The sequence below is a fragment of the Oryzias latipes genome, chromosome 21 (genome assembly GCF_002234675.1).
Source record: "Oryzias latipes chromosome 21, ASM223467v1".
NCBI lineage: Eukaryota > Metazoa > Chordata > Actinopteri > Beloniformes > Adrianichthyidae > Oryzias > Oryzias latipes.
The window spans coordinates 24,963,498-25,031,489 of NC_019879.2; the positions used below are offsets into that span (position 1 = coordinate 24,963,498).

Here is a 67,992-nt window from a genome sequence, read left to right on the forward strand (position 1 = left end):
TCATGTCATGCGTGTCCAATAAGTGGAAAACCAAAGCAGAACATTCCACCTGCTCCACTGCTCACCATTTCTGTGATCGGGGAACCCTCTGAACATCTTGTCTGATGTCCTTTCCTCTGCATGCAGCTCTGATTAATTTAAAGGACAAATGCAGAAACTTCATTGGGAAAGAAGTTTATCTTTAGTAGGGGAGTGTAATGGCTGTGGCTGCATTCTTTTTTGTTATATTTTTATTTTGTTTTGTTACTTGTGCTTTATTTCTGTGTCAGAGTGGGACCTCTATTGTTTTAAAGATCTTTGTGTATCTGTCTCTGATTCTTCTAAAAAAAACAAGATGTTGGAGAAAAATTGTGTTTATAAATGAGTTTCCAGGCCAGTAGGACTTGTTTCTAAAAGTGTGAAAGTTTTGTGGGTAATTTTGCAACTTTATAATTACATTTGACCAAGAAATTAACTCCTCCCGTTGTGTCAAATACAGAGTTAGGAAATGCGTTCCAGATATTGTCTTCCCCTTTCAACAAATTACTTAACCACTTTATTTTAAAATAGTTGTTTAAAGTTTTAAAGTTAATATACCAATTTCTAAAGCTTCTTCAAATAAATTTACTGGAAAAGGGGTTAATTTATTAATAAAGAATTTATAAAACTACCTTGTTAGTCCATCCTTCCCTGGACTTTTATTTTCTTTAAGAGATTACATACAATGTTCAACTATCTCTTTCTTAATTTTCTGGTCACAAGTCTTTTCAAAGGTTTCTCTGACTTTTCAATCTAATCTTTAATATTGTTAATAAATAGTTCAATATCTTCTTCTTCAAAGCAATCTTGAGTGTAAAGTTCTTAATAGAGTTTTGCAACATATTGAGAAACCTTTCTTGTATCTTCACTTATTAAATTTTCAATTTTCATCTGACGTAGACAGGAAATTTCAAACTTTCTTTTTTGTAAGTTGAAAAAGTATTCAGTAAATTTTCAACTTCTTCTAACCATTTTCTTCTTGATCTAACAAATGCTCTGCATGCTTTTTCTTCATATTCAGTTCTGATTGCAAAGAAATTAGTATATTTTGTTCTAGATGAGATACATTTGTTTTTTCATTGCTAATCGTTATTTTTCTTATTAGTTCTGATTCTCTTTTTTGTTTTGATAGCAATTCTTTTTTCAAATGATATTGCAGATCGTATTTCATACTTCATTTATTCTCAACTATTCAAATTTTTTTTAATGTAAATGCTTGTTTCCAGAATTTATCAATGAGTTTTTCTACTCCAGCAGTAAATTCTTTATTGTTTAATAGTAATTGATTCAATTTCCAATAGTCTACGTTGCATTTGGGTGCATTAGACAGTTCCCGTTTTAATTTGAATGGACACTGTATTGTGGTCTGAAAAAACATTGGGCATAATCTCAACAGAATCAACTGTATTTTCCATGTCACTAGATATTAACCAAAAGTCAACCCGCGAACACTGAGCTCTGTCCTCATTGGTCCAAGTATATATTTTCTTATCAGGATGTTTTTACTCCATATGTCAATCAAATCAAGTCTATTACATATATCCTATCCCTGAAGGAAGCGGTCCGCTTCCATTCCAGCAAGTCTCGGGCTTCGCTGCCGCAGATGGACCACCGGCCTCAAGACGAGGAGACGAGGCCTCCGCTGCTGTCATGCCTGTCGTCATGCACCTTCGCCCTCGTCTCCTCCTCCCCTGTTTGCCCCGACAACGGCGATAATCGGGGATTCTATAATAAGTAAGGTCCGCTTCATCAACGCGGTCACTCACTGCTTTCCGGGAGCCACGGTTCTGGAAATTCTGGAAAAACTCCCAGACCTGCTATACAGTCAGGAGGCTGATTTTACATGTTGGTTTGAATGACACCTACTATAGAGAGTCTGAAACAACTAAAAAGGCTTTCATCAGACTTTGTAATTTTTTAAACTCCTTTCCATTGACTGTTTTTATTTCGGGACCCCTCCCCTCGCTGTCCCGCGGCCAAGGCCGCTTCAGCAGGCTGCTGAGTCTGAGCACCTCGTTCCAGTCTGCTTCCAGCCTGAACAAGTTTGTTTTTATTGACAATTTTAACCTGTTGTGTAACAGAACTTCATTCTATAAAACCCGGGATTCACCCCAGTCCACAGGGCAACAATGTTTTAGTGGCCAACATCAGACACTCTGTCCAGACTTCACCTGCCGCCATCATGCCCACACCAGTCCAAACCTCCTCTTCATCCGTGCAGACATCGGTCTGTGGAAGTGACTGACTAGATTTGGTTTCCTTCCACCTCCCCCAACAAACCATCATCACTGCTTCCGTTCCAGGACCTGCTGCCCCCCCCCAGTCTATCCCATTAGGACTATTATTACAGTCAGGTCTTCTGTGAAGGGACATGATGGGAGAAAAACAAACGTTCACTGCCTCCCAGAGGCGCTGACTACAGCGTGCTCTCCTCCCTCACCCGTTCCACTCCAGATCCTCTTTGTTCCACTAACTCCACTACAGTCAGCCTTGGTCTCCTCAACATCCGCTCACTCACCAATAAAGGCCAGCTGGTCCAGGACATTCTTGCTGACCGAAAGCTGGACTTTCTATGGCTCACAGAGACTTGGCAGCAACCTGGGGATTTCACTACACTTAATGAGGCAACTCCACCTAGATTTGTGTACACCAGTGAGCCGCGCACACATGCACGAGGTGATGGTGTCCTGATGATCTATCGTGAGTCCTGGAAAGTCCTTCCTGTCTCTGCTCCTACTTACTGCTCATTTGAATATACTGCATTACTTCATTCTGGTCCTGCCCCCACCATAGTTGCTACAGTCTACCGTCCACCCAAATACAGCAAGGATTTTCTAAATGACTTTTCGCATCTCCTGACCCATCACTTCACAATCCCAGAAAATTGTTCCTCTTGGTGATTTTAATTTCCACATGGATAACTGTAATAATTAAAATATTTAAAATTCTGCAGCGGCATCATCACCAGGACCCCGTTATCCCACCACATCACACCAGTTCTCCATAACTTACACTGGCTTCCCATAAAACAAAGGATTACCGGTAGTGTCAAGATTCTCCTCATAACCTTCAAACCACTCCATAACCTGGCTCCACCCTACATTTCTGAATTTCTTCACATTTCCATTCCCTCCCGATCTCTCCGCTCCACTTCCTCTCTCCAACTCCATGTCCCACCTGCCCGTCTTGTCACAATGGGGGGCAGAGCTTTCAGTCGCTCCTCCCCCCCAGCTATGGAATTCTCTTCCTCCAAATCTACGCAATACCAACTTGCTGCCCCTATTCATATCCAACTCAAGACTCATCTCTTCAAACAATCATACAGTTAATCCATTCAGTTAAAACAACCTCAATTGTCTGTTTTTCTTTCCTGTTTTTATGTCTTTATGTTCACTCATGTTTTACTCTGATAATTTCTTATTGATGGTTTATTGTTTTCTTATTTTTAACCTTGTACAGCGACCTTGGGTGACCTGAAAGGCGCTTGAAATAAAATCTATTATTATTATTATATGTTTTTAAACTCCTTTGCGTCTTCTTTTCTGGGGGGAATTTTATCAAGATGCCAGTTCATTACAGCATTCAAATATCCACCCCCATAAAAGCTGTGCATTGGGATATTTTTGTAAGAGTGTATTCATTTTTTTCTTCCAGCATTAAATAAATTGTACTGTTGTTTGTTTGATTATTGGAGGCATATGTATTAATTAAAATAAAATAGGTCAAAATTCACTACGAATATAATCCATCTCCCATTTTTGCCAATTAAATACTCAAGAGTGCGGCCTTTAAATCTGCCCTGTAAAATAATTACCCCTGCTGACCTGTTGCTACCATAAGAAAACCATTTATTTTTACCCATCTCCAAAACTCTCTATCTGCTTCAGAAGAGTGTGTCTCTTGAATGAAAGAAAAGTCTGAATTTTTATTTGGGCAATATAAAAAAACATTTTCTTTTCAGCTGGTCTCTTTGGCATTCACAGGTAGAACAGAGAATGACATGAACTATATAGAACAAGAAAAATGAGAAAATAAACTTAGGAACTTCCTGGTTTTGTCCAGGAACCGCTGTACATATTCAGTATTTTGAGTCTGTTTCATGCGGTCATACTGACCTTTACAAACATAGTTCAGCTTAACTCAGTAATATTTTCTTGCTGTTCACAAAAGCCCTGTTTCCAATGAAGTAGGCTTTTTCTCCTTTGTTCCTGGTTGCCTCCACTGCTGGCCATAGGCGGCTGCGAGGTTCTTTTTCATGAGATCTTCCTGCAGATGGAGATGATGATCCAGTTGGAAGTAATTATTAGATCTTTTCCAAAGGAGATCTCTGGCCGATCTGGACAGGAACCTGATGATTAGGGGCCGGGGACATTGATTGGTTTCCATTCCCATTGGGCTTTTCAACTTGGTGTGCGTTGTCGATTGCTGAGACTGCAGAATCTTTAGTTGGTAACATCTCTCTAACGATTTCTTGGACCCTTAATTTGACGTCCTCTGAATGCTTTTCAGGGACACGGGACAGGCGTAGAGTCACTCTCCTGCTGTAGCGGTCTTCATCATTCGTTTAGGTTTCCATCTCTCCAACATTCTTCTCCAGCTCTTTACATTGCTTTTTCTCATTTAGTTTTTTAAAGTTCATTACCTCCTGAAAAAAATCAAACAACTTTTTCAAATTGAATCGGTGAATTCAATAAGGGCTCATGTCCAAGAAGTTTGTTTATCCAGGAAATGATTTTATTTGCATAGCTTAAAGAGAGTGTAGCGTCCCTTTGATGATTAATACTTTACCCGGATTTAGCACCAGTTCATAGCTTACAAATGCTATAATATGAAGCACCTCATTTTTATGATTTCAGAGGACTAGCAAACTAAAGTCTCTGGACTTGGGCCCTTCTTGAATTAAACATTAAACTGCCATATTGAATAACTAGTGCTGCCATCTATGAAAGCAAAACCCATGCAAGGTAATTTCTTCAGTATCTGCTTTGATAATGTGAGCCGAGGTTTTCTTTTGATTTCTTCATCCTTTTTGGTTTAGGATTAACGTGCTAGTTTGAAGAATCTTCACGGCACAACTTATGTTTTTGGTTTTCAGGCAAAAGGTCGACGGGAAAAAAAAACAGTTCGTGCTGCAAATTCCAAGTTTTAAAAACTCACAGAGGTGGAAGTACACCTTGACCATTGTCATAAAACTGCATTTGCTACCCGACCAGGGTTGTTCTAATTTAACGTGCTTAGTTTGGGGTTGTGTAACACACCTAGTGCATTTCAAAGATAAATGGATTTAATGCTAGCTGACTTGCAGTGGACAACATGCTTGGTTTATCTGGATGACATCATAGTGTTTGGGTGGTCTTTCCAGGAACGCTTGGCCCACCTTGAGGGAGTCTTGGATAAACTGAAGCAGGCTAACCTCAAAGTTAAACCTTCTAAGTGTGACCTGTTTTCTACTCAAGTGCAATATCTGAGCCATGCCATATCCTCTAACGGAGTGATGCCTGATCGCTCTAAGGTGGAGTCGGTTTGGTGTTGGCCGGTGCCCAGTAATGTGGCGGAAGTGCAGAGTTTTCTAGGTTTGGCATCATACTATAGGCAGTTTGATCGAGGTTTTGCTGATATTGAGAGGACGTTGCATGAACTTGTTGCATGATTGTTGTCGGATTCTCCAGAGTTGCAGAAGTATACCCCCTTGTGGCACCAACTGCAAGAGCAGAAGTCTAGGTTGGTGAGAATACCCCCTGATAATTCTGATGCTCCTGCTTGTGTTAGGCTGTTCTGCCCAAGTCCATGGTGCCTCAGGTTCTTAGACAGCTTCATAATGTTTCCACTGGAGGTTATTTGGGAGTTCAGAAATTGCAAGCCAAAGTGAAGGATAGATTCTATTGGCCTGGCTAGTTCCATGATGTGAAGACTTGGGTGAGAGAAGGTTTTGATTGTGCTTCCCGCAAAGCACATGGGAAACAGCCTTGTGCAACTATGCAAACTCTTGTTCCATCTAGACCGTTTGAGCGGGTTCATGATCAGTGATTATTTTTCCAAATGGACAGAAGCCTTCCCACTACCAAACAAGGAAGCTCTGTCGAAAGTGAAGGTGTTGACAGAAGACTGTGTTTGCCACTTTGGGGCTCCTTGCAGTATTCCTTCTGATCAAGGTTGTAATTTTGAGTCTACGCTCTTTAAAGAACTATGCAATCTTTTGAACATTCGTAAATCTAGGACTTCGCCTTACCCCCCTCAGTTGGTTGAGCGGTTTAATTGTATGTTACTGTCAATGATTTTTGTGGAAGACAATCAGCTGAACTGGGACACACTTTTACCCTAAGTGATGCTTGCGTATCGCAGCGGTGTTCATGCTAGCATCTCCTTCATGTCATACAGAGTTATGTTTGGGCAGGAGTCAGGACATTGTGTTGCCAGTAGACATAATGTTGAATATTGGTGAACATGAGACCTTTTCATCTGCAGATGAGTATGTATCGCGACAACAGGAGACCTTGTCCTCTGTGGTGGATGCTGTTAAGGGGGAGGGTGCCGCTCACTGCCGGTTAGGGCTGCCGGCTGTGAAGATAGACAGAGAGGAGGATTTATTTTAATGCGAGGAGGGGAGGCTCGCTGCTCCTGTAGAAAGAATAGGGCTGGGAGTACGAGTGAGTGGTTGCCACTGCTCCACCCACATTATTGACTGTGGACGCTGCTAAGGCTTCTACAAAGCTGATCATTCCGCTGCCGGCACAGCCGAGCCCCGGGGAGTCGGACGGCGCTGGAGCTCAGAACCTGGGGGTGGGGTAGGGGTCGTGTCGGCTGCACGAGCTAAGTTTCACCTACAGCTCAGACATTTTAAATTATAATTTGGTGGGGTTTTGGTATCTTGTTGTTAATAATAAAGTATATTTTTGTAACGAAGTCAAATCTTGCGTGGTCCTTGCAGCTTGACTGACAGGTTTTTAATAAACATACATGCGGTCGCAGACGCCATCTTGGCCCCCAGCAACCGTTCCAGAGCTCTTTTCTTTTCGTTCCTCAACAACGTAACAGAGCCACAACGCTTAAAAAACAAAACAGACCAGAAAAAAAATAACAAATAGGCAAATACATTTGTATGAATTTAAATAATTACACATTTCATTTCATTGTGTTTTTTCCATCGACATGGTTCTTACAATAAAGGTCGCATCCGGGACGTCTGGTTGTTTACTTTTTTTCTTCCAACTTTATTTAAAATGAAATGAGACAGTTAAGCGTTTGGAAAAAGGACACACATGGAGGCCCAGATTTAAAAAGAATTAACATCATTAAGACAAAATTACAAACCAATAAATAAATAATAAAACAAGGGAAAGAATTGAGCATTGCCAGATATTTAAATTGTAATGTCAAAATAAATTAAGTTTTCAGCGTTTTTAAAATGTATTTGGGGGATTTTACTTATGATGACGCTGTCAAAAGTACTTGGACTTTATGACAGGGGGATTTTGGTACCACCCATATCCAGTTTGGTAGAGGAGTACAAGCGTGCCAAGGTCAGGTTGGAGATGACACTGCAAGATACCTGTGACTCACCTGTTGCCCAAGCAGCCCCCAATCTGGGTACAGGAAGGAAGTGGGCCCAAAAGGCAGCAACTGATCAGGCCAAGGCAGCACTCAGACACAAAGGCATTGTGGGATCCGTGCAGGAGGAGAGGAGTAGTCATGATCTCTCACCTAGCACACCTTCCTGGAGAAAGCCCAACCCAGCTGAGAGGCACAGACGGGTGGTCCAAGAGATACGCCGGGAAGAAGAGGCAGGAAGGTGCGCTCAAGCCGTGGCACAGGCAAAACAAGGTCAGTAGATGGTGTGGAAGGGAGTGGAGAAGAGGAAGCTCTCCTGGAAAGACCTGTGGGAGATGGAGGCGTTTATAATTAGGGCTACCTATGATGCCTTACCTTCTCCTGCAAAACCTAAGCCAGTGTCATGGCTTAGGTTTTGACCACATGCTCTTTATGTCAAAGCCCAGCAACATTAAAGCACATCTTGGTAAGATGCAAGATCATCTTCAGTCAAGGCCGTCACACATGGCGACACAACCTGGTGCTAAAGTGTCTTGCAATAGTGCTGCAAATACAGATGACAAGCTTGAACGCCCTTCCTCAATCCTCATCTCATTTGCAGCAAACACCTTTTGTCTGAGAGGGCCAAGCCACCTTCAACACCACCAATACGGCTGTCATTGGACAGCTGGGTAGAGCACGGGACTGGAAAACGCTGGCGGACTTAGACAAAAAACTCTGCTTTCCACGGGAGGTTGCATCTACCAACCTTGGACCAGACCTCGTACTGTGGTCATCCACGCTCAAAATCGCGTACATCATAGAGCTCACAGGACCCTGGGAGAGAGGGGAGGCCTATGAACGGAAGATGCTGAGGTACGCCGAACTTGCAGCAGACTCCAAAGAGCAAGGATTGAGTGTGAAGGTATGTCCAGTGGAAGTAGGCTGCAGGGGTTTTGTGGCCACCTCATCACCCAGGCTACTCAAGGAGATGGGAGTGCGAGGGAAGGCTGGCGATTAAAGACCTCTCCCAGGCTGAGAAGGGGATTCAGTGGCTGTGAATCAAGGAGAAGGACCTGACCTGGGCCTCCGAAAGTCTGCTGACTGATGGAGGGGGGGGCTGGGACGCTGGGATTCACTGCTGAACCCTCTGGAGGTGTCGTGGGCCTATCAGCTAAACACTGAAAAAAGAGGGCGCCCACTTGAAAACCCAAAAGATGTCACCATTCATTTGCCTGCCACAGTGTCATTGGTGCCTTAGTATTTACTTGGCGATAATAACATCTAGTCCTATATAACAGACATGATGGAAGACAACCATGAAGAAAATTATGCTTAAAATTGCATTCCTGGGTATTCCTTTATTGAAATTGTTGTGATTTAAGAGCAGACGACAAAATGCCGTTGGAAAAAGCTTGTAGCTGTCACATAGGGGTAGGTAAGAGCTGCATGCTCCGCTCCATTCTGATGCATCCTTTTGTAGACGACTAGATAATTCTGCTATTGCTCGCCATTTTTTTTGCACCCATAATGCTGGGTTGGGGGGCGTGAGAGGCTGTAAGCTAGTGGGAGAGCGTGTAAACCAATGGGTTATGGGAAGGACAGGCTAACTCTGCGCCAAAGACCCCCAGAAATGCTTTAAAATATATCAAAAGATGGTGTAAGTGGGGTTTATAAGGTTTTAATAGCTTTCAGATTTTGATCCCTTAATGGGTTAAGAATAATTTTTAAATTCCGCTGATGAAAACACTGAGAAAAACCTTAGCGTTTGAATATTTACAGATCTTTTACCAGTCTTTCTGTTCTGCAGCAGTACGAACTATTTTACAAAATAATTCCAAAGTTTCTTTCCCAGTCGTTTTGAATTGTAAATAAAGATTTCCTTTAACTCCTGAATATTTGGTTAGAAAAATTGAGATTAGAATAAATTTATTTTAGACTCGAACTCCAATCAGTCATTGAATACAAGCAGAAAAAACACAATACAAACACAATACAATCAAAGATGCAGTTCATAGAGCACAAAAGATAAAAAGTCGTAAGAAACTTCATTAAATAGGAAGAAACAGTAGTACTGCACACATAAAAAAATGACCATAAAAAATAAATATAAATAAAAGGATCAAAAACACTCTGTAAGTTGTCTAAAAAGACAGATGGAAAGCACAATATAACTTGTGGAAAAGGCTTTTTTGTTGTTGTTGAAATATTTGACCTAAATGTATCTTGAAGAAATCAACTTGCAATATGAAAGACAAAGAAGTGCTTGGAACAAGATTGTTTGCGAAAATTTTTTTTTTTTTTTTTTTTTAACTTGTCCTGTCCAACAGCTAGGCAAACAGATGAGAGCTGAGGGCCTCTTGTGTTGTACATATTTTATTCTAACAAGAGGGGTTATTCATCTTCAGACAAACCAAAGGTATGTCTGAATAAACCCCTTTTGTAATTGAGGCCAAACTTTATTAATTTCAATCATGTTTGAAAATCTTTGGTGTTGGACCGGACGGAAAAGGAAAGAGGGGAACAAGAGAGAGGGACGTTAGAGAGAGGGGGGGGTAGGAGGGTGATAATAGGAGGGGAAGGGGGGTAAGACCATGAAGCAGCATAGAGCAGACAGGTTTACTGGTTGTTTATCGTTACGGTACGGTTCAAATGTAGTACAAAAAGGGCGGGGCCTGTTCACACACACTCAAATATTATCAACACACCTGCTAGCCGCAGAAATGTCCACATGTCAGCATGCACACAAAACAGATAGTGTTCACGAACGCATACCTATGCCTTTAAACCAACTAGTGTGAAATCTTTCATTCATTCAATCATGCAAACTATTAGTGCAAAGGTGAGCTAACACCTGTGCTCAGGTGAGTGTTTATGTTCTTCTAAAATGGATGGTGGAATGTGAAAAGAAGGAGGAGGAGCGCCCAGCCACCCCCACACCCATACCCCCGCCGCAGCAGCAGCGGCAGCCGGAATTCCCCCAGCGCCACACGGGAACAGGCAGGGAACAACCGCCCCCCGGGCGACCAAGACCGCCACCCAGGCCAGGGCCAGCAGGACCGCCGCGAGACCCCCAGAGCCAGAGAGCAGGGAGGCGCAGAGGGAAAGAGAGCGCCGCCCCAGCCCAGCCAGGAAAGCAGCCCCCCGCCGCGCCGGAAGAGCCCAACGCAGGGCCCCACCGGAGAGGGACGCCCACAGCCCCAGACGAGCACCCCACCACCACCCAGGAGTTCCGGGCATCCCCCCGCCCCGACCCCAGGTACGAGCCAGGACCCCCCAAGGGAGACCCGCTCCGCACTCCAGGCAGCCACCCACCCGGCCCACGGTTGGTCCAGGTAGGAGCAAGGCAGGGGCCCGCCGCCCCCGCCCAGGAGGGGGGAACCCCGGGGAAAAAAGGGCGGCCCATAAGGGATGTTATAAATATGGCCCGACCAGGCTCGGCCATGTTGGAAGTTTGGCGGGGCCCAGCGCCCAGGGGCAAGGACCAGGACCCACCCCCCAGGGACACGAACACCCCCGGCTCAGGTGTAATATGAACCCCCCCACCGCGCGGAGAGAGCACCGCCGGGCCCAGGGAGCCGGCACCCAAGGGACACGGCCGCCATCGCCAAGAGGCCCGCACCCCCCACCAGGGACGGGGTAGGGGACAGATGGACCCAGGTCCCACCTTCCTTGTAAAATGTGTGTGCGTGTATGGGTGTTTGAGAGGGTGTTTGTGTGCATGTGTTTATGTTTGAATGTATATATTGAAGGGGGAGGGGTGTGTGTGCTAAGGGGGGTGCAGTTAAAATTGGCGAGTAGGGCACTAAGGGGACATCTCCTGATTACTCACAGTGATGTCCCCTCACCCTCCACACCAAGGGGCCCTAAATGTCTAAGGTGCGGTTAAAATTGGCGGGTAGGGTGCCAGGAGGACATCTGCTGCTTGCTTGCAGTGATGTCCAAGCACCCCCCCTACCAAGGACCCTACGTGTCTAAGGTGCAAATAAAACAGAAAGAGGGGGGGCCCACTCCATACGGCAACCATAGGAGGGGAGGGTTTGCGAAAAAATTAAACATGAAACCAGAATTTGTCTGTATGATGACATGTCCACAATAAGTGAGTTCCAGTTTTAGGCAACAGAAGCATCTGGTTTCAGAAATCTCTAGATTCTGTGAGAAATAAAAAATAACGGGGTAATATCTAATCAACACTGTAGAAGAAATTCACAAAACTTTATTTACATTGACAATTTTTTCCAAACTCAAGCTTTCATACAGGCAAAGGTGAAAATGCATGACAAAACAATTTTCATGTTGATGTTGCAATACTGTGTTTTTGCACACAAATCTATTCACTTTAGAATAGATCTGAGCCCATGAATGGACAAGCCAGAAGTAGCAGCACTTCTGTGACAATGTTACCCATGACCTTTAGCGGCAGATGAACTATCAACACTGTGATGTGCTTAACAAAAACAAAAAGAAGCAAACAAAAGAGGAAATTGTTCAGTTTTCTCATCATTTCTAGATTAAAAAGTTGAAATAATCACACAAAAAATATGAATAAATACAGAAAAACTTAATGTTATCAAACCCCCCCTCTCCTTTTTTGAATCTATGAATTAGCTAATCCTTTGTGTTGGCCACAGAACCCCACAGATCCTACCTGTTGGTTCAGCAGCTGAACAGGATGAGCTAAAAAAAGAGAGACAAAAAGTGGTCTGTCCCTGGATCCAACAGATCCAAGGTTAAATAAACACCCTCCGGATAGACTCAGACTGGTCGGTAAATCCTTGGTTGTTTAACAGTGAAACTTAGGTTAGATATTCCAAAACACAGCTGTCATTGACGAAATGGAAAACACAAAAGACCTTTATATTTTTGCTCTGAAATGACCTCATCCTAACAAGGACTTTGCTTATTTTGGCCACATGCATTCTTATGGTTTTGACAGGTTTTATGTAACCCTGGAGGACCCAAGAACAATTTTCTTTTTGACTTTTTTTGTGTGTTTATTTATTCATTTTGGGTAGAACCTATTCACAGCAGCAATAAATTACTTTTTTTTTAACAAAAAAAAAACAGAGGCCAAATTTGTTCCTGTGGTTTCTCCAGGGGTAGAATTCTTCAGAGATCAGAGGAGACAGGCACCAATTTCTGTTAGGGTCCAGTTAAATAGTGAAACTATCTCTGTTAGAGAGTTGTTATCTATGTGTTTCTGTGAGGAGGAAGCTTGAGGAGGACAGAGAATATCCATTTTAAAAAATGGGTTCAGACTTGTTTGATCAAATGAAGCCCAGTTCGAGAGAGCAACTATTTAAGCTCCTGTATTTTGTATTTTCCATTGATATTTCAAAGAATTCCAACGTTTTTCAAACTAGTTTTTTTTTTTATAATAAGGGTTTTAGGAATCAGAATTAATTAAAGAAAATATTATGAGGTGCATTTATGTCCATACCTGCACGATGTTGGTCAGAGCACAACTAAATGAGAAATGGAATGAGCTGCTAAATGACACTAGGAATATTACTTAGATTAATAATAATAAAAATGTCAGTGTGCACCACTGAACCCGGTCCGAAGGCCTCAACTAATCAGGTATGGATATCACAGGTCTGATTCACATTTTTGATTTGGGAAAGATTTTACGTCGGATGCCGTTTCCGACAACCCTCTGTATTATCCGGGCTTGGGACCGGCACGGTGAGGCTACGGCTTGGGCCTCCTCGTGGCTACATTGTTATTAATACGCTAATAATACATAAATAACTAGTTCTCATCTATTCTATCATTCTTGGTTCCTTCATGTTTAGTTCTAGATTTCGTGTTCAGAACTTTAAGTTCTTGGATTTTTATTTCATATTCATTGTTTATTTACCTTTAATCTTCTGTCTATCATCTCCCTCCTCTGTTATTTTGGGTTCCCCACACAACACTTTCTCTCAGTATCATTACTGCTCAACACAGTCTTAGTTTAAAAATCTAAACCAAGAGGATATTTCTGTTGTGTAGCTGGAAGACAACAGAGACCAGTGTAATATAAACACATTTATGACAGCTGTGTGCTGACCGACCTCTGCAGCCTCCGAGCAGCACCAGGACTATTTCTACATTATTAAATTACAAAGGAGTGTATCTGAGTGCAAGAGGGATGGAAGGGGGGGTGGGGGATTGCTTAAACTGAAAATTAGGTTTAAAATAGCTAGTGGGACTCTGAGACAGGCAGACAAAGAAAAAAACTGTGAAGCTAATCTTTCACAGACTTCAGTGGACTGCTGGTTTTCTCTCAGCATATTAGGAGCTTCTTTTTGCAAAAGCTTTGAGGTAATAAGGTTCAAGTATGTTAGGTAGAATCGTTGGTACAGTGGATGAGGCAAATACAATGAATCATACAATATCAATAGAAATTGCTTTGTGTTTTGCTAAATTGTTTCAATTTGGTTAGAAAAATCAAAAAGGTACAAACAGTAAACCCAAAATAGAAATAAATAAGTGCAGCAAGTTGACAAAATATGTTTTTCAAATATAAAACTGATTCTAAAAATGTTTTAGAGATCCAGTGTTGTTATTTTAATGCCGTGTAACTTTTCTGTAGGTGTGAAGTCAAAGATTGTTTACCCCAGACTCCATTTTCACTGAAAACACTGTCAGATCCTCCTCTCTCCTTGACTCCTCTGCTCTTTGCTTTATCAGCTCCTGTCAATGTCTTTCAGAGTAAAAGCTGCTTCTGAAGCGTCTTGTTTCTCTCTGATCGTATTGTGCGTCCATGAGGACAGACACAAATGTAACTTTAGTGTCTCTCTACAGTTTAAAACCAAATTCCACATTTGCACCTGATGGACATCAAAGGCCGGAGGATCCTTCTGCCACGGCTTCAGCAGGACTCTAAAGCAGAAAAACATCAGAGCAATCGTGAGGTAAACCAGCAGAGACCATCATTAAACTTCATGAAATAATAATTCACAGAGAAAGAATGTTTACATAAAAATGCTTACATCAAAGGAAGAAAAGGATTTTCTAAAAAAGTGTCTCAACTTTGATTTCATCATTTAATTGTAGACAATATGAATATGCAGATTTTATAAAGTCAGTCGTGCCACAGTTTATGCTGTGCTGACAGTAGAAACTGAGGTTGAATGTTTTCATCTGCAGATCTATTTCTGACTATTGGTTTCCTTTTGAAAACACCAGAGTAAAGCACTAAGTTTAACCGCATCATGCTTTAATTTGCAACCATTAAATTCAGGACTGCTGCAGAAATTTAGCATCACTTTAAAAGTTAAAAAAGAAAAATATTTTAAAATCTAAAAGAAGAATAAATTGAGACATGCTGGTTAAAAGTAGGACTGCAGGATACGAGGAAAAGTCATGCGATACATGAACAAATAGCAAAACAACTAAATACATCATTTCATTTCACTGCAACAGTTTAATGTAAATAAGAGTCAAAATAACTTAATTATACTTCAAATGATACTCGACTACATGAGGCGAACATCTAACAAAAAGGCTCCATCTGATTGGACAAATACATAAATGGATTTATTTGATTCATTAAATACTTCAAACTGCTATAAGATTGTTTTAACACATTTAAAGTACCGGTAAACATTTATTGCAATTTTCACCATCTTTTGAGATATGATGCCGCGATAACAATGAATTTGTGATTGATTGTGCAGACCAAGTTAAAAGTAAAAACTTTTTTAAAAATTTCTTCCAGTGAAAGGATCCTAGTCTCTTTCGTGGCTCTCTCCTCTTTTCCAGTTGGTGACTAGAACCCAAATTACTTTAACGAAGGAGAAAACCGAGCTTCCCTTCACTTTCATACTTTCAGATTCTTCTATTAGTTTAGGGTTTTATAAGGTGTCTGCAGGTCTGGTTTGCAACAGTCTTTTTTCTTGAATCCTTTGTTTTTTTCAGTTTAAAAGCTTACATAAATTAACAAACCTTTATCTGCTTCAGATTAAGGGTCTCTGTTTATTTGAGGATGAGCCAAAGTAAAGGAAGTAAATCACATAAGTGCTTTTTAGAGGAAAAAAATTGACCACAGGGGGGAAACTCAAGAGGCAGAACAACAAAAAAAGGCTGTAAACGTGCCAAAGAGGGTAAAAGTGCTTTCGTAAGAGGTACTGGCACTTACTGCTACAGTGGGGGAAAAAAGCTTTATTCAGTCACTCAGATGGAAAGCTGTCCAACTGAAAAGATGAGAGAAGTCTGAAAAGTTCAGCAAAGAAACACTTCTACTCCAACCCAGGGGAGGGGTCAATGCGGAGAAAAAGTTTTACACACCTACGTGCGTGAAAACTAAAAAGACTTTTACTATAATGCCACGTCACACAACCACTATGTACATTTTGCACATATTGCACGGATATAAATTGGTCATACGTAAATATATGTGGTAAAAGTGAGACGTTTTGGTCTTTACGTGAAATTTTCACAAATGTATCACGAATGAACCACGTTAAAACCACAGAAGAAGTACGAATGAACTCCACAGAGAACGTGCAAACCAGCGTTTGACTGAATTTTTTTCATTTTGACATTCAGAGCACTGAGCAGAAATCACATTACGTCAGCGTGCCCCATCCATCCTTTTATTTTCTGAACCTGCTGAATACCTTTTGTGGTCACGCGGCTGCTGGAGCCTATCCCAGTTACTGCAAGGTGAAGGTGAGGTGCACCCCAGACAGGTCAACAGTCTGTCACAGAGCCACACAATCACACCCACATCCACACCTAAGGGACAATTTAGAATCATCAATCAACCTAAGTTTAACACATTTTTTGGACTGTGGGAGGAAAGCGGCCCCCTTGGAGAAAACCCCCAAATACATGGGGAGAACATGCAAACGACAACACCACCATGCAGCTCCTGGTCATCTGACCTTCTCCCTGCAATTATTTGTCAGTCTGAAAGTTCTCTTTGCTGCCGACTGTACTTTCTCCTGCTATACTACGCCTCCTTCTAGATGTCAATATTCCACTGAAATCTTTTACACGCCACAACCAAATATTACTTTCAGTACAAGATATTACTTTTTACCCAGAATGCCATTCACAAAGTCGCCCTCTGGTACCTCACTGATCTCCATGTCCCTGAACCAGCCTCCATTCCTTAGATCCCCCTCATCTGTCCATCTCACTGCTCCATCTGCCTCTGTCACAGGGAGCATTCAGCTGCTCTGCTCCTCTTCATTGGAATTCACCACAAGTCTCTCAGTCTCGCTGCGTTTCATTCAAGTAACCAAAACATGCAGCACAGCCTTATATCTGTTTATTGATTCCTTTTGTTTCTTACCTCTTCTTCCTGCTGTCCAGATGACGACCTGGTTCGCAAGGGTTTTGCTTCCTGTTTGGCAGCATAAGAAATTGATTACTTCTTTAGTTTGTAATGATTTGCGTTCTTTGTCTATTTATTGCCTGTTTCATTTATTTGCCTGAGATGAAATTTAGTTTCCAAGAAATCTGATTATTATTACTATTATTATTATTACCGGTCTTTCCTCAACATCTGCTTCTGGATGTTCTCTTCTCCAAACTTGCCTCATCTCACCGCAAAGATCGTAAAACCTTTTTAAATTATTACATGAAAAAAATCGTTTTTATTCAGTTTGTGAATTTTTCAATTCAACTTATAAAGTAACTGAAGGACTTGATACCTTTGAAGTTTTCCAGTTCTATGACAATACACCCCTATAATCGCGAGAATCAGGAGAATCAGGAGAGTGCTGAAGACAGCAATGATGATGGGACCTGTGCATTTTCCTGTAACAAAACAAGATACAGAAAAAGAGTCAGCAGAAATGTTAATAAAACTGTTTTACCATGCAATTGAATGTGTTGTCTCTCATGAGCAGTAGTGCTTAGTTTGATCCAGTCAAACTTTCATCTATTATATAATTCAGATTTGAAAGTAAAAAATGATCACAAATAAATACTTTTATTTTAGAAAGTACATCAAAGGAAACTTAATAAGAACGTTTTCACTTTTTTTGAACAAATAAATTCAATAATTTACTGGTAAATATGTTTTCTAAGACAGAAAATTCACATTGAAGCTTAAGGAATAAAAATGTTTAAATAGAAAACAAAAGAAACTTATTTTTGACTGTGTCTGTTATATAAATTATAAATCGGAGTAACATATTGTTCTATCAGTCTGGTATTACTAAGAAATAAAGACTGGGGTGTAACAAATACTCGATTAATCGAATTTTATTCCTGTGATCCAAACAGATCGATCTGTTTGAAGCAAGTTGTTAATCAAATTGACCTATGCCATTATAAAATAGGTTTAAAATGAAATGAAGAGATATTGGACAATACCACTTGGATTGAGGTACAGTAGGTTTATTTTACTATAACATAACGACGGCGAGTGGATCACAGCGAACAACACACATGTGATGACAGCATGATCAGTCCATCATTCCAGTCCAATGTATGAGAACACTTTAGATTGAGATGCTAGAATGTTCCCTTTGGATTATTTGGATGTGGAAAAACGGTGGGCTAATCTTTAGGAAACTAAAATGTGACTGGATTTGACATTCATTCTTGTTTACTTGTTTGTTTGGACACATATTTAATTTACACTCCATTAACTTGCAAGAAACACAAGGAATCTGGAAAACCTCACCTACACTTTTTAGTATCAGGTTTTTATTTCTGAATCCCATTGGTTTTGGTTCTGGCTAAAGATGGATCGTTCCAAAAGTGAATCCTATTGGCAACCACAAAATTTTGCCACGAATCGTTATTAAAATGAATCGTTACAGCCTTTATAAAGGTCTGCGATGAATTCACACATTTAGGGTTAAAGAAAGTTCAGTGACACACAGAGTCCACAAATAGTCTTTTGTCTGTCGCCTCTTTCTTTTCTTAAAGCACAAATCAAATGAAGTCTTTAGGAGCACTACCAGCATGCCTCAAGACCTCAAGAGTCTTGTTTTATTCTGTAACCACAGTCTACATATAAACTACAGATGAACTCACAGCAGACTTCACCTGAAGAGAAATGCACAAAGAGGTATGCCTGTTTGCTTCCGTATGGATTTCTGGTCTCACACTGATAAAGGCCGGACAAGTCATTGCTCTGGCTTGAAAACTGCAGCGTTGTACCCACAACTTTAACTGATGGAGGCAGAGGCTGGCCAGACCTGAAAGAGACAAATTCCATTACAAAGTGTCGATTCGACTTTCTGCTGGTCAGAACATTTCTCAGACATGCAAAAAAGGCAGTTCAGCTTCTCTGCGTAGTTTCATATTTCACTGTCACAGGTGTTTTTAAACTTGAAACAAAACAGAGTCCAGTGGAAAAGAATATACACAACATGTGATGGAAAGTGTGTCTTGAGTTGTTTCTTTATTTACATAAAACAACAATTGGTCAACTTTCCAACACCTCCAACCTCATTCTGCTGCTTCAGGACTCTTTACATTCCCAGAGGTCAAATAGGCTCTTTATTAAGGGTCCCTGAAGAGAAAATTCTTAAAAAGGTTTCACATTCTCTCCTGATTTCAGCTGCTTTTTCCCACAACATTCTGTAAAGCTGACATTGTGCCCAACAGCAACAAAATTCCACACTCATCTAAATGGATTTCTTCTGAATCACTTGAGTCAGCTAAGGGTTGAGGCTCTTGAGGACCGGGGTTAGCCACTCCTGATTAGTCTACGGTATCTTTCTACATTGAAAACCATAAGATTTCACAAACTGGAATGCCTGAAATTATAACTGGTCTTGAATCTGTTTTGATGGCTTTGTGTCGTGCGTTTGGTTTCTCTGTTGTGGCAGACAGAAGTGTCTCCTGGTCATTGACTGTAAATGAGAACTGGACCGAGCTAGTGCGACGTCACTCACAGAAAATGGCTTCTGGTTGCAACCAAGTGAAGTCAATACAGTCCTTTTTTTTTAGCAATATTGACGACGCCATCTTGGAACTTGACTAACTAGCTCTCATTGACTTTATAAAAGAACTGGCCTGAGAGAGTGTGAAGTCACCGATAGAAAACGCCAGAGTCAATTCAGTCTCCATACCTCCTGATACGAACGCCGCCATTTGGAGCCACACAACAACAGTAGGAACTGATTGGTCTGAGATGTTTTTATTCAATGTTTCTATGACAATTACTGTTGCCTATCAAAAGTAAGCTTGTTGGAAGTCCACACCCCTTCAACTGGGCTTGGGAGAATTTGTCTATGGAACAATTTGAACGTTCGAAGTGGGGGCCAGCAGGCACCACATGCTTTTACTGAGGTATCTGATTGGTCAGTTTATAACTTGAATAAAAATAATTAATATAAATAAATTTATAAATAAATATAATATATACATTTATATGAATTTATTATAAATATATAATAAAAATATAAAGAAAAATTTTTTTTTTTTAAATTGGAGTAGCAAGACCATGTAGTAGAACAACAAAGGTTATTCTGACATATATGACTGAGTAACAGATGTTTATTTCTCAAAAGAAGTCAATGGGATTTCAGCTTTTTGGAGTTGGCGGGTAATTACTATTTGGAATGAGAGGGGGGAGTTTAGGGGAAACTGAAGAATTACAGTCATTGACTGTGTGATCTAAAAGTAGACTGACAAAAACAATTCTCTGAAATAATGACATGAAATGTGTTTACTATCTGACTGAATCACTTCGTCCATCTATTACTTACCAACCGCAGAGTATTCTTAGTTCCTACCTTTTCTTCTTGTTTGAAATGTTTTGCAGCATTGGTCAGACAGTAGGCTGGATCCAGAATGCAGTTACTGTTAAATCTGCCCCAAAACCACAATAGGAAGTCAACAACTGCCAGTTTTTTAGGTTTCTGGACCACACAGAGAAAAGAGGAAGAGAAAGCGTGGATAGTAAAGAAGAGGGAAAGTGTACAGAAAAACAAAAACATAAAATGAGCAAAGGTAAAGAGTCTGGGTGTCATCCTTGGCCGTAGATTATCCTTTCAATGTCACATCAAAAGCTTTACTCGGTCTGTCTACTTTCATTTACCGTACTATTAATAGTCTCCGCCCCTCCCTCACCGTCCACTCCGCTTCCTTCTTGGTTCACAGTCTGGTCAATTTTCGCCTTGACTATTTCAATGCCCTGCTCTCTGGTTTTCCCGAAAAAAATCGGAATAAACTTCAATTGACCGCATCCTCACCAGAACATCACTCCTGTTCTCCAGCAGCTGCACTGACTTCTGGTAATTTCCAGGATTCAAATCAAACTTCTTCTCTACACCTTCAAAGCCCTCCATAACCTGCTGCTTCTCATCTTCCTAATCTCCTCCATGTTGACTCTTACTCTCACCGTTCTTCTCTTCAGCTTTCCATCCCTGCAGCTGCTCGGCTCCCCAACTCTGGAACTCTCTCCCCCCTGTGACGTATGCGAGTTGTTTGTTATCGCGAGACACACACTAGGAGGCGGTGTTGTACATGTGGCTGAAGTGCATGGTGAATGGCGAGTCTGTGATAATTAAAGCCTGTTCAAACATCGGAGGTCGTCCTGACTCATCAATATTACATGGTGTCAGAAAAAAAGAATTCGGAAAGAAGAGGAAATGGCGCAGTTTCAACCACCACCGAATCTAAGTTTGCAAGGAAACTTGGCAGAAAACTGGAGAAACTGGAGTCAGCGTTTTGAGCTCTTCTGTACCGCCAGCGGCATCGCGGAAAAGTCCGAGAAGGTGCAATGTGCAACTTTTCTTCACGTCGCGGGAGATGAAGCGGTAAAAGTATACAATACTTTTGAATTTGGAGACGACGAGAAAGACAAAATTGAAGTGCTGAAAAAGAAGTTTAAGGACTATTGTGAACCTAGAAAAAACTTAACTTACATACGGCACATGTTCTTCACAAGAGCGGAGAAACAGGAAGAAACCATTGATGCATATGTCACAGATTTAAGAAACAAAGCCAAGGACTGTGAATTCAAAGATTTACACGATTCCCTGGTATGTGACAGAATTGTGTGTGGCATTACGAATGACCAAGTGAGAGGCAGATTACTCAGAGAGGCAGATCTGACACTTGAAAAGGCCATTAATATTTGCCGTGCCAGTGAAATAACGACCAGCCAGGTGAAAGCTCTCACTGAAGAGGCAGAAGTGAGTAGACTGATGACAAAAGAAAATAAAGGAACATTCAAACCTGTGAAAGCAGAGTTCAAAGAAATAAACTGCAATAGATGTGGACTCAAGCATGCAGTAAAAAAATGTCCTGCATTTGGACAATCATGCAATTTGTGCAAGAAAAAGAATCATTTTGCTAAAATGTGCAGATCACAAGTTCAAAGGAAGCAGCAAGGAAAGAGAGTGCATACAGTGGAGCAGAGAGAAAGTGAAAATGACATGTTTCTGGGAGCAGTAAACACAGAGGAAAAAGTCATTTCTGTAATGGATTCTGGAGATACAAACAATGAGATTTGGACAGAAAACTTCAAGATCAACAAAAAACTGGTGTCATGTAAGCTGGACACAGGAGCAGATTGTAATGTTATGTCTGTGAAAACTCTCACTGCACTTGAAGCTGCAGGTTCATTGAAAGCAAGTCAAACAAAACTAGTTCCCTGTTTTGGTCACAAGGTGACAGCAATAGGCAAGAAACAACTGATCTGTGAGTACAAAGGAAAAAAGCACAAGATTGAGTTTGAAATCACTCAGGAAGATGTGAGCACTATAATTGGAGGAACTACATGCTTAAAAATAGGCTTACTTCAGAGAGTATATGCAGTTGGAAAAGAACAAGAAATTCTCAAAGACTATAATGATTTGTTTGATGGTCTTGGTTGTTTGCCAGGTCAGCATCACATCCAAATAGACCCCTCAGTCTCACCAGTCGTACACGCACCCAGAAGGATTCCTGTAGCCCTGAGAGACAGAGTGGTCAAAGAACTGCAGAGAATGGAAAACATGGGAGTTATTATAAGACAGACAGAGGCAACAGAGTGGGTTAACAGCATGGTGACTGTAGTTACACCCAAGAAAATTCGGATATGCATGGATCCAAAAGACTTGAACAGAGCAATTAAACGAGAACATTATCCATTGCTCACTGTGGAAGAAGTTGTGTCTCGTATGCCAAACGCCAAATACTTCTCTGTGTTAGACGCTAACCAAGGATTTTGGCAGATCAAGCTGGATGATGAAAGCTCAAGGCTCTGTACATTTAACACACCCATCGGTCGTTACAGGTTTCTACGGCTACCTTTTGGCATCTCATCAGCACCTGAAGTGTTCCAGAGAGCGGCAGCACAAATGATTGAGGATCTGGATGGCGTTGTGAACATCATAGACGATTTGCTAGTATGGGGCGACTCGAAAGAGGAACACGATGACAGACTGAGAAAGCTGCTGGACAGAGCAAGACAATACAACCTGAAACTGAACAGAAACATATGTTTCATCAGAACTAATGAAATCAAATATATTGGACACACACTCACAGATAAAGGACTGAAACCAGATAAAGAAAAAGTAAGAGCAGTGACAGAGCTACCCCCACCTCAGGACAAACAAGAATTACAGAGGTTTTTAGGAATGGTCCAGTACTTGGCCAAATTCATACCAAACCTGTCAGACATCAGTGCACCATTGAGACAGCTGCTTGACGGAGACATAGAGTGGCACTGGGAAGAAGCACAGAAAACGAGCTTTGAAAATCTTAAACAGCTCGTCACCAAGGCTCCAACTCTGAAGTTTTATGATGTCAACAAGCCAGCGACACTCTCGGTTGATGCAAGTTCACAAGGCTTGGGAGCAGTTTTACTGCAAGATGGACTACCTGTAGCCTATGGGTCACGAGCACTAACAGATTGTCAGCAAAGATATGCTCAGATAGAAAAAGAGCTGCTAGCAATTGTGTATGGCTGTGAGAAGTTTCACCAGTACGTTTATGGAAAAGACATTCAGGTTGAAAGTGATCACAAGCCACTGGAGAGCATCTTTAAGAAATCTCTGCACCAAGCACCCATGAGATTACAGAGAATGCTCCTGAGATTGCAAAGATATAGCCTAAAAGTGACATACAAACCCGGCAAAGAACTCCATATTGCAGACACACTGAGCAGAGCATTCTTAAGAGAAAAAGAGGAAGATTTGATGGGAAAAGAGCTGGAGGTAAACACGATTACACCTCAACTACCAATGTCAGAGGAAAAGCTGAATAAGTTTAAGAAAGCTACAGCAGAAGATCCAGAACTACAACATCTAAAAGAGAGAGTTCAGAGAGGATGGCCAAAAGAGCGGCATGCTGTTCACAAAGACATTCAGCCATATTGGACATTCAAGGAAGAGATCACATACACAGCTGGACTGATGTTCAAGGGATCAAAGCTCATAGTACCACAAAGGTTGAGACAAGAAATGCTTGAAAAAATTCACGAATCACACTTGGGAATGGTCAAGTGCAAAGAAAGAGCCAGAGACATTTTATATTGGCCAAACATGTCCAAACACATTGAAGAGACAGTGTCAAAGTGTGCAGTCTGTAACGAGAACAAGAACAGTAATCCAAGAGAACCATTACTATCACACCCAGTACCAGACAGACCATGGGAGAAAGTAGGCACAGACTTATTTCACTACAAAGGAGCAGAGTTTGTGTTATGTGTGGACTACTTTTCTAAATTTCCAGAGATCATGAAACTGAAAGACACTACCAGTCACAGTGTCATAGTGGCTCTGAAATCAATATTTGCCAGGCACGGGATACCTGATGTTGTGATTTCAGATAATGGACCTCAGTATGACAGTGCTGAGTTCAAGGACTTTGCTGAAAGCTGGGAATTCAGGCATGTCACATCTAGTCCCACACATGCCCAGTCCAATGGTCAGTCAGAACGAACAGTACAAACAATCAAAAATTTGCTCAAGAAATCAGAAAATGGAAAAGGAGATCCCTATATTTCACTCCTGGAGTTTCGCAATACACCACTGGAAAGTGTAGGCTTATCCCAGGCGCAGTTGCTAATGGGACGAAGACTCAAAGGAAAGTTACCAACTTCCACTTCTCTACTCACTCCAAAGGGATCAGCTCAAGCACAGAAACACCTAAGAGGAAGACAGGAGAAGCAAAAGCTTTACTTCGACAGACAGACAAGAAATCTTCCAGACTTGCATTCGGGTGAGAATGTAAGGATGCAGAGAGGAACAACATGGCAGCCTGCAGTGGTTCTCCACAAGCATGAGCAACCACGTTCATTTGTGGTTCGTACACCTGATGGAAGACTTTACAGAAGAAACAGGAAACATCTGAGGAGAACGGAGGAGAAAACCTTTCCACCAGCAGAGGGACAGAGTATGAATGAGGAAAACAACAACAATGATGAGAGTCAACATACTGAGCAACCCAATGACAATGAACAGACTGTCGATGCTCATGACAATGAGACTCCTAACCAATCTATCTTTTATAGAACCAGATCTGGCAGACAAGTGAGATTACCTGCTAGATACAGAGAGTAAATTTCAGTTACTTAGCATTCTAAGGAAATGTTGTTATGGGTTGGGATGTTATATTTTTTTAGTATAATACAAATGTTTTATTTGTTTCATTACTTGTTAAAAAGGGGGATGTGACGTATGCGAGTTGTTTGTTATCGCGAGACACACACTAGGAGGCGGTGTTGTACATGTGGCTGAAGTGCATGGTGAATGGCGAGTCTGTGATAATTAAAGCCTGTTCAAACATCGGAGGTCGTCCTGACTCATCAATATTACACCCCCTGAACATTGACTCCTTTTCCATTTCTAAATCCAGATTCAAAACCTGTTTAAATTTGCTTTTCCAAATCACAATTTTCCTTCATCTGTTTTCTGATTTCCCTTAGATGTGAATTTATTCCTTGTGTTTTTAACATTTTTTCGAAGTGATTTCATTGTGTTTTACTTTTGAATCAGTACAATGTCCTTGAGTGTTTTGAAAATCGCTCTTAAATAAAATGCACTATTATTATTATTATTATAATTAAATAGGGCTGGGCGATATTGGATTTTTTATATCCCGATATAGTTTTTTATATCAGGCGATAACGATATATATGATAATTTAAACCAAACATCTATATTTGTCAACTTTAAACATAACAGATGTACTTAAGAAACACGATGCAATTGTTTTCCCCCCAGATAACTAAGAAAATGCACTTATATTACAAACTAAACAGAAAATTAAAGCAAAAGCTTTCAAGTTTCAAAGATAACAGAAATAAAACAGAATGCTATAGTGTTTTATCAGTTCCATTTAAAAACAAAGCATTAGATGACAAATGATTAGTTAACAGTGTTTTCTGTTTTAGAAGAAACCTGGGGGGTATTCCAGGAAGCAGGTTATGCTAGCTCCCACGGTAAGTTTGAGGCTAAGGAAGTTGATAACCTCAGTTTTCGGTTCCAGAAATGGAGGTATGTTTCAGGGTACGTCAAGTTGCCATAGCAACTCATGCTCTGAACATAACCTGGTCGGGAGCAGGTTTAGTTGAAGGTTAGTTTGTTTACAGAGAGGGGAAGCAGCATGCCGTGTCCATTTGAAGATGATTTAGTGGATGAAGAAGTTCAGATAATACTTTTTCCACCATGAGAGGGTGATAAGACCACATATGGATGTTGGAAAATTAAACTTTTTTACTTTGATCTAACTTAGTTATTTGCTTCAGTTAAGATAAATCATTTGTTTTTTTAAGTCAGCTTAAAAATAACACGTAGCTTTCAGACAGTTATTTTACTTTCATTCAAATTAATTCAATTAAGTAGGTGTAACGTTGGTCCTGCTGTTAGATCGGCACCGCAAGGAATTGTGGGATACCATTTCCTTTGCCAGTCTGGACGGATTTGGGTTTAAGTGTGGGTTTTTGACCAAATGTGTTTAGTTGTTTGGCTGTTTTACTGTGTTTTGCTGAGTTATTTTCTCCTACTGTGCCTATGTCTCTGCACCATGAGTAAGAGTGAAGGAGAGGATGATTAGTTTATATAGCACCCCTACCGAGCATTTCTGTAATGATAGTGACGGATAATTCTTTAATGAATTTATGCGCAACGTGCATTTTTTACCGTCCTGTTTATTATTATAAAAATGAGCATATCTGCCGGCTCATACTTAGACATATGAGAGATCAAGAAATATAATTATTTAAGATGGAAAAAATATTAAATGAATTGGAGTAATATGACATTTAGTTAGATAATACATAAATTTGAGTTGTATAAACAATTATTGAGTTTTATAGACGTAAGAAATTAGGTTGATTAAATTTAACTCAATTATTTGTTACTAATAGAAGTATTTCATTTAAGGTAGCAAAATTGGATAAGTTATATATACATACGTCACAAGGAAAATGGAAATAAGATCAGAAACTTGTGCAGATACTTTGTCTGTTCTCCTACTACAAGCAGAAACTCTTTCTTTTGCGGATGCTGCCGTGTTACTTTTTTGATGGACGTATAATGTTCCTACGCCGTCTTCAAAATCTCAGACTCCGTCTCACTAAAGTATTGCGCTCCGAAGGACCCCGAGAACATCCGGCAACCCGAGAACATCCAGTACCCACACCGGTTCTCCGCGCGTTTCCATGGTGACTCCGGAAATCGGCGATCTATTGAAAATGTCTATATGTACCTTCTGTGCACGAGCATTAACCCAGGGTTACTAAGTCGAGCATAATTACGCCAACTCATATCCGGTCTTTTGGAACCGACATACCCAGAGTAAGCAAGTTCAGGCAGATTTCAGCCAGAGTCCAGGCTTAAAGTCAGGTTAGTTTAAACATGCTTCCTGGAATACCCCCCTGCTGTAGGAGTCAGAGCTCTGTCTCCGCCCTCTGGTCTCCAGAGTTCTACAACTCCCAGCAACCCCAGCGCACACTTCCTGGATGCCACACCTGACTCTCATTCACTTAATTAATCACAGCAAATTAAAGCCCTGCAGCGAAGTATTGTTTGTGTCACTCTGCCTTCTTTACCAAGACTTATATCCAGGCCCGGGGGGTATTCCAGGAAGCATGTTTAAACTAGCCTGACTTTAAGCCTGAACTCTGGCTGAAATCCGCCTGAACTTGCTTACTCTGGGTATGTCGGTTCCAAAAGACCGGATATGAGTTAACGTAAATACACTCGACTTGGTAACCCTGGGTTAATGGGCGTGCACAGCAGGTACATAAAGTCATTCTCAATAGATCGCCGATTTCTGGAGTCACCATGGAAACGCGGGGTGAAATGAAAAGAAAACGCTGTACTTCAGTGAGACGGAGTCTGAGATTTTAATGACGGCGTATGAAGATTACACGTCCATCAAAAAAGTAACACGGCTGCATCATCAGTAAAAGAAAGAGTTTCTGCGTGTAGAAAAATAGCAGACAAAGTAAACGCACGAGTTTCTGATCTTGTTTCCATTTTCCTTGTGACGCATATATTATATATATAACGTATCCAATTTTGCCAACTTAAATGAATTACTTCTATTGGTAACAAAAAATTTAGTTAAATTTATTCAACCTAATTTCTTACGTCTATAAAACTCAATAATTGTTTATACAACTCAAATTTACATATTTATTTAACTAAATGTCATATTACTCCAATTCAATTAATCTTTTTTCCATCTAAATTAATTATATTTCTTGAACTCTCAAATGTCTAAGTTTGAGCCGGCAGATATACTAATTTTTATAACAATAAAAAAGACGGGGGAAAAAATGCACGGAGTGCAAAAATTCGTTAAAGAATTTACTGTCATTATCCTTACAGTTCCTGGCCGTAGGGGTGCTATATAAACTAATCATCCTCTCCTTCACTCTCACTCATGGTGCAGAGACGTAAGCTCAGTAGGGCAAAATAACTCAGCGATACATGGCAAAACACAGTAAAACAGCTAAACAACTAAACACATTTGGTCAAAAACCCACACTTAAACCCAAATCTGTCCAGACAGGCAAAGGGAATGATATCCCACAATCCTTTGCGGTGCCGATGTAACAGCAGTACCAAAGTTACACCTACTTAACTAGATTAATTTGAATGAAAGTAAAATAACTGTCTGAAAACTACGTGTAATTTTTAAACTGACTTACAAAAAAAAGATTTATCTTAACTGAAGCAAATAATTAAGTTAGATCAAAGTAAAAAAGTTTATCTTTCCAACATCCATAGGTGGTCTTATCAGCCTCTCATGGTGGAAAAAGTATTAACTGAGTTTCTTCATCCATTAAATCATCTTCAAATGGACACGGCATGCTGCTTCCCCTCTCTGAAAACAAACTAACCTTCAACTAAACCTGCTCCAGACCAGGTTATGTTCAGAGCATGAGTTGCTATGGCAACTTGACATACCTTGAAACATACCTCCATTTCTGGAACTGAAAGCTGAGGTTATCAATTTCCTTAGCCTCAAACTTACAGTGGGAGCTAGCATAACCTACTTTCTGGAATACCCCCTGATCTTCTGCTATCCTGACCCTGTTCTGTATTTGACTCTGTCTTCCTGCCACATGCCCAGAATCTCACCTGGACCTTGACTTCTCCAGTTTCTCGTTTGATGCTCTCATGCCTGTTGTGACCCCTGCCTGCCTGACCCTGATTTAGCTGTTGGAACCAGCTGTCTGCTGTCTGCCTGTTCTTGTGACTCATGCCTTCTCCATAGTTTGCAGTCAATGCTTTTTGTTGGATTTTAAATAACTAAAATCCTTGCACTTAGGAGCTGAAATTTAATTTTTGAGTCACCAGCCAAGCCGGCTAGTAAATTAAAAATATTTACGAGACAGACATGTTTATTGAAAAAACACTATTTTACAAAGATAAATAAAGTGCTTTTTATTTCTGTATTTTTACAGTTTCACTTTGTACACCAGATTAAACACAACGTTTATTAAAGCATGTACACGTCTAGTTTTTTTGGAATAAAGTTTAGCTAGCTGTCTAGCTAAAAGCTAGGTTACGTTTCAGTGAGGACAGTACACTTTAATTCAAGTAGACTTCCAATGATAAACTAGTACTGTTACTCATTTGCATTGGGCTGCATCTGTCTAGTGACATTCATTTTGTTTAAAACATTTGCATCAATTACAGTCAGGCAAAACAGGTATTTGTCAGTCCGTTTCTCATGAAAGGAATATATTTAAACAAGTATTTGGTCAATAATAAAAGTTCCCTCAATACTTGCCAACAGCAGGAGTCACACCTTTTCTGTTTCTGAAGGTTTGCATAAATGTAACTGATTCTTCTATGCAAACCTTGGGAAATTTTTTGGGTAGTTATCTGTCAACAACACTTAACTCCCTTCACTGGTTCTCTGCTGGATTGAAGTTCAGAAACAGAAACTCCAGAAGCGTAAAATGCTTTTTGTAGCCTTTGCAATTATTCAGGGAGACAACTTTTTACCACTACTTGTGTACTTTTTTTTTACAGTACCGGGAGTACTGCTTTTACTAGAGTACCAGTTTTAGATACTCCACCTTCGTCTGCATATGATGTTTCACAGCACACCCAAGAAAAGCATACCAACAACCTAACAACCTCCCCACCAAGGCATGCATGGCGGTCACAACAACTGGCACTTAACGGCTGGTGCACAAACTTGTTCTTTGAATAGTTTAAAATAAATATTGTCATAGATCTGCCTCACCTCTTTGCTTGCAGTCTGAACAGAACAGCAGTAGCTGACTATCACATGTCCTGAGTTACCCTTGAAGACTTAGTTAAACACCCTCCACTCCCATTAACTGGTGACGGAAAGTCTGGTCCTTTGACTCAAACTTTTTTTTTACGAACCCCTCTTTGTAAATAGGAAATGGACTGAGTGACCGCTCCCGTTCTAAACAGGAAGTAGCTGCTGCCTCCAAGAAGCCAAAATCCCATTGACTTAGAAAATAAACAGCTTTTACTCTTTGTCAGAATTAACTTTCTTGCTCTGATATCTTTTTCGTAACATCTTGCTAATTTTTGTCATGATATATTTTTCTTTATAGCACATTATTCAAGTTATAAACTTCCGTTTTTATTCCTCTTTTTTCATAACTTTTGTTTTTGCTTCTTCTCTCAAACATTTTCCTCATGTGTTCTTTTCCTTGATAAAGAAAATATACTTTTGGATTCTGGTTTATATTCTGTTAAGTGAACTTTTGGGTTAAAAAGAGTATAATTATTATTAAGACTACTGGATCCAAAGATGCTTGGAGTGGGACCTTAACTGAGGATGTTTTACAGTACAGTAAGAAAAATCCAAACAAGCAGATTTTAGAACAGGCCATCTTTCCAGTTTCAGGTAATTCTAAGTCACTTCACAGAGAAAGGAAATACTAAATTCTTAAAAACATAATTAAAAACTTTGTTTTACAAAGTTACAAAGTCCTTTAGGCAAAGATTTGGCCAGCGAGAAAAGTTGGTGTTGTTCTATTAGGGCTTAAAGCTTTAACTTCATTTTTATTTGGTCCCAGTTTTACAGCTATTTTTCTGAGCAGATGAACAAGTTGAAAACAACAAACCAAAGAGTGTTGATGTTAATGCATGCTTTGTATAACTAGTCATCTGCAGTCAGAATGAAAAAGAAAGACTGAAAAGAAATACTGGATCATCTGCTAAAAAGAAAATAGGAAAAAATACAAATGAATACATGACAGCTTAAAAGAGGTGGTGCTCCAAAAGTTCTGGATTTCCTAATCTTTACTAAATCTTGTTTTTTGAAAAGAAACAACACATTTTTACCGTTAATTAAGACATTTTAAATGTCTCACATTTAAAAAAGAAAATGTTGCAGGATGGGTAAATCCGTCACTAATTACTCAAGCAGATTTCTGCTTCTAATTATATCAAAAGCTAAACAATAAACCTTTCATTACCCCCACTCCCACCCCCGACAGCTCTTTTGTTGCTTTTGGAGGTGCCACTAAATCAGCACAATAACACACACTCATCCCCAACCCCAGAGGGAGGCATAACCCTTGTCAGCAAAGAGCAGATGGCTTCCTCACACCTGCATATTAGGTGCTGCTACAGCTGTGCTTTGCAGTAACAGCAAACAAAAACCTACTAGAGAAATAAAGAAAATAGAAAGATAGCAGGGCGAGGCAGGGTGTGATCGCACCCCCGTTTACTGTCTCCAGCAGCTGCTGCCAGGGGCAACTTCAGGGGTGGGTAGGAATCTTCAATGAAACTGTAGACCAGATGGCTGAACAACCAAATGGTGGATCAGCCATCTGGTCAAGCGGTGACTCCAAACCAAAGCGGTTTATAAACCAAAGCGGTTTATAGTCTCAGTCCCAGACATTCACACGCTGATGGCAGCTCCACTGCCGAACACTGCAGCCAACCTATAACCACCTGGAGCAGTGAGGGGTTCAGTGTCTTTCCCAACGACATTGAACACATGGACTGCTCTACTTCTACACCACAACCACCCCAAGGCTGCATTATCCTAACCTGGCAAGTCAGACTGCATTTTAACCCACACAGAAGTTATTAGGAGTACCAGGGGTATCGCACCTTCAGCTAGGATGCAGTCTGTCAGCTGCATCCTTGAAGGGGGTCTGATTGTCCATTAGATGGCCTGTTTGGGTTCAGAAATCCTGGGAAATTTGTTTTTCGGTGTCCTCTGATCCATACAGAAAGTTTCTCCTATTAGTCATCCATTTCTGTGCAAGTTCAAAAAATGCAAGCGCTCTAATCTGTAAATCCTTATAAGTTTCTGGTCGGGTTGGGATTGTCTCCCAACCTCCCGAGTCTTTACTGTCTGGTGTGTCTTTCCACAAACCTCCAACAGCTGACCTCTCGCTGTAGGGGGCCTCGAAACTGCTAGAAAAATCCGAAATCCTCCAGTCACAATTGTTGGAAATCCCATTATCAAGCATCTGATAGGTATATTTCTTCCGCAGACAGTTGGGATACAAAAACCAAGTTCCACTCCTCCCATTGTTTAATAGTGTATCCAGTTGCAAAAATACCATCCAGGCAGGAAGAGTCCACTTTCCAGTTCCATTGAGAGGAAAAATGTTCTCTTTCGAATTCGAAGACTAGCTTATCAAATTTGGCCAAACACTTTTATTGAGAACATACTCCAAACGCAAACAACACAGCAAAAACTGAATCTTAAGAAAGTAAAAAGGCCCCCCAATGGTGTAAGAATGTTTGACTTATTTCCAAGGGGCCTGCTTTGGCAGTTAAGACTGCTGCTGTAGAGTGTAGATGATAAACTTATCAGCTTTTTAAAACCTTATGACGTTTGAAAAGGGCATTGTAAAGACTGTACCTGCTCCAGATAACAGTGGCGTTTGGGTTTGCTTCCGTTTCACACTCAAATGAGACTTGAGATCGTTCAATTATGTTGACCTTAGCAGGCAAGTCTGCAAAAAGGACAGAACGGTTTATGTGACGATATGAATGACAACAGTTAAAACTGTAATAAGAAATAAAATGCAATTTTGTGCAAAAATATAATTGTTCTGTTTAAAAAACAGAATCATTATCGCACAAAAAGTTCTACATAAAAAAAAGTTGGAAGAGAAGATTCCAAGCTCCTTCATGTGATGTTGGACATGAAGAGTTTTACCAAAGCACATTTTTGCCCACACAAAGAAGTTTTTTTTTTCATTAACCCTCCTCACAGGGTAAGCAGCACCGTATAGCCATTTCTTAGATTCTTGTGTCATTACGATACATTCCTTCAGACTTTCATCAAACCCCTGAATCTTTTCTGAAGTTGCTAGCTTTGAGGCCTCTGGGTTAGAAAGGTCTGTGCTACTGCCCCCTCAGTCCGATAGTGACAAAAGATGATTCTGTCATATACTTTTCACAAATTTTTCCTCGGTAAAGTTGTGCAACCAAACGAAACCTTAACTGTCATCTTTCTGCTGAAGAAATAACCAACTGCGACGGAAAATAGATGATTTTGAAATGAGAAGCAACACTGCTGTCCTTGCCAAAAGCACACATTTTGAGCATTTTTTTAAATCAAGAATTAAAATCACAGTAGCTTTTATCCAAATTAACTTACAAATAAGGTACTTAACATCAAAATCAGAAACAACCCAGTCAAAGAGCGCTTTCACACGGGCAGGTTAGATTCCCACCAGTTTGTTTCTTTGTTAAATTAATTTGGTTTGACGAGAGTGAAAGCTCTCACATGTGGATCAAAATAACTCTGGTCTGATTAAGAGCGTTTGGTTCACTTCCGTCTTTAGTTAGCTTGTAAAAGTGCCGTGTGAAACCACACCAGACCAGATACTCTGAAAATTATTTACATTGAACCAAAAACAGGTTGCTTAGAAAACTCAAACAGTTAACTGAACATGCACCCAGACGAAAAACATTAGCACAATCAGTGGCCTGACCAATCACTGTCCATGTGTTTTGTTGACACGCTTTGATAGACAAATCAATGAACCCAATGTCACGTTTTGAAACTGAAACCAGCATTGTCCCTACAACCATAAACAACATTTCAGAAAAAAAAAAATCCTTCTGAAAATGTCCATTTAAATGCGGTAAATGTGCTGAATGTATTTTGTAAACTCCAGTCTTAAGAAGGAAAGTAGAGAACTGTGAAAAGGAATGAGTTACCAAACAGACAATGGAAGACCACAGAGGAGATTAATCTTTGCAAATGTTTGTTTAAATATGTAAATCACAAGGAGACATTTGCTTTAGAGGAAGTTTGAAGATACTTACAGTGGACCTGGATGTTGGTTTCCAAGATTTCTTCTTTAGTTGCCTCACTTGAGATGACACACTTCACCAACTGACCATTCATCTCTCTCCCAGGTTTTCCAAGCAGAGTACTCCATGTGGTGGTCGTACCATTAGCATGCTGAGTTTCATTAAGTTCTTCTCGAACTTTTCCTTCCAAAGAACCTTTGATCCATCTCACCTCTGCCTTCGGCTTGGAAGCAGCAGCTGTGCAGGTTGCAAGTGGAACCTCCTCATTTCCCTCTAAGGGTGTATGATCCATCAGATTTGTGATTGGGGGCACTAAAGGAATACCAGTAAAATCAAGATGTTGCAGTAACAACAGTAACAAAATGCAGAACAATGTAAACAGTCAGATCTTACCAAGTATTACAAGTTGTGAAATTCTGCTTTGTGTTCCACTGGGGAACAAGCTGAAGATGCATGTGTAGCTTCCTTCATCCTTCAGTGTCACATTAGAAAACTTCAGGGTTCCATTTTTGTCATTGACATTTCCAATAAATTCAAATCTTAAATCCTGTCCATTACTATACTTCACTCCGGTTGTGGGCTGAATTGTCAAGAAAACATCATTTGGTGCTTTTCCTTTGATCGTTTTCTGCCATGTGATCTGGGAAAGACGATCATTTGTGATTATGTGGCAGGGCAAGATGGCGGAGGATCCAAGCATCACAACCACATCTCCAGCCTGGACAGCTGTAAAGAGAACAAAACATGACTTTAATACAAAAATCTGTCCAAAATCTGCATTAAGGAAAGAGAGTTTGTACTATGATTACTACACAATCATCTCCTTAGAGATTTGTAAAATAAATAAATCTGTTCTCTAAACATCCTCCGTGTCTTCAATGCAATGTAATGAGACACACACAGACAGAAATGTGAAGGTATCTGCTGTAAATCTATGACGTAAATTAATAACGGGATAAATGATCGGCTAGTCAGTTAGCATGTAGCCTAATAGCCTTCGAATGTAAAGCAACTGACTGCTAAAGTTAATAAAAGACAATTCTTGAATATTATTATTCCTATTCGACCCTAAACTACAATATCAGCTGTCTGTCTGTCAACCAACCAGCCAGTTGCCCAAATGCCGGCATACATCACAGAGCTCTGCGGCGGCACTAGTAGTAGCCTAGCAGGAGCTATCGTATGACAAAGAAGCCTAGTTATCATAAATCTTTTGATATTTTTCTTATATTCATTATGACAGTAATAAAGTGATCATTTTTGTTTTTCATGTTCCTTTTTTGAACGAATATGGGTCACAGAGACACAGGAGTTACAGCTGAAAGCTGCTTTTGCCGGCGTACAGAGAGCATATCCGCGTGAATAACTTATGACGTGAATAATTATTGCGTTCGAACGGATTAATTATTGCGCTCGAACGAGTTAATCATTTCGAGGGAACGGAATAGTATTTTGAGGGAACGCAATAGTATCTTGTGGGAATGCAATAGTATTTCGTGCGAACGAGATAATAATCTGTGGGAACAAGATATTAATCTGTGGGAACAAGATATATTTTTATATCTTAATGTCAGGACACGGGCTCCGTACACTACAGCATATTCCTTTGCATCATATTCCTATTTTGAATTTGTGTAATTTTGAAAGGTTGTAAATTTATGGAGAGCAAAATATTTTGGTATATTTGATTTTTTTTTAAATAAAATTACATACAAGTAAGGAAAAACTATGTATTTTTCTTTTAACATTCACTTTATTTCTTGTATAGTTTTGAGAGAGTACATTTTTATGGAGAGAAAAAAAAGTTATTTAAGGGTTAAGTTGATTTATTCCTGAATAACATATTATGTCTATTTTATTCATATTTACGTTTGAAACATATTAAAAGTTTAGTTTTATGGTGTTCAATAAAACTTTATCCTGGTCAGACATCGACATTCAGCGTAAACAAAAAAACTGTTTTTTAAAGCACCTTGAAAATAAGATTAGCTGTTGTCATGGTAACAACACTTTGTTCACAGATAATATCCACCTAAATTAAGGAATATCTGTGGCAGAGTTGGTTTCTGTTAAAAGAGAATAATAGTAAATAAACGTGAATTTGGTCAAATATTCACTGATTAGTACATCCATTCATTTCACTCATAACAGTTTTTCCCCTCTGTAATTACAGACTTTGGGCTTGTGTGCTCTTCTCTTTGTGACGTTTATTTATTGTTTAAGGTTTGACTTAAGTTAGAGGATTTTCCCCCCACATTTCAGAAACAATTCATCCTAAAATAAAAAGATGTGATCCACTGAATCATTTTCCAAAATGATCTATACTCTCGGTTCATTTCTGAAGATACTACTTCTTTAAAAAAAAAAAACGATTTGACGCCTCGCGATAGTTTAGTAAAGCAGACGAGCGTACCGACAGCCTTGTTCGTTATCTTTGAATAATAACTGTTTTCTTGAAATCTTTTGCACACGTTTGTTTTGGAAACCAGGAAACCAGACAGTTGTAAACATTTTAGTATAAGAAAGGGAATACTAGTAGTAGGGTATTTATGTGAGGCGCAAAGGACAAAGCAAAGATGGAAACAAACAAACCTTCAACGTGTTTCGTCTCTAGATGAGATGCAGTCAACAAGAACATCTTCAAAGTGACGGAGAACAGTCCCGCAGAAGAGCACAGCCATGTTTTTGTTTCTTTTGGTCTTCGGTTCGTTGCTGTAGCTCCAAAAGGCTCCATCATGGTCGACGTTCACGCATCGCCGGAATGGTATTCCCCACCCCACACCCCCTCCCTCCCTTGAGGCTGTCTTCTGATAACTCAAAACCCAAAAGACCGTTAATTTTTTTCTGGCAGATGACTGTCTGCATTTTTACAAGTTCATGTAATCATGTGATAAAGAACCGACGAAAACTAGAAAGCTTTCAGCGAACAAAGCTTTGTTTGTTTTTTTTTAATCCTCCTGGTGAATTAGAAGCAGACGAAAAAAATAGTTGAGAAAGCTTGTAGGTAAACTCCTTCACTCGATTCTGATGCATCCACCTGCAGATTAACCCTTGTGCTATCTTAGATGACCCCACCCTTACATTGACGTGTTCTCCCTACCATGACAAAGGTGGATAAAGGTGGAAAGATTTCATGTAATCCATGGACACCAGTGAAAGATCACAAATCATTGAAGAAAAAAGGTTCAGTGCACTGTCTAGTGCAGGGGTCGGGAACCTTTTTGGCCAAGAGAGCCATAAACGCCACATATTTTTAAATGTAATTTCGAAAGAGCCATACAATAATGTAGTGTCCTTTTCCCACACGGAGACTTAACCTCTTTTAAGGTTCTTTATTCTGGTTAATGCAGGCTGTAACAAATGCCGTAAATTAATTCAGCAGCTCCTGAATCTCTCCTGCCGAGACGAGAGCGCTTCTCCCAACTTTATATTCCCCCCTCCCGCTCCAGGCCTCCCATTTCCCTTATTCGGCCCATAGCTGAACCCCATTGGTCCAAATTACCTAACAACAGGCTGAGCGACAGAACTAAGAGCCAATCAGATCTCTGCTTGATGCGTTCAAGGAACTCCAGAACTTTTAACGCGGCCCAACAGCCAAGTTAAACTCAGTCCGCTACAATATGTTTAAAACTAAATATTCAAGTGAATGTGTGCATTTGATATAATTTCAACACTTTTAAAGTACAATAAGTCTGTGGATTATTTTTAATAACATTGTTATGCTGTTGCTAATAAATGATGAGTATTTCTCGTGGTAGTTTTGTTGATGGTCTAGTCTGGTTGATACGTGGTGAGTTTCTGCTTCATGCAGGTGTTGAGACTTTAAACGTGATCTTAGGTCTGAATGTTCTGTAAATGTGAGACAGACTGATCACATGCAGACGCGGAGCCAAACACACACACTCACACGCTGCAGTGAGTGACGGGCAGCAGGTTTTATGTTTTTACAATCCCTGCGCGGTTCACCTTACTGACCGAGCCCACAACTCCACCCTCACCCTCTGCTTTCTCCCTCTCAGTCACATCCCGTCCCCGCTACTGCGCGCTCTTTCTCAGAGACGGGGGCGCGCAGTTTTAGGCACGGCAATTCACAGGTTTCCGGGTGGTACAAACTCTGTGAATTAATAGATAATAGTAAAGTGATAATGCTGGCGCAGATCCTTCTCTCCAAGCACCGCTACTACTGTGCGCCTCTGCCATCGCATCGCGCCCGAGAAGGACTGGTCTAATGAAAAAGAAAAAATTAAAAATGTGTCTGCGAGCCACATGTGACCATCAAAAGAGCCATATATGGCTCGCGAGCCATAGGTTCCCGACCCCTGGTCTAGTGGGTCTTCTTCTTCTTCTTGTGATTTTATTGGCGGGAGGCACTAACGTGAAGGTGCATTACCGCCACCTACTGTGTTGGAGTGTGGGTCAGAGTGGGGATTACCTAACCAAATGTAACTTAAAAAAAAAAAAAAAAAAAAAATAATAATAATAATAATAAACTAAATTCTCCTCAATAACCTAGTTCTTTTCAAAAAACCTATAATCGCACCATTGAAATTCTCCTCCCCTCCCAAAAGCTTCTTTAAAGTCATTTGCTCACCCTCTATCATCCGTACCCTACTTTCCAGTTGTCGTCTTTCCTCCCTATACAGTTCACACTGACATAGCACATGCTCCACCGACTCTTCCCCTCTCCCGCACTCACACAAACCAGTTGGATGTTTCCCTATCAAATGCAATGTATTATTTAAACCAGTGTGTCCCATCCTCAACCGTGATATTATGCAGCTATCTCTGGTGTTTACTCTGACATTCATACCTCTCCCTACTCTGTCCTGAATACTAAATAGATGTCTTCCTTTCCTCTCCCTTTCCCATTGTGTCTGCCATTCTTCCATAATACGCCTCCTAACAATTGCCCTAAATTCTGTCCTACCTAATGGAATTTCCATCTCTATTCCCCGTTTCAATGCCCTTTTTGCCAGGAAGTCAGCCATTTCATTTCCCTCCACCCCCCTATGTGCTGGTACCCACATGAATCTGATGTTTATTTTCAAGTTTGCCAACCTGATCAAACTCTCATAAATTTCATATAAAATATCTGATCTGCTCTCAGAATTGTATGACTTCAGAGACATCAAAGCTGACAATGAATCTGAACAAATTATACCATCCCCAATTCTGTTCTGTTCTAGCCAGTGTAAACTATATGATATTGCCAACATTTCAACTGTAAAAACTGAAAGATCCTTTGACGTCTTAACTCCAACAGATTTGTCCAATGTAGGGATACAGAAAGAAAAACCAGTTCGCATTGTTTCTGGGTCTTTAGATCCATCTGTATATATGGGTATAAATGAAGCGTGGGCTGTGTCTAATCTGTCTGCTGTTAACTCATCCCAGTTTCCCTTCCCTTTTCTATCCTCCATTGTTCTATGGAGATACAAATCCACTTGCGCAGTTGGAAAAATCCAGAAAGGAGTGGTCGGGTACAAAAACGTCTTAACTAGGGTTTTGCCATGAATATTTGCTTTTCTCGCTAACCTAGCTAATTTCCAAGCAGCACTTTCATTTGTCCCATTATCACTTTCCCAACAAGGATCAATAGCCCTCCTAACCATGTTCTCTACATCTACACAACCCTGTATTTTCACCCAATAGTTAAGCATCAGCTGTTTAATTCTTAGTTTCAATGGTAGCTCCCCCATTTCAACTTGTAATGACACAGCAGGAGTTGACCTCATAGCCCCAGTGCATATTTTCAAAGCCTGATTTTGGATGACTTCTATTTTATGTAATAATGTTTTGCACGCTGTATTGTAAACAATAATTCCATACTCTGTGACTGACCTAATCATTGTAATATATATTTGTTTTAAAGCTTGTGCACTAGCTCCCCACCCAGTACCTTTCAAGCATCTCATTATATTTATGACTTTCTTACATCTCCCTACTATACTATCAATGTTCTCTCTCCATTTCAATTTTGTATCCAATATAACACCCAGGTACCTAAAACTATGTACTTGCTCAATTGCTTCTCCATATAACCTTAAGTTCAAAACAGTTCCACGTTTCCTAGTAAAAACCATGCATTTTGTTTTAGTTACTGAAAATTTGAATCCCCAGTCATAAGACCAGTTTTCCACCTCCGTAATCGCGTCTTGTATTTTTCTCTCCACATAATGAATATTTCTTCCCCTCTTCCACAAGGCTCCATCATCTGCAAATAGTGCTTTCCCAAATTCACATCCAATTGAATTAAATATATCATTAATCATAATTGAAAACAACACAGGGCTAATCACACTACCTTGTGGGGTTCCGTTATCCACTACGTACCTATTAGAAAAGGACTTTCCTATCCTAACTTGAACATATCTATCAAACAAAAACCCCTTAATCCAATTATAGATTCTTCCATTAAGTCCTAACGTACCTAATTTTATCAATAAACCCTCTTTCCAGACCATATCATAAGCCTTTTCAATATCAAAGAATACCGCCACCAAATATTCTTTATTTACTTGGGCTTTCCTAACGTCTGCTTCTAGACAGATTACAGGATCCATTGTCCCTCGACCTTTCCTAAAACCATTCTGATATGGGGACAGCAAATTTTTACTTTCCAGGTAATACTGCAATCTCTCATTTATCATTCTTTCCATCACTTTACCAACATGTGATGTGAGTGCTATAGGCCTGTAATTTTCTGGGCTGCTCGGATCTTTCCCAGGTTTTAATATGGGAATAACCACCGCCTCTTTCCAATTGGTCGGCAATTTACCTTCACTCCAGACCCTATTATACATGTCCAATAATTTCAATTTCATTTTCCTACCTAAATGTTTTAACATAACATAACTTATACCATCCCTACCGGGTGATGTAATTTTAGATTTATGTAGTGCTAAATCCAATTCAAAGCAGGTAAACGGAGCATCCATGGTTGTCAAATAAGTGTTATCATCAAAGTCCTTGTAGTGCCGTTCCCTAATTTCATCTCTCCTCCCTTTCCTATACCCTGACAAATTCTCATTACTTTGACTTCTCACAAAAGTTTTAGCCAACATTTCTGCTTTATCCGTATCCGATATCGCCAGGTCATCACCTATTTTCAATACTGGATATTGTAACTCCCTCCTTATACCCTTCATTTTTCTAATCATTCCCCAAACCGTATTAACTGGAGTTGTTCGACCAATTTTATCACAAAAAGCCCTCCAGTACTCCCTTTTTTCCTTTTTAATAATCCTTCTTGCCTGTGAACAAAGTCTCTTATAATTCAACAGATTTTCATATGTGTGTGTCCGTTTTAAGAGTTTCAAACCCTTATTCCTATTCTTAACTGCTATCTTGCAGTCTTCAGTCCACCATGGAACATTTTTCCTCGTCATAGTTGCTTTACTTCTCGGAATTGTTTTTTGCGCCGCTGAAATTATTAAATTTCGAATTTTCTTTTCCATTTCTTCAGCCGTACTCTCCATACTAATGTTTGAACATTCCTCCTCACACATAAAAGTAAATTCACCCCATTTTGCTTTATGAAAAAGCCATCTTCCTTCCTTTCCATTACTTGGTGGTTCTCTATCACCACCAACCCTAGAGAACACAGGATAATGGTCACTCCCCATTGTGCTGTTGTGTACATTCCACTCACTACCCCCTGCCAAAACGTTTGAAACAAAAGTAAGATCTAGTGCTGACATATTCCCTGTTCGAACATCAGTTCTTGTTCCTCTCCCATCATTGAGACACACCAAGTGTAATTCATCCATCAAATCCTCCAATACCTCACCATTAACATCTGTCACCTTCCCCCCCCATAATGTGCTATGTGCATTAAAATCCCCACAAACAATGACATGCCCATTGTCTAGATGAATAATTGATTTAAGAAGACTGAGATCTAACTTTTTGCATGGATTATAGTAATTAACAACATTTATTCTCCCCAGACCAATATAAATTTCAATGCCAATAAATTCTTCTTGTGTCCCTATCTTAATCACCCTGTAATTGAAATTATTTTTTATAAATGTGGCACAACCACCCCCACCTCCCTCTGCTCTATCACACCGGATTCCTGTATATTGGGAAATTCTAAAATCTAAATTTGGCCTTAACCACGTCTCTTGAATACATATAATATCTGGTTTTTGATCCAGGTCATCTATACACTTTTTCAATTCCTGTCCATTTGCCAATAAGCTCCTTGCATTCCATTGAAGTATAAGAACCATTTACTATCCCACACTTCCCACCTCCTGACTAGACTGGGCACTAAGGTTATTCCGAACCTCTTCCCATGTCAACTCATTGATGTCCAAATGGTTCGCTGCTGCTTTTACAATGATTTGTATTCTTTCTGTTTTTGATTTAGTTTCCATCGTTGCATTTATAACTCCAGCTACAAACGTGACCAGTTTCTTCAAATCTATCAAAACTCTCCCCTCAACATTCCTGTCCTGTATACTGTTTGGCACTTCGTGTATGACTCCTGCCTGTCTATCAGAACTTTTACCAACCATTTTAACTGCATCTGCATATGAGATTCTATGTAGTACTCTGGTTTTTTGAATATGGACTTCTCTCCTCATAACCTCACAACCTGCATATGCAGCACTATGGTCCCCCCCACAGTTACAACACTTTGGTTTCATCTTGTTCCCACAGGACTCATAGCCATGATCTTCTCCACACCTAGGACACCTCTGCTTGCCTTTACATACAGCAGCAGTGTGTCCAAATCTCTGGCAGTGAAAACATCTAATGGGTTTAGGAACATATTCCCTCACAGTATAAGACATGTATCCCAGGGACACTCTGTCCGGAAGGCTCCTTCCCATAAATTCCAACAATATTCCCTCAGACTCCCTCCTCACACCATCCCGAAAAACACTTAATCTCCTTGCTTCTCTTATTTCTGCCCCTCGTAGGTTAGCTTTAAATTCCGTAATAGACATTTCCACAGGTATGCCCCAAATCACTCCCCTCCGCCCCTGACCTCCCAATCCTACCTTGCTCATACTAACAATTTTATGTTTCCCCACTTCTCTCATTTTACAGGCCCTGTCCCTCTGCTCCTCACTTCTACAAACAATCAACAGGTTCCCATCTCTCAGGACTTTAGCAACTTTAATGTCCCCCACTTGATTCTTCAAGATAGTCGTCAATTTTATCGGGCTCAAAGTACTTAACCCTTGTCCTTCAGAAAATCTCAAAATGACTTTATAGCCATCCCTTCCTTCTTCATCACTGTCAGTTGACATCACTCGTCTTTGTTTTTTAGGATCAGCTCCATCAAAACTATTTCCTCTCTTTTCCCTTCCTGTTTCAATCCCAAAGCTCATCTCCATACTATCCTCACTTTCACATCCCCCGTCATCTCCCCACTCCTTCCCAGTCACAACACAGCTGTGCCTACCCGTCACCGCCTTAGCGTCCATCTTCGATTTAGCCATCCTTCGACTCCCTCGATCAATGCGCACACATCTATCCGATAGCAGACTGAAGTCCTAGTGGGTCTAGATGACCCAACTCCCAATGTTAAAGTGCCTAGGATAGCACAAGGGTTACGAGATCCAGGCACGTCTTTGTTTCCCTCCTATCAGCTGGGGGGTATTCCAGGAAGCATGTTTAAACTAGCCTGACTTTGAGCCTGAACTCTGGCTGAAATCTGCCTGAACTTGCTTACTCTGGGTATGTCGGTTCCAAACGACCGGATATGAGTTGGCGTAATTACGCTCGACTTGGTAACCCTGGGTTAACGCACGGTACATAAAGACATTCTCAATAGATCGCCGATTTCTGGAGTTACCATGGAAACGCGTGGAGAAAAAAAAAAGAAAGCGCAACACCTGAGACGGAGTGTGAGATTTTAATGACGGCGGATAAAAATTATAAGTCCATCAAAAAAGTAACACGGCTGAAAAATAATTGAAATAATTTAGTTAAATTAATTCAAACTCAATAATTGTTTATACAACTCAAATTTACGTATTTATCTAACTAAATGTCACATTACTTAATTATTTTTTTTCCATCTTAATTACTTATATTTCTTGAACTTTCATATGTCTAAGTTTGAACAGGTGTGGGTACCGGATGTTCTCGGGTTGCCGTATGTTATCGGGGTCCTTCGGGGTCCTTCGACCAATGATGACGTCACACTATTTGATTGGCTGTAAGTTTTTTTTTTTTTTTTTTTTTTTTTTTTTTATAGATGCTCATATACAAACCAAATTAGGGTGAACAAACGTTATAAATGCACATATAGAAAGAAAAAGAAACAAAAATGAAATAATAGGCAAAGGCAAGGCCAAAACAATTCAAAATAATAATACTTTTGATATATTTTGATAAATGACTGTAGTTTTCTTGTTTTTGGATTGGCTGTAAGTTGCCACGACCAATGAGTTAACGTCGCTAAGTTTAAAAAAAAAAAAACTTTATTGACAATTGCGGGATCATACATTAACAATGACATTAACGTTAACAACGAACAATAACAATGTAATCAATATTGCCTCGAAGATCAGTCACCATTGCCAAACATAACATATTAACATAGAAAATAAAAAAATAGAGGGGAAAAAAAGAAACAATGAACATAACACACAAATAAATAAAAACATAAGTAAAATAAAATAAAGGAACATAGAAAAAATCTAAATAGTCTAATACTAGTTAAGTTAGGGGTACTCGTGAAGTTTGTATTTCTGAACAAAACTAAGCAATTTCAAGCCATTCTTCTTTTTCATATAATAAAGTGATTGAAAGTAAAAACAGAGCTCTTTATTAAATGTTATAAAAAGTGGTTTGGTCTTCAAAACTTGACCTCACCAAGATGGCGGTGCTCTCCTCGTAATGTCTCCTCTAGTGATATAACTCATTGGAAGGCTAAATGTATTATTACACTGTTCAAAAGTTCATCATTGCAAAGTCCAACTTTATTGCCAATTGATCCGACTAAAATAGAAATAGGCCAAATTTGTTTTTCTTCTTCACGTAACACAAATCGCCGTATACGCTCACTCTTCCAGAAGGATGTTGTCTCCATTCCTTACGTAGTTTCTTTTTGGAATAATTTAGTTTATCATTTAGAATGGAAAAAGATTTGGAATTTACCAACAAAATACTTTTTAACCAATAAAGTGAAAGAAATCTCATTCAAACTAATCCATAAATTCTATCCAACCAAACTATATCTACAAAGGTTCAAGGAAGATATTGATGTTGCCTGCTCTTTTTGTCAAGAACACCCTGAAGATGCTGTACATTTATTTTGGTCATGTCCCTTTTCCACCACTCTCTGGTCTAAAGTTTGTCATTTCATTTCTGCCCACATTGACCCTGACTTCCGCCTGTACTTAGAAAATATTATGTTTGGCATCACCCACTGTCCATCTCATAAAAAAGAACAGTTGTACCTCATTAACCTTTTGTTGTTTTTATGCAAATGGCACATTCATAAATCAAAAGTAACGAATCATACCCCTCATTTCTCAATCTTTATTAATGAGTTCAAACAATACATTAAGACAATAAGAAACTCTGATAATAAGAACGCCATCAAAACATTAGATCTGTGTATTAGTTTCAATATATATGCATAAAATGTATAAACCCCCTGGCTTGTTCCTTCGTTGTTGTTCACTGTTCAACATTGTTTTGTATTGATTTTTTACATTCAATAAAGTTTGGAAAAAAAAAAAAAAAAAAAAAACTCATTGGAAGGACCCCGAAGGACCCGAGAACATCCGGCAACCCGAGAACATCCGGTACCCACACCGGCAGATATGCTCATTTTTATAACAATAAAAAGAACGGAAAAAATGCACAGAGTGCTAATATTCATTACAGAATATTCCATCACTAACATAACAGGTTTGAGTGGTAGGGGTGCTATATAAACTCATCATCCTTTCTGTTACTCTCACTCATGGTGCAGAGACATAAGCATAGTAGGACAAAATAGCTCGGCAAAACACAGTGACAGTAAAACAGCTATACAAATAAACACATTTTGTAAAAAACCCACACTTAAACCCAAATCCGTCCAGACAGGCAAAGGGAATGATATCCCAGAATCCCTTGCGGTGCCTATCTAACAGCAGCATCAAAGTTACACCTACTTATTTGAATTAATTTGAACGAAAGGAAAATAATTGTCTGAAAACTACGTGTTATTTTTAAGGTGACCTAACAAAAAAATGATTTATCTTAACTGAAGCAAATAATTAAGTTAGATCAAAGTAAAAAAGTTTATCTTTCCAACATCCATATGTGGTCTTATCACCCTCTCATGGTGGAAAAAGTATTATCTGAGCTTTTTCATCCACTAAGTCATCTTTAAATGGACACGCCATGCTGCTTCACCTCTCTGTAAACAAACTAAGCTTCAACTAAATCTGCTCCAGACCAGGTTATGTTCAGAGCATGAGTTGCCATGGTAACTTGACCTACCCTGAAACATACCTCCATTTCTGGAACCGAAAGCTGAGGTTATCAACTTCCTTAGCCTCAAACTTATCGTGGGAGCTAGCATAACCTGTTTTCTGGAATACCCCCCAGCACTCTGGCTCTAAACTATCTTTGTGGCACCGGCGATGTTAGGTTAGAGTTGTGAGTTAAGCTAGTGACAGAGTGTAAACAAATGCATGATGGGAAATTAAGGCAGGAACAACACTCTGCAGAAACTGTCCAGAATGGCAGTTTTTTCCCGTTTAAATCCAATGTCAGCTTCCTGTTAAATATGATCATAACCTCTTTATAATCAGTAGAGTTCTTGACAATCTGCTGCAAAAAAAAATTTAAATTATTTTTTCTCAAAGACCTTATCGTGTAACAGGTCTGTTGTAATTACTGACGTGAACACAAATAAACCAAAACGACTAATAATATTCTTTTTTTTATGTAAGAAGATTTACAACTGCTTCCCTTGCCAATGACATTTCTAATAACAGATTACAAATGGAGAGGGATTCACTTTAATTTCTCGTCTGTGTTTCCCTTTAATGAGCCATCCATTTACAGACATGTAGGTGATCCACCTGGAGGATACAGATGTGGACCGAATCCTGCACCACTCAGACGGATGAGGCCACATAGAGGAGCAAAATGTTTCATTAAAGTAAAATTGAAGTCCAGCTCCCATAACTCATTTTGAGGTACGGTGCAAATACATTTAGGGCCCCTTGGTGGGGAGGGTGAGGGGACATCACTGTGAGTAATCAGGAGATGTCCCCTTAGTGCCCTACCCGCCAATTTTAACTGCACCCCCCTTAGTACACACACCCCTCCCCCTTCAATATATACATTCCAACAGAAACACACACACATGCACACAAACACCCCCTCAAACACACATACACACATTTTACAAGGAAGGTGGGACCTGGGTCCATCTGTCCCCTACCCCTTCCCTGGTGGGGGGTGCGGGCCCCTTGGCGATGGCGGCCGTGTCCCTTGGGTGCCGGCTCCCTGGGCCCGGCGGTGCTCTCTCCGCACGGTGGGGGGGTTCATATTACACCTGAGCCGGGGGTGTTCGTGTCCCTGGGGGGTGGGTCCTGGTCCTTGCCCCTGAGCGCTGGGCCCCGCCAAACTTCCAACATGGCCGAGCCTGGTCGGGCCATATTTATAACACCCCTTGTGGGCCACCCTTTTTTCCCCGGGGGTGGGTGGCTGCCTGGAGTGCGGAGTGGGTCTCCCTTGGGGGGTCCTGGCTCGTACCTGGGGTTGGGGCGGGGGGATGCCCGGAACTCCTGGGTGGTGGTGGGGTGCTCGTCTGGGGCTGTGGGCGTCCTTCTCCGGTGGGGCCCTGCGTTGGACTCTTCCGGCGCGGCGGGGGGGCTGCTTTCCTGGCTGGGCTGGGGCGGCGCTCTCTTTCCCTCCGCGCCTCCCTGCTCTCTGGCTCTGGGGGCCTCGCGGCGGTCCTGCTGGCCCTGGCCTGGGTGGGGGTCTTGGTCGCCCGGGGGGCGGTTGTTCCCTGCCTGTTCCCGTGTGGCGTTGGGGGAATTCCGGCTGCCGCTGCTGCTGCGGCGGGGGTCTGGGTCTGGGTGTGGCTGGGCGCTCCTCCTCCTTCTTTTCACATTCCACCATCCATTTTAGAAGAACATAAACACTCACCTGAGCACAGGCGTTAGCTCACCTTTGCACTTATAGTTTGAATGATTGAATGAATGAAAGATTTCACACTAGTTGGTTTAAAGGCATAGGTAGGCGTTCGTGAACACTATCTGTTTTGTGTACATGTTGACATGTGGACATTTTTGCAGCTAGCAGGTGTGTTGATAATATTTGAGTGTGTGTGAACAGGCCCCGCCCTTTTTGTACTACATTTGAACCGTACCGTAATGATAAACAACCAGTAAACCTGTCTGCTCTATGCTGCTTCATGGTCTTACCCCCCCTCTCACTATCACCCCCCCCCGACATCCCTCCCTCTTCTTCCCTTCTTTCCTTTTCCGTCCAGTTCAATCATGGTTGAAATGAATAAAGTTTGGCCTCAATTACAAAAGGGGTTTATTCAGTCATACCTTTGGTTTGTCTGTAGATTAATAACCCCTCTTGTTAAAGTAAAATATGTCCAACACAAGAGGCCCTCAGCTCTCATCTGCCTGCCTAGCTGTTGGACAGGACAAGTAAAAAAAAAAAAATATATACATTTAAAAAAGTACAGCTTGAAAAGATTTGATCGATGATGAATATTTCTTTCAGCCTGAAAGTAATTAATGCACCACACACAATTAAACAAAATCAAATATAATTACATCTAGTGTTAGGTTAAAGTTCTGTGTTTGCCACAGAAAACAGTCAGAATGAAAGTTTGCATGACCTTAAACTGTGATCCACATGATGCAACAACTGGGATCTGAAGTTAAAAAGGTTAATTTTCCTATGAAAATAGTTGTGAATGTCAACAGCTCTGGCTCAAAGCATGAAAAACACTGTAGAAGCTGAGATCATTGCTTAAGTTTTCCAGTCATTATTTTCAAACCAAAAATACATGATTACTTTTAAATGCTGCATTGAGAAAATGAAGTTTTAAGATTGGTTTTAAATATAAAATGATCAAATCAGCTAAAAACATTGCCGCATAATTAAAAACAGGTAAAAACACAAAGATACAAAATGACTTTTAAAAAATTCAATATGTAATTAATGTTGTTTATGTTAAACAAAAACAATCGTATTTCTAAATCCAATGACGAGTTAGAGAATTCAACATCTGCCAAATAAAAAAATATAATTTCTTTTTCTTTTAAATGTAACTAAAAATCATAATAGTACACAATAGTACCTCAACTGTAACCTCAACAGTCCATTAAATGTAGCAAGTCATTGGACTGTATAACATTCTAAATAAAAATGTGACACATTGGAAATTAGTACCTCTAAAATGGATTTCCTAACTTTCTATTAAAGAAGAAACTTGAGCAATGATTTCAGCATCTAAAGTTGCTTCATGCTTAGTTAAGTCTTTAGAGCCTGAAGACATTTGCACAATATGGGGTTTTGTAAAAAGGGGTGGAACCATACAAGAATTTTCTTCTACCCCCTCTTTTTCAAGCACACTGTTTTTTTATATTTCTATTTTTAACTCTTGTGTTTATTTTCATTTTGTGTTTGAAATAAATGAAAAAAAAATATTTAAAAATAGTGATTTTGTGCCAAAAACAAAACAACAAACAGCACATTTAAATGAGATAAGGGTTTATTTTTAAAACATCTAAAGGTTTTGTTTTTTGCATAAATACTTAAAATCTTTAAAGCCCAGTTTAAAGTTCACATCTTTTCCTTCAATGAAGGATGTTTTTTCCTTTGCTTTACTGTGTCAACTACTTTCTTCATCATAAAGAATCAGCTTTTCGCTGAAGAACAAGAGAACCAAAAAGCAAACAAACAATAAAGCTCATAAAGGTTCAAATGTTTCCATAGAACCGTTGGGTTGCTTAGTAATTGTCCGTTGAACCATTAAAGCTTTGATGTTGTAGTGGGAGCAATTTCCTTCAGTGTTTCACCTCACAGGACAGGCAGACATATCAGAGCGTTCTTTGATGTAGTCTGACATGTTCTTTGGTTCCTTCAATGATTTGTTAAACCTTTATTTATACAGGAAGTGTTTCTTGAAGCCTTATCCACACTGGAACAGGTTCACATTCACACGACTCCAGACGTGACCTCAACATGACCACCGTGCCTTTGGAGCGCCATGGTGATGTAACCAGAGTGGAACGAACACTGCTGGGTATCATCCAAAGGTGCCACCCAGGTTTAAACCTGTTGGGAGTCAAACTGGCAACTCTGCAGCTGCAGGTTCACTTCACAGTTTAGTACAGCCATAGATGGAGTTCAGCCTCTCCATGTGTTCGCTCCGGTTTCGGTTGTTCCTCCAATCATCGGTGTCAGTTGTTGTCCCAGACATGGGCAGCTGCAGCACACACACAGTTGCATCAATTGTCAATGAACTAACACAACAGAGGACAAGAAGAGGTGATGCTTTGACTGACTGCAGCAAGAAGAGGAAGTGCTGACAGGAAGGACAGAAAAGATCAATTCAATTCAATTCAATTCAATTTTATTTGTATAGCCCAAAATCACAACAACAGTCGTCTCGCTCAATCCGCCTGACCTGGGGTGAGATCTGACTCAGGCTGTTTTCACCACATATAGGGCTAGTTCTGCTTTTTAAAGTATTGTTTCTCAGACACCAAAAAGCCGTTTCTCTTCATGTTACATTTTTTTTAAGTCCACTTGGACATTCTCATAGTTTAAAGACCCACTCCAATGAAAAAAGTATTTTTGATGTGTCTAACATTTTCTTGTGGCATTTTTCTAATGACGGAGGACATTTACAAAGAAAATGAAGTTTTAAAGTGCATTTCTTTATTTAAATCACTGTAAATCCAGAGCAGACAATTGTAATGTGGAAAATACGCTGGTCGGGTCCCAAAGTCCTCCCTCCGTTCTACTGTACATCTTTGTTTTCCTTATCTGAGCTGCCATCTGCCCCCAAACTGGCTAAAAAATATAGCTCTCTATTTGTGATGCATTGCTAGTGTTAGGTTAGGTTAGTGGTGTGAGAGGGGATCAGGTTAATAGAGTGCTTTCATCAACGGCGAGGGGAAAGGGGCGGGGTTGCTCCTTGCCAACTGTAACGACCACCACCTCAGAGGTGAATTTCTAATAAACTCCTGCAGCTCTGCAGAAACTGTTATAGAAAACCACAGAGTTTTTTTTTTTTAGCTTTTTTTAAACTTTGACTAAAAACAACATAATCATAATTAAAAGACCACTTTGAAAATAGATCAGAAAATAGATCATAAGATGACTGGAGTGAGTCTTTGACTGAATACTATGGAATCTTTTTTTTCTTTTCTTTATTTGCAGTGTGGCCTTTTTTTAAGGTCACTAGTGTGTTTAAATAAATTTATTCCTGTTCAAACTGCATGCTTCTACTCATTAATAAGTTGTATAGAAGGAAGCTGCATTTGCAGGTCTGCTCAAGTCCAAGTTTGTTGGAATGCAGAACAGGATGAATGCACAGATTCACGTCTCTGAACTCCAGTTCAGATTACAGTTAATGACCACTTCTATTTTGGAAAGGGAAATTCCGCACATTTCTGGTTTCGGGCCAGGGTTAAATTTCTGTGTACCTGAAGCTAAAAGAAATAGGTACAAAGTGGCAAATGAGAACAACAGAGGATGTAAATAAAAATGCGTCAGAGAGTCATTGACCTCCGTCTGAATGGGACGTTGAGCCTCAGCACTTCTTCCAAATTTTCTGTAAAGACAAAAAAAAAAAGAACAATTAACCGTCTTCATATTCCTGGTTCTGAAGAGCTCAAACTTTATAACATGAACAGTTCATCAACAAATGCAACAGAACAAATAACAGACTTTTTTACAAGTGTAACAGATACATATGATCAACTGTTGTACCTTTGCTCCTCCCTTCCCTGTAAAAGTACGCAAATTCAGCAGATGGTAAAAAGTCCCACAGGGCAAAAGCTGCACATGATCCCTCCAAACTTCTCTACTGTTTTCTTCAGCCTGTCTTACTTTTAAGATTTATTAAGCGTTAAATACTCAACACAATGTGGAAAAATAATCAACAGGCTGATACTCATCTGGAACAACTTTTGCATAGTTTTATGCAAACAAAAATATGCACACATAAGTAGAATTCTCATGGGTGTGTCAACTCCCCTCACTGCTCTCTACATACTCCACTATTTAGGGCATTCACCATTTGCTCGGGGTGACAGCTTGTTCGAATTCCTGACCCACTCCCTAACTACAAAAAAAAAAGATACAGTGTGGGATGATTTAGTGCTCTGGATTTTAAAAACAATTCGGACAAAATGCTCACTTCTTTTCTTCACAAAGTGAAAATCCAATTTATTTTGGTGTTTGTCCACTGCTATTTATAAATCCACTGTGTTCTGAAGATGAAAACGAGGATGGTTATATTTTAAAAAATACCTGTAAAGACATTCTTTTCACAAAAAATGTTCAAACGCAATGCATTTTGGTCTATATTCACCAATCTAGTGAGCATTGATGCACACTGGCTTTTGGCGAGGCACTCGATTTTAGATTTGGAAAGCACTAAAAAATGACGAACGCACTATACATTGAATATATTGTGAGCATTGATTTCTTGTAGATTTGTGCATATAGACTGCAATGTGTTGCAATTTGTCATTCGAAAAAAATAAAAGCATTCAAATTATTTTGTATCAATCATCAAAGTTTTTATCATCAGAACACAGTGGATTTATAGTCTTTGTAAGGGTTTTACTTCAGAAAATGGGTGACGATGAGCATGATGAGCCTGTTTTTGAAATCCAGCTTTGAAATCCAGGGCACTGGAAAGTCCCTCACTATGTAGTTATTTAGGGGTTAGACCAGGGGTCGGGAAACTATGGCTCGCGAGCCATATATGGCTCTTTTGATGGTCACATGTGGCTCGCAGACAAATCCTTAATTATACTTTTTTTTCATTAGACCAGTCCTTCTCGGGCGCGATGCGATGCCAGAGGCGCACAGTAGTAGCGGCGCTTGGAGTGCTTGCAGTTTACTAATCTATTATTTCACAGAGTTTGTACCAGCCGGAAACCTATGGAGTCCTATACTGTTCATAATAAATAAATAAATATTTAATTAAATAAATAAATATGACCTCATGCAAATACACAATCAACCAATAATCTCTCATAAATATATAAAAAGATCATGAAATTGTGAAAAACCTGCACACTGATTTTAAATTAGCCATTATATTATTCAATATATTTCATTTTGCTTTAAAAACATATTCATTATTTTAAATCAACATTTTAAAATATTCATGTTATTCAGGTGGAATATATTATAATTTTACGTCTTTTTTCAGAACCTCGGTTTTCAAAATCAATATTTTCCAAAGTAGCTTTGTTTTTATTTCATGTTGCTGTTTTTCACAATGGCTGATTTATTTCATGAAGACCTTTTTCAGGAGAATGGGTCTGTCTGTCAATCAAACTAGACAAGGCGGAGACACTTTTGTGATTGACTACTCCTTTACCCAGACATGAGCAGCAGCACCCTAAGTCCCCTGACTATATCGATCGAAGATGCTTCAGCAAACGTGATGGTGCAATGCACACCCCTCAACACTAGGGGGAGTATGCACCTCAACACCGCCACAGTGTTACAAGAAATGGGCAGTTTTGGTTCTAAATTTGCGGATAAAAGTGGCTTTGGGCGAGTGTGCATAATTCAGGTGATTTTGTGGTCGGTTCGGCAATTTTCATCTTCTTATGAACGTATAGTAGTGGTCTAAGTTAGGCTGAGTGGTTGTTGGAGTTCCACTAAGCTTCTATAAACTGGAGTTTCCATGAATGCACCATGCCGCGTGTGGGAGGGGCTACCAGCTAATGTTTTTAGCCTTATAGCCACATGGAGCGGTTGCTTGTGCTTATCTCAGTAACAATGCATGGATGCACAATGTACATGGAGTGTTAAGATGTCAGAAACGTCATCGCAGGAAAGGTTCAACATTTTCCTTGAGAGGGAAAAATAAAACCAGAGGGCCTGATTATTGTCTCATTGAAAATAGAAAAATATCATAAGGTTCAGGAGGCCCCAGCAGGCTTGTTCCGATTTGCGCAGCTGCCTGGTCTGACTGTCGGTCCGCCAGCTCACCTCCTGCGAGCCGACATAAGGCACGATGTGAGCTCTGAGTGAATGGCGTAAGAATGAGGAGTGTTTCAACTGGGGACTGAAAGATGTGGACGAGCTCCTTTGTGGTTTGGTCCACACAAACCCTCAAACTACAAAAACAGAGTTGTCGATGTTTGCATCTTCTGCAGCAGACAGATAGTTTGTCTCTATTTGATCTCTAATGTCAGCAAAGCCGCACAAATATCGCTGAAATATGTCATCTCACTGACTGGCACACCACTAAGTGGGTATCGAGGAATATGAGTCGATTTCCATGGATGAGCCAATGAGCGTTTAGATCCCGCCCACTTTCACTGATTGACAGATGGACTAATTCTACTGAAAAAGCTCTTCATGAAATAAATCAGCCATTGTGAAAAACAGCAACATGAAATAAAAACAAAGCTACTTTGGAAAATATTGATTTTGAAATATGAGCTTCTGAAAAAAGACAGAATTATATATAATATATATATATATATATATATATATATATATATATATATATATATATATATATATATATATATTCAACATGATTAAAATGAATATTTTAAAATGCTGTTTTAAAATAATGAACATGTTTTTAAAGCAAAATGAAATATATTGAATAATATAATGGATAATTTAAAATCAGTGTGCGGGTTTTTCACAATTTCATGATCGTTTTATATATTTATAAGAGATTTATTGGTTGATTGTGTATTTGCATGAGGTCATATTTATTTATTGAATTAAATATTTATTTATTTAATTATGAACAGTATAGGACTCCATAGAAGCCTGTGAATTGCCGTGTCTAAAACTGCGCGCTCCCGTCTCTGAGGAAGAGCGTGCAGTTTCGGGGACGGGATGTGTGAGGAAGAAAGCCGAGGGGGGGTGGGGGTGGGGTGAGGAGACCCGGCAGCAGGTGAATTGCGCAGGGATGGTAAAAACGTAAACCCGCTGCCCGTCACTCACTGCAGCGTGTGAGCAGTGGCGGTTCTACCCTGAAATACTCCCCGGGCGAGACCCTCCTCTGGCGCCCCCGCCCCCCCAATAGAGTCACTTTGTCCATTTATTGTAACTGAAACTAAGAAATTGATATAAAAAAAAGATGTTTATCAGAATTCTGCACTGCATTATAACAGTTATCGGAACATAAAAATTAAAATACTATCAGCATGGCAAAAATACAGTTAGGAAATATTTAATCAAACACAAATAAATAATCTAAAATAAATATTATAAACTATAAATCACACTAATAACACACTAGAATAAATGTAACTGCAGCAGTAAGAACAGAAAACACTAACTAAAACCTAACCTTTGTGGCCTTCCTTGATGCAAGCTTGTCAATAACGTCATCATATGAAATCTGCTCCCCTACTGAATGATTGATACTAACAACAGCAGGTTAGTGAGTCGCCACATAAAAAATCATGCTTTTTTGGTTATTTTTGTGTGAAATGCCCAAATAAAAAATGGGAAAACAAAACAATGTTTTCACTAAGGTGACAGTTGGTTTAGTCGACAGACTTGATGCCTTTGTGAGGACATTTATGCTAAATGAAAAAAACATCTGAAATATGGAGGAAAAAGGTCAAAGCTGGTGCCCAATTTAGAAAGAAAAGAAAAGAAGAAGAGGAGAAAAGAGACAAAGAAAAGGGTAATATCGCATAGCTAGATGCATGTTTTCTAAATTCGAATGCTACCTGCCCTACAACAACAACAACGTTGCAGAGGAAAAATCTCTTGTTTGGTCTATCATGACCAAAACTGAAGTAGGCCCAAATATTGTAAATAACGTCATTTTAAGATTTTCTTCTTAAATGTTTGCTCTGCCTTAACTTGTAACATTAGTTATGATTCGTGTCTGTCTGCTCTGCTGCAACACAAAGTTTTTGTTGTGTTTTACTGTTGTATATTAGTTCATAATGTTAAATGAGCTGTGATGGTAGCATGCTGCTGCTGCTGCTGTTAGCTTTTCAAAACTCCAGTTGATCAAGTCATACCTGAGGTCACCAAAGTCTCAGGAGCAACTCACTAACCTGCTGTTGTTAGTATCAATCATTCAGTAGGGGAGCAGATTTCATATGATGACGTTATTGACAAGCTTGCATCAAGGAAGGCCACAAAGGTTAGGCTTTAGTTAGTGTTTTCTGTTCTTAGTGCTGCAGTTACATTTATTCTAGTGTGTTATTAGTGTGATTTGTAGTTTATAATATTTATTTTAGATTATTTATTTGTGTTTGATTAAATATTTCCTAACTGTATTTTTGCCATGCAGATAGTATTTTAATTTTTATGTTCCGATAACTGTTATAATGCAGTGCAGAATTCTGATAAACATCTTTTTTTTTATATCAATTTCTTAGTTTCAGTTACAATAAATGGACAAAGTGACTCTATTGGGGGGGGGGCGGGGGGGGGGGGGGGGGGCAGAGGAGGGTCTCGCCCGGGGAGTAATTAAGGGTAGAACCGCCACTGGTTTCTGCAGAGCAGCAACAGAAATTAGAAATTCCCCACAAATTTCGGGCTGGACTGTTGGCATGGAGTAAGCCTGCCCTCATTTCCTATCATATCTTTGTTAACATTTTCTCCTGCTACCTTACAGTCCTCTCACAACCCCAAGCTAATCGGTGCAACAAAAATGGTGAGCAATATTGGAGCTATCCAGCTGTTCAGTTTGGATCCAGATTCCAGCTCAGAAAAGGAAAACAAAGACACACATGGATCTATTTGTTTTTAAGTGGATCATATTCTCATCAGATCATAATATTCTGTGTTTGACTGTGTTTTACCGTGAAGTACTTTGTGATTTTTATCATGAAAAGTGATATACAATAAAAGTTCATTATTATTATTATGATCAGGATGGAGCAGGGACCTTATGGCCGACTGACTGTAGCACATACGTCACAGCTACAAGCTCTTCCAGCAACAACATTTTCTCTGCTCCTGATTCACAATTTGAATAAGGAAATACTCAGAAATGCAATTTTAAGCTTTTTTTTCATATATGAATCATCATGAGAAAAATGCCACATGTCAAAAACCCAGAAAAACATGATTTTCACTGGAGTGGGCCATTTCAATCTAAAATAATTTTTCAAGCCTCATTCTTTGTTCAGTTTCATTATATTTAATTTAAGGTGGCTGCAGATTTTGCAGTGACTGTAAAGCCATGGTGGTAATTAAAAAAAAAAGCTGTTGCTGTTTCGTTCAATGACTATCCCGTAAAAACTGAACAGTTTCCTTCATGTACTGATTTAAAATGAACGTTTCTGATAATTACAGTAACTGGATAAACCACAGGCATTTAGACCAAACAGCAGCACAAACTAGCTTAGATTTGTCAAAAACACGTCATTATGAAATTTACCCCCTTTGACTCTTATCCAGTACATTCAATTCTTTGCTAGCATTTTAAGTGACAAGCCTCTACATTCAGGTGACACAAATGCAACCCCAAAATGCTGAGTTTTCTTTAGAATGATAAAAACATGTTAAACTGAGTCAAACCCCATGAATGAAATGGGTGTTTGAGACATTTGTGCTGTTTGAGGCAATGGAAAATGTGGACTGGTGTGGGAGTTAACCTTTTGTTCCTAAGAGCACCCTTTGGTGGGGGAAGTCTGACCAAAAATGAAAACGGTTTGACAGATGACACCTAGGAAAAAAAAGCTGTTTTGTCATGAAAGCCTCAATTCCTCAGTTGTTTCTGGAGCACAGAAAACAAAATCTTAAATACAGCCTGAAGTGAAAAACAGTATTTGGAGGAAAAAGCCGAGATTAAACCTTCATTAACTTAGTAAAGGAGTTTATAGAAGACATCTGTTCAAAAGTTGATTGGTAAATGGCATCGATGATTATTGTGGAGGTGAACAGGGGTTCCATTACATTTTTATGCTCTTTTGATTATGCATTTACTTGATTCTACGAATATGAATGAAGAATGTATTGTGGAATATGCCTTCTTCCTGCGTGTGCGGTACCAGATAAGATGTGCCGAGACCCCTGGTCTCTGTTTCGTCTTTTGTGCTGTTTATAGAACAGAGACACCTGCAGAATGCAGACTAGACTTGCATCCTTGACTGGCGCAAAAACACAGAGTCTAATGGCGATTTTTGCATGTTTACATGTTGACTTGCTGGACAATAAAAAAAAAGCCTTTCTGAATGACGGAGAATGACGGAGCCTCAAATGGTTATCTTTTCATCTCTGCCCTTTTGCAAAAGGTTTTGAAATGTCATGCAGACTTTTGTGTGAATTTTCCTTTCCTAACTGCACATTAGATTTTTGGTGTCCTGTGAACTTGCGAAGGCCATACGGGGCCCCAAAGCATGATATAGCGCTCTTCTACCTTCCCTGAAAGCCCAAAGCGCTTTACTCGTGCACACACACATTCACACTCTCTGCTGCCGAGCGCTGACGCCAGCCTATAACCACCAGGGGGGATGTGGGCGTCTATGTTTTGCCCAAGAACACTTGAGGTGGGTTTCCATCACACATGTGCAGAACTTTATCAAAATCTAAAAAAAAAAACACAATTTCACAACTATACTGTTTCCATTAAAGCACAACTATCTGGCTGGGCACAAACTGCAATGATTTCATATTTGTTTTTGTTAATGAAAGAAAATAACAGTTGTAGATCAAACGTTTCGTTGGATCAGTCCACTGACACGCAGTCACCAATAATTTAAATATTAGTAAACCTAACCAAGTAATAGTGTGGCAGCAAACATGTGCAATCAGGTTTATAGATGAAGTGATCTGAAATATTTAAACCAAAGAGAATTTGAAAAATTTGTACTTTTGCGATATGAATAGATTTAGTCTTTTGAGTAATAAATCTTTCCATTTGCCATGATGCATTGCACACTTGATTAACTATTTTTGCAACTATCTGCAGTCTTTCTTTTGACGGACGTCCCAAATCTTTTGCGTTTATCTCTCCTTCTTATATGACAGCTGAGAACTACCTAGATTATTTTTTTGCCTGTTTTCTTATGATAGCATCTCTTTATCTCAAGAAAACATTTTTTTTGTAACAGTGTGATAGCAGATGTCTTTATCATGACAAAACAGAGATTGTTTTGTCGTGATAAAGAGTTGGCAAAGAATAAACTGTAGCGTCCCTTTTCCGCACTGAGCCAGCAAGACGTAATCCGTTTTTAGGTTTTCATTATTTTCAGGTTGCTCTAGATGGCAAACAACGCCGTACAGCTCACCCAACAACTCTTAACAACAGCAGAAGAAACAATCCCCAAAGTTGTTCTTTTAAGTAAATTCTTGATTTATTAGTGGAGCTACGCTCCCCAAAAGTTTGAATTCCCTAAACAGCCCCCTCCCTTTATTTCCCTTATTCACCAAACAATCAACCCCGTCAGTCCAAACCCACAACAACAGGTAGGATGACAGAACTCAGGGACAACAAGCATCTGTACCTGGTGGGTTCTCTGAGCTCAGGAACAAAGAACATCAGCAGAACCCCAACAGCCAACTCATTCCGCTACAAATTTCTTTACTTTTTTCTACAATCCACAGAAAAACACAGCAGTCTGTCAGAGAAAATGTTGAACACCAGAAAAATGGATCAGTTTAGTATTGATTACTTTAGATTACTCTATTATTCCTGGTCTAACTCAGACAGAGAACATGCTGATGTCAAACTTTAGCTGTGGTTGCACGGCAAAACATCTTTGATCGGATCGAAGAGCAGATTAGAATTGAACTGTGTACATGATCTCATAAAAACCTCATCCGATTATAACAAACATTTACAAATGCCACACTTTCAATCGGAAAAAATCATTTGAACATGCGTAGAACCGTCTAAAATACCGGAAACTTCTGTAGAAGAATTAGCGAGTTCCGTTGAACATGAACAAAGCTGCAGCATAGAGTGAGATGATCTTCTAAACGTGATTTTGTTATTGTTATGTGTATTAAGAAGGGCCAGTTCGCTACGCTTTATTCTCGGTGGAATGGACTCGGAATAAGGGGGAGGAAGAAGGGTTAGGATCAGGCTAAAACGTGCTGACAACATTTACAGGGTTTCTCAGTACTGCCTGGAGCAGCATTTCTGCAAACCGTGTCTGGAGCGCCACACTGTGTATGCATGTCGTAAAAGTCAGTGCAGTAGTGACCCACGATTGGAATAAACTGTTTACATCAGGGGCGCTCATTACGTCGGTCGCGATCGACCGGTTGATCTTCAAGAACATGAGGGTAGATCGGAGGCCAGCAAAGGTAAATAACCAAAAAATAACTCACCTATCTCGATCGGAAAGAAACTTTGGTCTGAATGAGTGAGATCGAGTCAGAGTATCTGAACGGTGTGTTTACACGACTCATTTTTATTCTGATCAGCCGTTCATTCCGATTACTTTTGTTCATGTAACCGCAGTTATTGACTCTATGAGTGAATTTGACTGAACGGGTGTGACGTCACCAATAGAAAATGGCTTATTTCCAGCTCCAACTAAATAAAGACAATTCAGTCGTCGTTTTTCAGAAATACAGACATCACCAGACGAAGTCAGTAAGCAGAGATTTTGGTCTGAGTCAATGTTTCTATGGCAACTACTTTCGCCAATGAGGAGTGAGCTTATTGGATGTCCACACCCTGTCCACTGAAAGTGGTTCAGGAGAATCTCTCAATCAAATGCTTCAAGTCTTTGAGGTAGGGGCCAGCAGGCTGAAGCATCTGATTAGTCAGTTTATAACCTTAATAACTGGCAATAAAGAAAAAATATTAGGATTAGCAAAAATGTTAATAAAAGAATATCAGAACAGGAGTGGTCATTCTGACATATGTAACAATTGTTTATTTCTCCATAGAAGTTCCTGTTTGGAATGCCAGGGGGGAGGAGTCACTCAGTCCAGTCCTCCACATACAGTCAATGCTGTCAGCTGACCATCAACTAAATTACATTGAAATGCCCCAAAGACTTTAAAATACAAAATTCATAGTTTGTAAAATTCTAAGAGAGAAAAAAGAGAGCCATCCTTTATCCAAAGTCACCTGATTAATGCAGAGTTTCAGTTTCAGTGGTTCTTTATAAGTTAAGTACATCTTGCTGACTGGAATGACACTGTGGTTGGAGGGTTTACATTTTCAGCATAACGACAAAATCAACTATCTAAAAACCTTTGAGGTTTCTGAGGTCAGTCTGGCTCACAATCTTTAACACCATTTTGAAACTACTGTTATGCTGTTAGTCACTTGATTTATTAAATGCTCGTCTCAAGAAGGTGTGGTAACCTGATCATTACTGAAGAACAATTCTGTTGTTGAGGCTCTTTAAATATCAAATCTGAAGCAAAATAAAAACTTTCAGGAATCAAAACTGTGGTCCACATAAAGGCAGATAATCAGTATTTTGGGAGTTACTCACCTCCAGAGGCAGACAGTTGACACGATGCAACACAAAAACAACGCAACAGCAGGCAGTGCTGAGAATAATATCTTATATTTTAATGTGGTATCTGAGAAAAGAAAATAGTTTGAAGTTAGATATGACTTGTGCTGTGAAAGCAGTTGTGTTTGTGAAAATTCATAAATGGAAAAAAAAACAAAGTTATGTCAGTGATTTTCAGTTGCCTGCAGGTAAGTGTAATGCCATATATACCTTTACCTTCTTCACCTTCTTTAACTTCATTAGTTAGATTCCATGTAATTTCTTTAAATCCTTTACTGTCAGTTAGACTACAGCTATAAAGTCCTTCATCTTCATCTTGAACGTTCAGTATCATTAACTTTGTAGGAAGGTCTGTCTCTATTCTGATCTTAGAAGAAGAGAAATTTGAAACAGTGGCATTGAGAGTGAAGGAATGATGAAATGATAAATTGTCTTTGGTCCATTTGATTTCTGCTGGGTTTTCCAGTGACACGTTACAAGTTAAATTCACTGAAACTCCTCTGGAAACCTTCATGCTTCTGTGTTCAGGTAACGGTGCAGCTGAGGGTTGAAACATATAACAAGTTATAAACGTTGCATCATCAACATAAATGAAATCCTGCATCATTTCCATAAAGTGTTTTTTAGTACCTGCAAAGACACGCTGAGCCTGAAACATCTGGATCAGGAGCAGAACTGCTGTGTTCCTCCAGAACATGATGACCATCAGAGAGCAGAAGACAAACTGGAACAGCAAGCTGTGGTTTCTGATACGTGTTTGGAGGAGGGACTGAGAAAAAGGAAGTGGTTAGTCGCTGCATTTAGTTGCTGCTTTGCAGAGAAAGAACATCTTAAAACTTTGATGGAGAAAGTTAAGTCGTTTTTTATGTATATTTGTGGTTTTCTGTATTTTCAGAGAAAGCTTGAGGATTGTTGGGTTAAGTGCCTCGTGAAATTTGTCAATACAACACAAAAATAGATAAACAAAGTTTGCTTTTTTGACCACTTTTTGTATATTTTTTTTTATTCATCGATCGCTGCATAAAAATGATAATAACAAATAATAATGACAAAGGTCCACCAAATAAAAATGTAAGAGGATAGTGTTACATGTTCTATATACAGCAAGCCCACATCACCAACAGGACACTTCTTTATCAAGATGGTGATGGCCCACATGGTTACCCGTGCTCACGTCCAGCCTCTGAGAGATGATTCAAAAGTACATTTCTTTTTTGTGTGTGTGTGTGTTTTACATGAGGTTTGACATTAAAAGTTTCAGTATTGTTACTGTCATTGTGTTTAAGCAGCAAGTTTGGTGAATTAAAATAAAAGTTAACATTAAGAAACTGTTATGCCATTTGTGCCAACCTCAGGGGTGTGAGTTTCACTGGAACACTGTGCGAAATCAAACCTGTAAGTGTTCGGCCACATGTTGAAGTGTCCCCAGGCAAGACGCTGAACCTCACGGGTTCCTGGTGGTTATAGGTTGGTGCCAGTGAAAAGCTAGAGTCACACCGCCCTCTGCAACTGCGTTCAAGTGACCACTTTCAATGGAAAGTCTATGTAAAGGAAAACTCTGAAATTCTCGCACAGCAACGTTTATTAACTGACCTGCTGACAGGTTGCTGTGGTGCTGTTGGCCTCCTGAACCCTCCAAAAGCTCCTTTCATTAGGAACCTGGGGGTAAACTTTTTTTCTTTTTTTTTTTAAGTGAGACAAAAAAAAATAAACTGGACAGACTGGTCTGACAATCAAGTTCAACAACCAATGTAAATGCAAGAAAAAGGGGGAAAGAGAAAAAGTCTGTGTGTGTGGGGGGGGGGGGATGACAGCGAGGGAGAGAGAGAATTCCATCCTATTATACACACAATATTTAACTGACAATCATGCATTCTGATAAATATACATATGATACATTAATAGAGATTCATATGGATAGATGGACAGAAAAAGTCTATAGAAATATAAATTCACTATGTTCTTGATAATAGAGGAGTCCATCTGACCAGATCTGAAGATCAAGTGCTTTGAATGGTTCCCAGGACTCGGCTTGTGATTCGGGGAGACGGAGCCTTTTAGTCGCAGCTCCCAAATTCTGGAACGTTCTCCTCTTTTTTGTGAGGTATGTCAGATCCCTCAGTGATTTTAAAAACTCAACATTTTACTTCGGCTTATACTCCAGCGAGCAGATTTAGTGGGCCAGTTTGCTAACTTTTATTGTTTTATTGCTTTTATTGTTTTATTGTTATAGTTTCTTTTATGGTTTAATGATTTTATGTATATTTGATTTCACGCTTAGCGCTTTGGTTGCTCCTGCTTTTCTAAGTGCTTTATAAATACATTGATTTTTAAGACCATTTTTAGCCTACAAAGCGCGTGGCCACTGAATGCAGATTGTAAATTAAACCAGGTCCAACTTTGACTAATCAGGAACTCAGATTTGTTAGTGACATTTGGGTGGCGTCGCTTTTAATTCAGAAAGTGCCAACCATTTGAAAATTCATCATGGAGGACAAACTTATATTTGCGCTCTGTGCCCGGCTGGAATCATATGACACCAAGTCTTTCATATATCGTAATAGAGCTGTGAAAGACAAAGTCTGAAAGATCTGTAAAGATTTTCCTCGCTTCCACATTTCCCACCAAACCTCTTCCAACTGTAGGCGGGGTACAAGTGCTGGTGAGTAGTAGAAAAAGAACAAGAAGAAGAAGAAGCCCCTCCCTGCCTTTCTAGTGTGAATGTAGCATAAGGCAGCACAGCCACTATCAGTGTGTCGAATGTGTGTGTAAATGGGTGAATGGGACTGTGACTGTAAAGTGCTTTGGCCTAGAAGGTAGTAAAGCACTATATAAGTAAACACCATTCTTACCATAATATGGACTTTAGGACAGTCTATAAAACATCAGGAAACATTTGTGTCCTTGGGTTGACTTGAAATATTTAAATTGAGGTTCAGACCTCAAACTCTATAACATGTAAATCAACGGAGAATGATTAAAAAACATCTTAACAATTATATGGAGGTAAAAGTGTTGGGCTGTTGAGGGTTCCTTGTTCCTGAGGACACTTCATCTTTTGGTGATGTGAGCTTTCAAATGGATTCATGGACTGGCCAACGGTTTCTATGAAGAAAGTTGGGACGGATCTCTAATATTTCAGGATGCATGGAACAGGCAACGGGGCCCATAACAGCTGCCAAAATAATGATGGATGTTTTGGATGACATCAGAGAGCCAATAAAAATACTGTGTTTGTAGCATGGACTGTACATGAGAACTGGACTGAGTAAGAGTGACATCATCCATAGGAAATGGCTTACTTCAGTGTAATGAAGTGAATACAGTCGCCATTTTTTCTCAATGTGAATGCTGAAGTCGGAAACGTCACTAAGTAGTGGTTGACCTGAAGTGGTCTGAGTCATTGTTTCTATGGCAACCACTGTCAAAGTTCAGGTGTGAGCTTGTTGGAAGGCCACACCAATTGAAAGCGGGCTTGGGAGAATCTGTCAATCAAATGTTTTCAACATTCCATGTGAGACCCCCATGCTTCTATTCAGGTAACTGATTGGTCAGTTTATAACTCTCACTATAATAAATATTGTGAAAAATAATTTAGCAAGAATATATTAAAAAAGTGTGGCAATATGAGTATTAAGGCCACCATAAAATAAAACACAAACTTATGAGAATAAAGTTGTAAAATTATGAGAAAAAAGCTGTAGTTTTACAAGGGAAAATTTGTTGTTTACGTAAGCTTCCATTCACATTATGTGGTGATTAAAGTTAGGAATAAGTTATAGTTTATCATAATTTATCATAGGAATCTATGTTCCATAATGCATTTGGATCATGTTGATCACTGCAACTACTGCCAATGGCGTAAATGGCTCATCCGCCAGAAAATTACTCCTTATTGTGGGTCAAGAATCTTTTTAAGGTCCTTATACTTATAATAAAACAACATTGACTCACTAAAAGACTTTTTCTGACTTATGAAACCAATGCTGAAGTCAGATCTTATAGTGGCGCCCACATCTCTCAAACTGAAACCCAACATTGTTTTTTGTTGTTTACATTTTTCTTAGTAAACAGTCTTTTGCCTCATAAATGTATTAATTGTCAGCTTAGATGATTGAAATTGTAACTTTATTATCATAATTCCATTATCCTTCTTTTACTTATAGTTCTAAGAATTAGTTTTTTAAAAATGTTGACTTTTTTTCTCAGGAGGGAGGGGTCACTCAGTCCGGATCTTCAGTGCAATGTCAATGGTTAACAGGTCTATAAAGGTTTCTGGGTTAAAGATGTGTTAAAGATGACGCTTTGTGTGTCTAGCTCTATTTCCTGCATTCTTATGCTTTCAATCTAAATTTGGTGCTTCTTTTTTATCTAATGGATTTTAAAAGACACTGCACTGCACGATAAACAACTGGAATTTATTGGACGAGGTACTGCACTCCCACCTCACAGCGAGATCTTGGTTCAAATCCTGGCTGGATTCTCTCTAGTGTGGAGTTTGCATGTTCTCCTTGTGCAGACGTGGGTTTTCTCTTCCTCCCACAGTCCAAAAATATGCTTTGCAGGTTCACAGGTGACTAGATGCGAGTGTGTGCATGTGTGTGAGGGTCTGCAACAAACTGGGGACCTGTTAATGGTGATGTACATCGTGTCTGATGCATTGAAATCATAAATGTATTTAATGATTAAACACTAAAAGCTGCTACTATATTGTATTTGCATACATTTCTATGTAACATTATTTTAAATTTGTTTAAAGTAAAACCACAAAACTTCAAATGAATTAAAATAAAATGCTCACAGGTCATGTTGACGAAAACAAACACATTTTATCAAACTCCTCATAAAATAAAATAAAAACCTCAAAAAATTTATATTGGGTTTCAGATTTACCTTCATGGTTTTTGGTAACAAACGTGAGAATTTGTGTAGATTTATCTCTCTATCACTTATTGCACATTAACTCAGTTTATAAAGTTGCTGTAAAACTGTGACTTACCGTTACGTGGTTCGGAATCTTTTGAGGTCTAAGTATTGAAGCGCTGCAGCTCAATGTCAGTTCAAGAAAAACCACCAGCATTTTGTGGAAAAAACACGTAGCAAAGTTTAAATACAGAATGTCTGTGGTTGTGACGCATGTGTGACAGTTAATTGTAATAAATAAGATCAGCCATAAACCGTCTCAATCCTGTTTCTTTTCAACTGGTTCTGAAGCTGAACACAAAGTACAACTAAAGATCTGTGCTTGCAAGAACTCTTTCATGCTCAAAGCAGAAGCACGAGCGTTCTGCAGGCGTGTGATGTCAGACACATTCAACTTTGCTGTATTTCTTTCCCTTAGTGTTCCTTCAGGCCGCTGTGTAAAACCTTGAGGCTAGTTATTAATCTGATTGCATCTCTGATCACTCAGTCCTATATTTGAATCCAGTGTTTTATCCAGACGGAGGAATTATATGCACCTCATTAGAAAGAAAATAGAAAAGGAAGTACAAGGTTGCACTCCCCAAAGGAAGCAAACACTTCAGTCTTCGTACAAACTTAAACAACAACATCCCTCAAAGCACATGAAATTCCATTCCATGGTATATATCTGTACAAAGTGCAATTTTAATAACACTGAAGATCTTAGACACACGGTTCAAGCTAGCGTGAAAAGATTTGTAACTGATAAACAACACCTTTTGTAAAGTGTGAAACTGAGAAAACTGAGACTGACTTCTACTTTGAGTTTGTGGTTTTTAAAGTTTACTAGTCCTCTCACTCACTGATCTGTGCAAACAAACAGCAGTAGCTCAGGAGCCAAACTTTAGCTCCGGCAAAAGAACGACATCAAGCTTCACGTGTAGAAGCTTCACAAAACAGCTAAAGTCTGATTACCTTTTGATTTACATCTAAAGCTTTGCAGTGGTCTTTTAATTATGATTATTATATTACTAAATTAAAACAAATTGCTGTTTGCTAAAATTTGTCTGCCCCCTCGTACCCCGTGTGTTCCTGAGAGATCTCTGTTTTTAAGCCGAGCAGGGTTCTTGTGGCAGCGTATTTTTTCAAACTCTCTTTTTCAAACAGCCTTTTTCATCGGCTCCACAGTGATTTGAACATAAGTTGTCAGAAATGCTATTTGCAGCTTAATTTTCTTTATATATGTCCTCCATCATAAAAAAGTGGCAAAAGAACACGTCAAAAACATTATTTTCATTGGAGTG

General features: G+C 39.6%; 2 protein-coding genes across 7 annotated transcripts; both read right to left on the reverse strand.

Moving 5' to 3' along the window:
* Nucleotides 1–3,666: 3,666 nt before the first annotated feature.
* LOC101173666 (nectin-1) lies at nucleotides 3,667–37,282 on the reverse strand. 5 transcript variants are annotated; one of them, XR_910911.3, is made up of 11 exons: nucleotides 36,765–37,282; nucleotides 34,566–34,898; nucleotides 34,185–34,484; nucleotides 32,767–32,860; nucleotides 18,541–18,692; nucleotides 17,193–17,298; nucleotides 17,028–17,103; nucleotides 16,832–16,882; nucleotides 7,720–7,892; nucleotides 6,470–6,576; nucleotides 3,667–4,663 (listed from the first exon to the last, which is right to left on the reverse strand). XR_910911.3 is itself a non-coding variant. In XM_011489878.3 (10 exons), the coding sequence occupies exons 1-10, from the start codon at nucleotides 36,907–36,909 to the stop codon at nucleotides 6,564–6,566; spliced, it is 1,443 nt and encodes a 480-aa protein (XP_011488180.1). In that variant the 5' UTR covers nucleotides 36,910–37,282; the 3' UTR covers nucleotides 3,667–6,563. The 5 variants fall into 5 exon arrangements, 4 of the variants coding, with proteins under 4 accessions (XP_011488180.1, XP_011488181.1, XP_023806577.1 ...); XM_011489878.3 differs by having other exon boundaries at nucleotides 3,667–6,576; XM_011489879.3 differs by lacking the exons at nucleotides 3,667–4,663; nucleotides 6,470–6,576 and adding an exon at nucleotides 14,361–14,412 and having other exon boundaries at nucleotides 7,786–7,892; nucleotides 36,765–37,280.
* Nucleotides 37,283–49,849: 12,567 nt separating this feature from the next.
* LOC105356839 lies at nucleotides 49,850–65,340 on the reverse strand. Of its 2 annotated transcripts, none has more exons than XR_002292820.2 (5): nucleotides 63,180–65,340; nucleotides 62,417–62,555; nucleotides 62,003–62,326; nucleotides 61,763–61,853; nucleotides 49,850–51,951 (listed from the first exon to the last, which is right to left on the reverse strand). XR_002292820.2 is itself a non-coding variant. In XM_020713215.2 (5 exons), the coding sequence occupies exons 1-5, from the start codon at nucleotides 62,490–62,492 to the stop codon at nucleotides 50,491–50,493; spliced, it is 645 nt and encodes a 214-aa protein (XP_020568874.1). In that variant the 5' UTR covers nucleotides 62,493–63,173; the 3' UTR covers nucleotides 49,850–50,490. The 2 variants fall into 2 exon arrangements, 1 of the variants encoding a protein (XP_020568874.1); XM_020713215.2 differs by lacking the exon at nucleotides 63,180–65,340 and having other exon boundaries at nucleotides 49,850–50,598; nucleotides 51,906–51,951; nucleotides 62,417–63,173.
* Nucleotides 65,341–67,992: the final 2,652 nt, after the last annotated feature.

Bases quoted from the DNA above. Each gene is read 5' to 3' on its own strand.
- LOC101173666 (XM_011489878.3), bottom strand. From the start codon at position 36,909: ATGATGGAGCCTTTTGGAGCTACAGCAACGAACCGAAGACCAAAAGAA. The intron at 34,899-36,764 runs GTTTGTTTGTTT...TTCTCTTTACAG, and splicing joins AGAGACGAAACACGTTGAAG to CTGTCCAGGCTGGAGATGTG. The intron at 32,861-34,184 runs GTAAGTATCTTC...TCCTTTTTGCAG, and splicing joins AACCAACATCCAGGTCCACT to ACTTGCCTGCTAAGGTCAAC.
- LOC105356839 (XM_020713215.2), bottom strand. From the start codon at position 62,492: ATGGTCATCATGTTCTGGAGGAACACAGCAGTTCTGCTCCTGATCCAG. The intron at 61,854-62,002 runs GTAAAGGTATAT...TTCTTTTCTCAG, and splicing joins AGTTAAAGAAGGTGAAGAAG to ATACCACATTAAAATATAAG. The intron at 50,599-51,905 runs GTCAATGACTCT...TGTGTGCTGCAG, and splicing joins AACGTCCCATTCAGACGGAG to CTGCCCATGTCTGGGACAAC.